The sequence below is a fragment of the Aquarana catesbeiana genome, linkage group LG10 (assembly GCF_042186555.1).
Source record: "Aquarana catesbeiana isolate 2022-GZ linkage group LG10, ASM4218655v1, whole genome shotgun sequence".
Classification (NCBI taxonomy): domain Eukaryota; kingdom Metazoa; phylum Chordata; class Amphibia; order Anura; family Ranidae; genus Aquarana; species Aquarana catesbeiana.
The window spans coordinates 20,020,288-20,092,376 of record NC_133333.1 but is presented as its reverse complement, the minus strand read 5'-3'; the positions used below and the strand labels follow the sequence as shown (position 1 = coordinate 20,092,376).

At 41.8% G+C, this 72,089-nt stretch overlaps 1 protein-coding gene across 1 annotated transcript; it reads left to right on the top strand.

Annotated features, from left to right (window-relative positions):
• Positions 1-34,946: 34,946 nt before the first annotated feature.
• LOC141111494 (phospholipase A2 inhibitor and Ly6/PLAUR domain-containing protein-like) lies at positions 34,947-63,080 on the top strand. Its single transcript, XM_073603786.1, has 5 exons — positions 34,947-34,998; positions 40,400-40,516; positions 45,700-45,855; positions 54,588-54,728; positions 62,893-63,080. Exons 1-5 carry the CDS (start codon positions 34,947-34,949, stop codon positions 63,078-63,080), a joined length of 654 nt encoding a protein of 217 aa, XP_073459887.1.
• Positions 63,081-72,089: the final 9,009 nt, after the last annotated feature.

Sequence of the window (72,089 nt, the reverse complement as noted above, 5' to 3'; positions counted from 1 at the left end):
GGCAGGGACAACCTTGCTAGAAAAAAAAAAAAAAAAAAAAAAAAAAAATATATATATATATATATATATATATATATATACATACACAGTTGTGCTCATAAGTTTACATACCCTGGCAGAATTTATGATTTCTTGACCATTTTTCAGAGAATATGAATAATAACACAAAAACTTTCTCATGGTTAGTGTTTGGCTGAAGCCATTTATTATTAATCAACTGTGTTTACTCTTTTTAAATCATAATCACAACAGAAACTACCCAAATGCCCCTGTTTAAAAGTTTACATACCCCAGTTCTTAATACCATGCATTGCCCCCTTTACCATCAATGACAGCCTGACGTCTTTTGTGGTATTTGTGGATGAGGCTCTTTGTCTTCTCAGATGGTAAAGCTGCCCATTCCTCTTGGCAAAAAGCCAGTTCCTGTAAAATCTTGGGCTGTCTTGCATGAACTGCACGTTTGAGATTTCCCCAGAGTGGCTCAATGTTATTGAGGTCAGGAGTCTGAGATGGCCACTCCAGAACCTTCACTTTATTCTGCTGCAGCCAATGACAGATCGACTTGGCTTTGTGTTTTGGATCATTGTCATGTTGGAATGTCCAAGTACATCCCATGCGCAGCTTCCTGGCTGATGAATGCAAATGTTCCTTCAGTATTTTTTGATAACATACTGCATTCATCTTGCCAACAATTTTGACCAAATTTCCTGTGCCTTTGTAGCTCACACATTCCCAAAACATCAGCGATTGACCTCCGTGTTTCACAGTAGGAATGGTGTAGTTTTCACCATAGGCCTTGTTGATTCCTCTCCAAATGTAGTGTTTATGGTTGTGGCCAGAAAGCTCAATTTTGGCTTCATCACTCCAAATGACTTTGTACCAGAAGGTTTGAGGCTTGTCTCTGTGCTGTTTGGCGTATTGTAAGCGGGATACTTTGTGGCATTTGCGTAGTAATGGCTTTCTTCTGGCGACTCGACCATGCAGCCCATCTTTCTTCAAGTGCCTCCTTATTGTGCATCTTGAAACAGCCACACCAAATGTTTTCAGAGAGTCCTGCATTTCACCTGAAGTTATTTGTGGATTTTTTTTGCATCCCAAACTATTTTCCTGACAGTTGTGGCTGAAATTTTAGTTGGTCTACCTGACCGTGGTTTGGTTTCAACAGAACCCCTCATTTTCCACTTCTTGATTAGAGTTTGAACACCGCTGATTGGCATTCTCAATTCCTTGGATATTTATTATATCCCTTTCCTGTTTTATACCGTTCAACTACCTTTTCCAGCAAATCCTTTGACAATTCTTTTGCTTTTCCATGACTCAGAATCCAGAAATGTCAGTGTAGCACTGGATGAAAGATGCAAGGGTCTGTCAGGAGTCCAGAAACTCATAGACCTTTTATACACACACACACTAATTACAAGCAAACAGATCACAGGTGAGGATGGTTACCTTTAATAGCCAATCAAACCCCTTTGTTTCAACTTGTGTGCATGTTATCAGGCCAAAATTACCAGGGTATGTAAACTTTTGATCAGGGTCATTTGGGTAGTTTCTTTTGTGATTATGATTTAATAAGGGTAAACACAGTTGATTGATAATAAATGGCTTCAGCCAAACACTAACCATGAATGAAAGAAAAGTTTTTGTGTTATTAATATTCTCTGAAAAATGGCCAAGAAATCATAAATTCTGAAAGGGTATGTAAACTTATGAGCACAACTGTATATATATATTTATTATTAATATACAGAATTTATATAGCTACACCAATTTGCACAGCACTTTACAATCTAAATAAAATCGAAAGTATTGAAAATAAAATTATACTATCTTTATCTAAATTCAAGATTTTCACAGTTATCAAAAAACAAAAAAGACAAGTTTTCTTATTAAAACTGAAACGTTGCACATTACCCAAAACCTTCCCGATCACACAAACCACAAATAGAATGGTTGGGTAATTCCTTTTGTGCGGTCGTGATGAATTAAACTTGCCCTGTTATTGCCCTAAAAGTCCATTCATCTACCAATCTAAACTTCCAATGTCCAGACAAGTGATTCTCAACCAGGGTTCCTCCAGAGGTTGCTAGGGGATTCCTTCAGCATTGGGCAATTTCTGCCTCTCAGATAAGTTCCCACTCACACCATTGATCTTTTTAGCTATCTGTAAGGATTTAATTCTTCCCAATGACAACAAGTGTAAGGACCATTCTTCCCACTGACCATCACACTAATGTATCATGAGTTGTAGGTTTCTAATTTTTAGCAGGGGGTTCCCCAAGACCAGAGAACTATTTCAAGGGTTCCTCTGTGTTGAAAAGGTTGAGAAAGGCTGGTCCAGACATAAACGGACATATAATCAAACACATAGGTTGGATTTGATGGTCTTTTTTCAACCTCACCTACTAAGTAACTATGTAACTATGGCATTCATTAAATGAACAGTTAGATACAGATAGTGATGTTTAGCATGTTCAGAGCCTCTAGATATTAGTACAATATGGACATTTGTGCAATGTATTTGGTTGCGTTTTCTCGTAAACCATAAGTTCTTATCATTTCTGTGACCAACTTCCTTGAAAATATTGATAAGACCAACTATAAGAGGAAAAAAAGCTACACCTTGGCCTGAATTGATTGAATACTTTTGATTAAATACATAGCCCAACAGACTGACCTGATAATTCATAGAGCACCTTATAATATCCTGGTATTTAAGGCCTGGTTCACACCTGTGCAGGTTGCAATTTGCATAATCCAGGTGCATTTTGCGTTTTTCAATACACACTTTTGATCCACTGAAGTCTATAGAACCAAAATTCAGAAAAAAAAAATAGTCCCTGGCCCTTTCCATAAAATGCATAAATGTGAACATGACCCATAGAAACCATGTTAAATGGACTGTAGTGTGTTTCTGCAAAACTGAAAAGGCACTAAAAAATGTGTGAACCAGGCCTTAACTAACAATAAAATCAGAATACAATAATTCATATCACATTTCAAACAAGTTCCTGCAATGAGCGATATATTTAGCATTTCAAAGCACAATCTGTGAAAGTTATTAGTCAAAGCTGCACATGGCATTATCAACATTGATATACATTGCTTGATATCACATATCGGTCAGAGCAGCACTAAAGCCAAACAGATATAGGGACACAAATAAGAAATTGGTCTGGTTGATGATGCAGCACCCCTAATTTAGGCACCTCATCCCGATATGAGAGAGAAGAAGAGGGTGGAAGGTCAGGGGGATTTTAACGGTGCCGAATACATAAGAACAAGTTTTCATCAATTAAAATAGAAAAATGTTTTATTGATTAACATGCTTGTTAAACAAGCATGTTAATCAATAAAACTTTTTTCTATTTTAATTGATGAAAACTTGTTCTTGTGTATTCGGCACCGTTAAAATCCCCCTGACTTCCCACCCTCTTTTTCTCTCAGATATAGGGACAGTGGCGGCCGCTAGACATGTGCACAACAAAAATTTTTGTTTTGTTTCTCTTACATTTACGTTGATTCGTAACGGTTTGTAATTTCGCAAGACGCCAGTTTTCATATTCGGACTCGTTCTTATTTTCGGATTTTCGTTGATATGGAATGATTCGTAATTCCGTCTAATTTTCTTTGATTCAAAATTCGTAATTTTGTTAGATAATATTTTTCGTTTATTCGGTACACTACTCGTAATTTAGTAATTGTTACTTTTGTGAGATCGCCTTTTTCGTTGATTCGTACTTTCATAGGAAATAAAGAATAATAATCCTACGTTTGCTTTTCTAAAAGGGCTTGTACTTACTCCAGTCCACTCCCTCAGTCACCAGACCGGACTCCGTCTCCTCCTCAACTGAATCTAAAAAGATTCAGGAATGCCGTGTGACTCAGACACAAAAGGGATAAGCTGATTGGCTAAAGATATTAGGTAATATTAGGTAAGATACATCACTCACTAATACACTGCCTGTTCGAAAGAACGATTCGAGAACACGAAATTACGAACATACGAAATTACGAACATGCATATTAAGATACACTTATGCCCCGTACACATGAGCGGAATGTCCGACAGAAAAAGTCCGACTGTGTGTATGCCCCATCAGACTTTTTACGTCAAAACTTCTGATGGATCTAGAAAGAGAACATGTTCTAAATTTTTCCGCCGGAACCAATTCCTATCGGGAAAACCGCTCGTCTTTATGTTGTTCCGAAGGACCAAAAACTACACATGCTCTGAAGCAAGTACGAGATGGAAGCTATTGGCTACTGGCTATTGAACTTCCGTTTTCTAGTCCAGTCATACGTGTTGTACGTCACCGCGTTCTGGACGGTTGGACTTTGATGTGACCGTGTGTAGGCAAGACAGCTTGAGCGGAATTCCGTCGGAACAAAACCAGTCGTGTGTACAGGGCATGACACTGTCCATTCTAAAGAACGATTCGAGAACACGAAGAACCGAAATTACGAACAGACGAAGAAACGAAATTCCGAACACACAAATGAAAATACGAACATACGAAATTTTGAACAGACAAAGGTTTGAAAATACGAAATGTAAATCATTCGTTATAGATGCAATTTTCTTTCTTTTTCAGAGTTTCGTATTTTCGTAAATTTGTCCATTCGTAAGTTCGTATTTTCGTGTGTTTGTTATTTTGCTTATTCGTAATTTCGTAATTTTCGTATTTTGGTTCTTTCAGATATTCAGATGTTCGAATTGATCCGAATGTACGAATACTAACAAATTCGTACGAAAATCCGTTTGTTACGAACCAAATCGCACATGTCTAGAGGTCGCTCCATTAGGGTAGCAGGGGCGCCACCCCCTAATCCATGTGCCCAGCCCCTAATCTATATGTGGGGTGCCAGTCGCATGGATTTCAGTGGAGTTTTTTTTTTTTTTTGAAGCACATGAATAGAGCCTGAGGCTTTAATTGGCTTCAAAAAGGGCGGGCTTGGGGCGCCCTGAACCCACCCACGCAGAGCACTGCGCTTCAAACCCACCCACTTGTGTGACAATAGCGAATTAATATTTGCTATTGCCTTCCTGCTTCTCCTCCTGGCCAATCAGGAAGTGGGTCTTAAGACCTGATTGGCCGAGAGGAGAAGTAATCGTATTGGCTGTCCGGGAGCAGAAGCAGGGGGGGAAGCCGCCAAGGAGGTGATGCGGGGGGGAGCCGCTGAAGCTGCCCGTGACCTGGATGGGGTAAGTGCGGGGCTAGGTAAGTGCAAGCGATGGGGGGGGTTGGTTCGCTAAGCGACGGGGGGAGTTTGATCGATCGACCCAACGGGGGGTTGAGTGGTTTGTTTGCCGCCCTCTCCCCCAAAAAATGGAGCACCAGCCACCCCTGTATAGGGAGTGATATGGCACAAAGGTATAGCTAGAGCTCTTAGCCCATAACTGCATGTGGGAATTAAGAGAAAAGTCTAAAATGTAGAGCAGTCTTTCTTAACCAGGGTTCTGTAGAACCGAAGGGTTTCTGCCGAGTTTTCCAAGGGTTCCCGGAGCAATGAACAACTCCTGTCTCTCAGATAAGTAAGCACTATCAACAATAACATTCGGCCCGTGTGCACGGCAGCCAGTCTGACAGAAGATGGCTGGCTTCTGTCGAAGGGGCATGACTGAAAAAGGTCTGCCAATCAGCATCCGATCAGTGCTCTCTGCCAATGGTTGAGTGCTGACCGGTGTGTTCAGTGGGGGTGTGGGGTTTCAGAACACAATAACTCAGTGGGGGAGATCGCTGTACTAATATTGCGTAGTTAGTACAGTGGCTCCTCCTGAGCTGTCAGGTTTTTTTTTTCATTCAGCCCTGCTGTGTTGAATGAAAAAAAAAATGAAATAATAGTGTGTAGTAGACTTTAGTGTAGTGGCTATTTTATATTAAAAAAAAAAAAAACACCAAATGGCAACTCATAAAATCAGGAAAATAATGCTTATCATCGATCACAGGCCCTGGTCTCAGCAAGGCAAGTGTCAGGAATCAAGACAGGGAGTCCCAGAGTAAAAGGAATAAAATGCAAGGGGGGAGGGACGGCATGACAGAAGCGGACAGCAGGACAGGCAGGGGTAATTTAAGTAGGTGCCTCTTTAAGAAAGGGGGGGTGGTCAAGAGCCGGGAGGATCCTGGGGGAAGTTAGTGTGAAGGAGAAGCAGGAAGTGACCTCAGTCGAGAGCACGAGAGGGTGAAGATTCTCACCCACCCTCCAAATGTTTGGTCAGTATGACAGTTGGGCTGTCAGGACAGCCCAGCAGTGGTGGGTCTTTGGAGGAAGAGAAGAAGGCTGGTATATAATGTGGTTGGGACCCATCTGTGGTATGGGGTTCCCGGGTACCTTCCGGTTAACGAGGGGTTTAACCAGAAAGGGGTTAAAAAATGGTAGGTCACTGCGTATGTCGAGTACCATCTCCGAGACGGTGGCTTGCGACTGGAGGCCTAAGTTTTAAAATAAGTTGGTCGCAGTGACCAAGTTGTGTGTCTTTGCCCTCAAAGACCACCAAGATATAGAGAAGTTTTAGTTGATGGTTATTTTAAATGTTACTTATTTAAGTTATGTTAATTGTTATGTTAATGTGTATGCTTTAAGTGAAATCTATTTACATTGAAACAAAATCCATAAAAACACCAGCAAACATAAAAAGTGAACGAAAGAACCCAGTGACAGAATACCTTACTAATCAACCTAACAATCAGAAAGGCTAAGGCTGGCCATAGACGGTTTGAATCTCGGCTGGTCCAGCAAAAACCATGTATGGATGGGCAAGATGAATGTACCAAGTTGATCGATCAATTAACTTGAGTACAAACAGCCTGCCCGATTTACTCATGACTATCCCTGTATTCTCCCTGCGGGAAAGAATTCCCCCTGCCTCCCCTCCGCTGGCAAAACACAAAAGACCGGCAGTTGGAATTCCCCTGGAATACCCTCTTAGCAGCCAGCATCAGGTGGAAACTGATTACTGGGATGTGTTGCCTGCTGGGAGACACTCACTGGTGGACGCTGGAACTGGATAATTCAGATGCCACTACTTGCCGCTACAGTAGGGGGACCGGTTTCCAGGGACAGTCCCCGTATTAAGCAGAAATCACATTGAGGATTTTATCTACAGCCTTGCTGTCCCTGACTGTGTCTACTTGCCCAGGACTTGCCCAGGGCAGGGACAACCCTGCTAAGAAAAAAAAAGAAATATGTTTATTATTAATATACGGAGTTTATATAGTTCCAACAATTTGCACAGCACTTTACAATCTAAGTAAAATCGAAAGTATTGAAAATGAAATTATACTATCTTTATCTAAATTCAAGATTTTCACAGTTACATAGTTACATAGTTAGTCAGGTTGAAAAAAGACACAAACCCATCCAGTTCAACCTTAAAAACAATAAATAAATAAAATAAAAAATATTGTACAATCCAATATACCCAATTTTATACCCTCAGTTGATCCAGAGGAAGGCAAAAAACACCAGCAGAGCATGCTCCAATTTGCTACAGCAGGGGAAAAAATTCCTTCCAGATCCCCAAAGAAACAATCGGATTTTCCCTGGATCAACTTTACCTATAAATGTTAGTACCCAGTTATATTATGTACATTTAGGAAAGTATCCAGGCCTTTCTTAAAGCAATCTACTGAGCTGGCCAGAACCACCTCTGGCGGGAGTCTATTCCACATTTTCACAGCTCTTACTGTGAAGAAACCTTTGCGTATTTGGAGATGAAATCTCTTTTCCTCTAGACGTAAAGAGTGCCCCCGTGTCCTCTGGGTTGACCGTAAAGAGAATAACTCAACACCAAGTTCACTATATGGACCCCTTATATATTTGAACATGTTGATCATATCCCCCCTTATTCTCCTCTTCTCAAGAGTGAATACATTCAGTTCCTCTAATCTTTCCTCTTAGCTGAGCTCCTCCATGCCTCTTATCAGTTTGGTTGCCTTCTCTGCACTTTCTCCAGTTCCCCGATATCCTTTTTGAGAACTGGTGCCCAAAACTGAACTGCATATTCCAGATGAGGTCTTACTAATGATTTGTACAGGGGGGCAAAATGATATCTCTCTCTCTCTCTGGAGTTCATACCTCTCTTAATACAAGAAAGGACTTTGCTTGTTTTGGAAACCGCAGCTTGGCATTGCATGTTATTATTGAGCTTATGATCTACCAAAACCCCCAAATCCTTCTCCACCATTGACTCCCCCAGTTGTACCCGCCTAGTATGTATGATGCATATTCTTAGCCCCCAAGTGCATAACTTTACATTTATCAACATTAAACCTCATCGCCCAATTAGACAGTACATTGAGGTCGGCTTGTAAATTGGAGACATCCTGTAAGGACGTTATTCCACTGCATAGCTTGGTGTCATCTGCAAAGACAGAAATGTTACTTTCAATCCCAGACCCAATATCATTTATAAAGATATTAAAAAGTAAGGGTCCCAACACTGAACCTTGGGGTACACCACTGATAACCTTAGACCATTCAGAGTAAGAATCATTAACCACTACTCTCTGTCTTTTAGCCAGTTTTCTATCCATTTACAAACTGATCTTTCCAAGCCTGTAGACTTTACCTTACACATGAGCCGTGTGTGGGGAACTGTGTTGAACGCTTTTGCAAAATCCAAGTATACCACGTCCACAGCCACCCCTCTGTCCAGGGTTTTACTTACCTCTTCATAAAAAGAAATCAGGTTTGTCTGAAAACTTCTGTCTTTCATGAACCCACGCTATCTGTTGCTTAAAATGATTTTTTTTTCCAGCAAGAACTCATCTATCTGGTCAGTTATCAAAAAACAAAAAAGATAAATTTTCTTATTAAGGCCTCATGCACACTGGACGTTATAATAACTTTATAAAAAGGCCAGTAGCTTTGCAGTGAGTTTTTCAACTTTTTTCAACGTTTTTGTAATAGTGTTTTTTAGCATCTTTCTGCGTTAACATTTTAGCGTTTTTTTTTTTTTTTTTAGGAAAAAAAAAATTATTTTTAAATTTTTTTCCAATGGATCAAAAACGCTAAAAAACGCTGGTGAGTGACGTTTTTGAGCATTTATCAGCGTTTATCAGCATTAGAGCATTTTTACAGCTAAAAAACATCTCTCAGAAGACGCTAGTTTTGGGGTTTTTTTTGTGCTCAAAAACACCACTGCCCAAAACTGCTGATAACAGCCTATGTGTGCATGGACACATAGGATAACATGATGGAGAGTTTAATGACTGAAAAAAATGTCTACAGTCAAAAACAGCTGCTGTAAAAACGTCCAGTGTGCATGAGGCCTAAAACTGAAGCGTTGCACATTACACAAAACCTTACCGATCACACAAACCACAAATAAAATGGTTGGGTAAATCCTTTTGTGCAGTAGTGATGAATTAAACTTGCCCTGTTATTGCCCTAAAAGTCCATTCATCTACCAATCTAAACTTCCAATGTCCAGACATAAACTGACATAGTGTTTGGACTTGATGGACTTGTGTCTTTTTTCAACCTCACTTACTATGTAACGATGTAACTATGACATTAATTAAATGAACAGTTAGATACAGATAGTGATGTTTAGTGTGTTCAGAGCCTCTAGATCAGTGGTTCTCAACCTGGGGTCGGGACCCCCTCGGGGGTCGAATGATGATTTGCCAGGGGTCACCAAATCCTGGGCTGTTCCTGAAGCCCGTACCGCTCTCCCAGCCTTTTTGCGGCTGCCCAGCAGCGCTATCCCTGGAGCCTGTGGCCGCCCAGCTGGGCTGTTCCTGAAGCCCGTACCGCTCTCCCAGCCTTTTTGCGGCTGCCCAGCAGCGCTATCCCTGGAGCCTGTGGCCGCCCAGCTGGGCTGTTCCTGGAGCCCGTGGCTGCCCACTCAGCCTCTTCGCAGGCACCCATTCAGTTCACGGCATGGCTGGGGGGGGGGCAGAGACTAGAGGTCAGCTGACTGGTGAGGAATGTGAAGTGGGAGGGGCTGGAGGAGACCCTATCTCCTGATTTCAGCATAGATGTCACTGCTACGAGACATCACAAATTCGGAGACACAGTGAAGCTGGAGACACAGTGAGTTACTCTACCTGTGATTATAGTTGCCATTAAAAGGACTCAGGGAGCGCTAAATGTCCATGGATTAGGGGCACAAATTACTTGTCTTGCCCTGGGTGCTGACAACCCACAGTACGAAAATAATTTTATTGTTAGGGGTCCCCACAACTTGGGAAATTTTATCAAGGGATCATGGTACTAGATGGGTTGAGAACCACTGCTCTAGATATTAGTACAATATGGACATTTGTGCAATGTATTTGGTTGCATTTCTCGTAAACCATATGTTCTTATCATTTCTGTAACCAACTTCCTTGAAAATATTGATAAGACCAACTATAAGAGGTCAAACAGCTACACCTTGGCCTCAATTGATTGAATACTTTTGATTAAATACTAGACATGTGCACACTGAAATATTTTGTTTTGGAATTTCGTTTTGGTCCGAAAAAGAAATGTATTTAGTTACTCCCGAAATTCGTTTTTATTCATTTTGTTTCATTAAAAAGAAATGCATTCGTCCAAAAATCCGATATAATTAAGGGTTGAATCTGTCATTGAAGGCTTATGGTGTCTGTTGAATGTTCTAAGAAGATTCGACGGAGCAGCTAAACTGTACAACGCCGCAATCGGACATTTCCGGTTGAATGTTCCGCCTACAAGCTATAGTAGAATTCTAATGTTGTATGACACTAGTAATAATTATATTTATTAATTATTATTACTAGTCATCCAACATTAGAATTCTTCTATAGCCTATGGGCGGAGCATCTGACCATAAATGTCTGCTCGTGGCGACTGCTTCGTCGAATCTTCATGTTGAATCTTTTCTCTCTATTACGACTTGGACTAATAGAGTTAGGTTAGGCACATTCGACCTTTTTTGCTATTGTCTCTATAATGTCGAATCTTTTCTCTCTATGTAGAATAATCTAAGAGCTAAGGTTAGGCACATTCGACCACAGGTTCGATGGACACAGACTATTGTCAGCGTCATGTCGAATCTCCTACCTATATCGAACTGTTGTCGCAACGAAAACGAAAATAAAGCATTTGTTTATGTCGGATCTTTCGGTTTTCGGATTCTGCACGTTCGTTATCGATAACGAAAATACCCGAAATTTCGGACGAAAATGCATTCGGACGAAAACGAAGGCACATGTCTATTAAATACATAGCCCAACAGACTGACCTGATAATTTATAGAGCACCTTATCATATCCTGGTATTCAAGGTCTGGTTCACATTTATGCAGGTTGGCGTTTGCATAATCCAGGTTCATTTTGCGTTTTTCAATACACACTTTTGATCCACTGAAGTCTATAGAACCAAAATTCAGAAAAAAAAAAAAAGTCCCTGGTCCTTTCCATAAAATGCATAGATGTGAACATGTCCCATAGGAAACCATGTTAAATGGACTGTAGTGTGTTTCTGCAAAACTGAAAAGGCACTAAAAAATGTATAGGTGTGAACCAGGCCTTAACTAACAATAAAATCAGAATACGATAATTCATATCACATTTCAAACAAGTTCCTGCAATGAGCGGCTAGATACATTTAGCATTTCAAAGCACAATCTGTGAAAGCTATTAGTCAAAGCTGCACATGGCATTATCAACATTGATATACATTGCTTGATATCACATATCAGTCAGAGCAGCACTAAAGCCAAACAGATATAGGGACAGTAGCGGTGAAGTAGAATAATAAAGTATCGAACCAGGCAGGACTTCAGTGATGCAGGTTTATTAACAGCTGGGAACATACAGGATTATGTTCAAAGTATTACAAGATGCAGGTCTAATTTATACAGTTTCTTACAATGCAAGTATATTAGGCACAACATGATTGGTTGCTACGATCTACGTCAATGTAACTAACCATAAATCTGACACCTGTTCTACAACCGCAATGGTCTCATAGAGCCTTTTCAGAATCAAATGTCAAAATATATACATTAGTTATACCATATAATGGTTTACACATGTGGTATAAATAAATAATTCAATTAATTGTTGAAATTAAATTATATTTTAATAACGTTTTAATCAATTTTATATGTAATAACCTAGGTAAGAAGAAGTACTTAGTGTATTATCTATTAAGTGAATTTTATTGGTTTGAATAAGAAACACTGCATTGCATGAATATAAATGATGTATAATGATTTATTTGAAGTGTATTGTTTTTAAGTATTGGTATTGTCAAAATTAGGATTTGGGCAAGAATTGTTGTGTCACCTTTCAAAATAGTTGGGCATTGTACAGACTAATGAGCTTCACCAAGCACCAACTGAAGGCTTAATACTCGAGAACAATGGAGAGACATAGCCATCAGGGATGGATGGGATGCTGTACTGATGGAAGTCTGTTGGCGCGATCCTAGTAGGTGGGCGTTGTCTGCTGCGATGATGCTCCTGTTGATGAACACACAGGGGGGCGGGGAGTTTTCCCCACTCTCGTAAAGTATTTAAAGAATGAGTCGTGTTGCGTGGCCACGCCCTCTGAAGACTTAATGTTGAAACGCGTCAGCGCATGACCACGTGACCCACCTGTCGATCACAGCCAAGCGTCATCCCGGGACTCATCGTAGCAGGCGGTTCTTTCGAACTACAGGCGTGGGTGAGATTGATGCAGAGCTGTGTGAGACATGCTGTTTTAAAAACAACAATCTTGAAGCATTTCTTGTATGCGGGAGGTTTTAGCATTTTCAATGAACAGTTTTACACTATGGAAAGCATCCCCTTGTATGTTTGCATGTCCGAGTTACCACACTGAACCGTTCCTGATAAGGACCGCTGTATATGCAGATGGGTGCCATTCGCTTTCAGTTTGAGAGGATTTTACAGGCTTTGCATACACTTACCTTTGGTGAGTAGATTAACAAAGGGGTGCTCACGTGGTGCATTGGTGACGGTGTAGAGGCTGTATATTCATCACATAAGACCTGATTGGAATGGAAGCACTATACAAATGTCCGATTTTTATTGCATGGACTCCACTTATTGTTTTTCAATGAATAAGTGCATTAATGGACATCACCTTTTATGTTGACATTCAGCACATTGGTTGATAATGGTGTTAGTGCTGTAACCTATGCTACATATGAGGTTTTGCGAAGCATGGGAATTTTTCAAAACTGCAAAATATGTTATATTATATCATTGAATGTTTATAGATATTCACAATAAGCGCTGTTAATGTTTTGATTTTTAATCCAGACACATGTTTTCGTAACCAGACAAACTTATTAATTCCCAGAATTCCTATATGTTCGTTAAAATTATTTAAAACTGGTTTTGTCCAATTAAAAACACCTGTGTAGAGACAATATGGCACCCAGCTGTGTTATCAAACCCTCCTCGTCCTGATAAGACTTCAGTGATAACAGATTTATGACATTGGGAGAATGAACTTTCAATAACCCCACCAGATGTGTTATATCATCTGTCTTACTATATATTCCTATATGTATGTATTTTAACAGTTTTAATGAGGGCACAAGCAGACCTTTGTTTGACCCTGTCAAACTTAATTAATGTCCTGTACATAACTTTCCCACGTTCCACATAATTATTTTAAACCACCTGTTATAAGAAGTTTTATCACTTATCCTTGAAGACTATCTTATCTGATCAGGCTATAATTTAACTGTTGTCAAAATGTTTCTTCTTTAATTAGTGAACTTAAAATGAACTATCCCAATACACTTTTAAGAACACCTGTGTAAACTTGTGACTGTCTTATAAAAAAAAAATTTCAGCATGAAGGAAAGAGGTCATCTAGAGTTCAGCACTTAAAAATGAAGACGTTCTCTATATTTTTAAAATAACATAGTGTACATTGCTAAACATTTAATAACTATTGCTTTACTATTTAATAATAATATTAAGACCACTACTCTATAATAATAATAAATAACAATAATAATAATAATAATAATAATATTATCAATAAAACATATGCAAATCAATATGAATAATATGAAATACATTGGCTAATATGAGATTCTACAACATTTCTCCCCTGTTGAGGCTTTAAACAAGCCTCACAGAAATTACAATACAGATCACCCACCATGCCCCTTTGCACCCAACACTTATCACATAAATAGTCAAAAAAACCAAAAACAAACAAAAAACAGTCCAATCAAAAACACACTGCATCTTCTTCTGTAGCTGAAAAGTCCTTCTCCATATGTGGCACGGAAAACATAGTTGTCAGTCTCAGTGGCATCGTGATCATCCTTGCCACAAACTTCTTGCAACAGGCAACAGTTACTCAGCAACATCACATCAAGGATAACAGGGAAGAGGAACAATCCATTTAGTTAGTGAATGAAAGCAAAGTATGTGGTTCCAGGGACCATTCAGCAGACTCAGTCCCATAAGGCTCTGCCTTTTCCTGCATAGGTCTTTTCAGCTTAGCCAAGTGCTTGGTGTGTCTGGAGAGATCTCCTTCTTCATCATGATTTGTTGGTCCAGTATCATAGCACAAGCTGCTTTGGATGCTGTAAGATAAAATTCAGTGCAAACCTGTTCTGCAAAGATACAAGTTTCAGATTTTCCAGTTCCTCCTTTTATGCATAAAATCCTTCCTTTGTGGCAATTAACATTTGTAACAAGTTGCATCATATCTTCTGCGATCATCTGATATTTGTCTAGATATAAAATACACTTCAAAATTATAGTTGTAAAAAATAAAAAATAGTCAGTGTCAGGATACAATAGGTCTCTGGCAAACATTTCAGGGGCAACCTACAAAGCAATGGCTCCTACACTATCATTTTATCTAACTAACTTAATTTAGTGTGTTCCTTTTACTTCTACAACATCCACTAAATAAATATACATGTATCTATATAGTTTTATCGTAATACAAGACTCTTAGAATATTAATAATAATTATCAGTATAAATCCCTTGAAGGTCATGTTTTCAGTACAAAGTATTTTATATAGACTATTCTTTTACCAACCTTTTTCCCAACCTATACTATTTCCCATACAATAATTGTAAAATTCATTTTACAATTTCTTAACCTTGACTCCACCTATCAGTCACTATTACCCGGTCATGTCATACTGTCAATATATTCAGTACAGATATTTCATTAGTTTTAATTCTGCAGTCTTCCCACAAAGTTTGCTAAACCCAAAACCATTTCACTTTTTGTCCATCCCTGCACATACTATACTGTAGCTCATTAATTCTATAGTAGTCAGCATGGGTCTCTTCTGTCAGTCACTGCTATATTGTCTAAGTCAGTAGCCTAATTTTAATTACTATGGTTTATTTTATTTTTATTTTTTTTTAACTTTATTTTTTATTCTTTTAATCTCCCCTATGTCTTAAAACATGATATTAAATAAATCTGTGCACACATATACATCTTGCATTTTTTTTTTATATAAGTATCCCCCAACAGATAAATAAGAGTTCTTGGCCCACATTGTGCAAATATCAAGATATAAATAACATAACGTATCTTATAAAGCATCAACACCTCAATACCATACAGTCTTATGCTCTGTACACATGATAGGATTTTCCGACAACAAAATCCATGTTTTTTTTTTCCGACGTATGTTTTCTCAAACTTGTCTTGCATACACACGGTCACACAAATCTTGTCGGAAATTCCGACCATCAAGAACGCGGTGACGTACATCATGTAAAAATGAAGTTGTGATAAAAATAATGTTTATTAACAAGAAAAAATACATTCCACATTAATTATTCAGCTACCATTTTACTGAAGCTCACAACCTCTGGGCAGCAGTAGAATTTCAGGCTGTCAGCAGACTGGCCTCCAGATTTCAATCAGTGCAAAAAAATAGAGCACAACTGAGCATGTGCAGAGCAGGGTGAGACAGTGGATTTTTAACAGTATAGGCACTTATTTTTTTACTGTGTTTCATAGCTATACCTGCAAAAGGGTTCAGCCTCAAGTGACCGAGCAGGACTTCATTTTCTGACCAAAGTTCCACTTTAAGGTGTTCACAATAATAATACTTATATCATATATAACAATCAAAACAACGGTAATTCTCTACATACGGAGTATCACATACAATTATTTAGAATTGTCCATTACTGAAATACTTCTAATGTCTTTTTCTGGCAACAGTCTCTTGTATGAATTCCACTTGCACTTATGTAAATAACACTCCTGCTAAACTCACTCAGACTGTGACTACTATAGAAACTGAAAATGTCACTGTCACAAATGTGGATTTAAATGGGCACTTGAATTGTGAATTCTTCCACTTCCTTTTATGTACTTTCAGTCATCAAGAGTCATCAGTCATCAAGAGTTACTGACATACATTCCTTTAGTGGCTTTGATTGGAACAAGAGATCATATCTAAAACAAGGATCTGTTTAGAAACAAAACGACATCAATTTAGTTAATTTTTAAACACATGAACATTTTATCTCCCACTGTACAGCATTACGTCTAAGCAACTATCACTGTGCTTCTAGAACTCCTAAACTTAGTGACAAATCTATCCAAAATTTCATATGTCCCAGTAAATTGTATTTAATTTGGTCTACAACAGCCCGTACATCCTGTCCACCAATGAATATGAGTGTGGACACAAGGTTCTATCGTCTATGCCAAGCATGGAACAGAATGGAACTGATTTTTCATAAAAATGGGTACAATTATCTGATATCAGTGCTGTGTACACCCCAATCCTGGGAAAAACTTCCCACATCAGACACTTAGCTGTTGTCTCGTACATTTGCATGACCATATGAAATACTTCAATTTACTTTAAAAAGGAGCAGACATTTATTAAAGTATATCTATATCTACAGCTTTGTTCTTTCATTGCAATATAGTCTATATGCAGGCACACAAAATAGACTTTGTAGAACTAAATTTTATGAAACTATATTGTGATAATGTTCATAATTAAAAAGAAATCAAAATAAAATTACACGGTCACTTGCACAGTCTGTTAAATCCAAAGAGGTTCGAAAATGTGCGTTACTTTGTCCCTACTTATCTGAAAAAAATAAAACCAATAAATGATTGCGCTATTACAAAGAAGTAGTGCAAGTGATGGCTGCCAGCATGTAACAATGTGGTAGACAGTGTAGGAATGAATAGATATTAAACACATGCAGTGCTAAAAATATGCATTTACATCTTAAACATGTATAGCATCATAATATATAAGTGACCAAATGCTAAGTGCATAACTTATGCCAGTATAGGCAATGAGTGTAATTAATGGGCGTATTACAAATAAACAAATTAAGGAAAAAAGTCCATTGGTGTGTGATGAACCATATATTAATCCACAGAAACTGGGGGTTCATGGGCATATGTGGTGTCACATCTGTGCGTGGAGCGGAGGCTGGAGCAAACTATGTATAAGGAGGCACTTTACACACAGATCTTCTAAAATTCCAGCTCAAAACTGCAAACGATAGGAGTGAATATCCTTACCAGAGGGGTTGGACACAGTCACCGATATCTGGCTGGAGAAATCCTGGCGGGGAGTCCCATCCGGGGTGACCGTAGCTGTTCAATGATGTGTGAGTCCACGACCAATCTGGATATCCCCTTCAGATGGAATAGGTGAGCAGAAAAAAATGGCTAGGGCTCAACGGGGTCCCATTCATGGAAGAAGGAAAGAACAAAAAAATCTCCACACAGGGCATGAATCCGGTAAAAAATGTTTTTATTGAAAAGCTGGAAAGTGCTAGACAGTGCACTTAAATAGATAAAATGTGATCACAAAAAAGAATGAGATAAAATTGCGTGGTAACAGAGCATCTGTAGGCTTTAGCAACCCGACATGTTTCGGACCATCGTCCTTCTACTGGGGCATAAACCTGAATGTCTGTACCACGCTCACATATATACATGGATAATCACACCAAATACTCATCAGCTGCATAGAGCATGAATGGATAATTATACAAAATACTCATCAGCTGCATAAAGCAGCCAGCCTATAGTGATCTCCGTGTGATATCCTATATTGATGACAGTTCTAAACTTGACTCAAAGCCATCCTCCAATCAAGGTACTCAGAACGGAGTCACGTGACGGCGTCACTGCGCGTGACGTCATCGCGCAACAGATGTCGCGCCCCAAGCCTCCTTTTCATACGAGGAAGTAATAGGCCAGGCAGTGGAGTAATTACACCCACAATGGCCCTGGAGGGCTGTCATAGCGCATCGGTCCGGGGCGCTCCAATGCGCTCGACTTCCGGTGTCCCCAGGGAGGGGAAATGAGCGTTCTGTATTGCAGGAGGAGGGCTGAACACATACATATATAGTTAGGCAAATCGGGAACAATAGCCAAGTTCAGTTGTTACATATATGTATCTATATGCATATCGTGAGATCAGAGTGATGTAGAGAAAAATAAAAATACAATGAACATATATTTAAAACTAAGATAACTATTCAATAAAGTAAGACCCTACTCGGTGACTATATAACAGGGTCCCACAAGAGATGACACAAGAGCATGTATATATATCGAGGGCTTAAGGCACCTGTTAAGGCTTGTTTATAAATGCGTTTACGTCCCATTCCATGTTCAACCCATGGGGGGAATAGCTTTTTAACTGGTAAATCCAGAACGTTTCGAGCTGTGATACCCCCCTGGTGCATGGACCCCCTATCCATGATGGAACAAATTTGTTATATAGTCACCGAGTAGGGTCTTTATTGAATAGTTATCTTAGTTTTAAATATATGTTAATTTTATTTTCATTTTTTATTTTGTCTAACATGTAAAACCTACAATTGTAAAAATCTTTTGAAGCATGACATTAATTACATTAGCAGCATTGAATTTATCTACAGATTCAAGCTATGCTGGGACTTGTGGTTCCACAACAGATAGTACTCAGAGAGCAGCTACAACAATGAGATATACACACAAATTGTATCTAAGCATCCAATCAGGGGAGAGATCATTACAGTCATCTGCACCATCATTCATGGAGCTATCTAGCTGAGGTGACTCTTTCTCTGAGTAGCTTGAATACCTCATCTGGGAGGAGGCAGGTGGCCATGCTGTCTCCCTCCCGATCCCAATACAGAGTTTTCAAGGTGATTCTAACCCCTTAAAACTTAGTTTCTTTTCATAATTTATATTAGGTCCTGAAGAATGTTTAAAATACATTGTACAGTGAGAATGACGCTGGACCTTGTAGTTTGTTACTTTAACTTTTCCTTCTCCTTGTTCAAGAGGGATTGTTGCATGCACCCAGGATCTACAGTACATAGAACCAGGCCATACCAATGATAAGGCTCGTTGTTAGCCTCCACTACATGTGTTTTGCAAGTACGGCGGGCTCTCAAGCCCCCCTTAGCTGGTATAACCGAGATATCAAGTGCATGCAACAAATCCCTGCCCAGCAGGTTAACCGGACATCATTTAGATATCACAATTTTACATTCAGCTTTGTTGCCCATTAGTGGGTCCTCTATAGGATAATTTTCTGAAACATCCTCCTATCAAATACTAATAGCAAGTGTCACAAAATCAAAGATATGAAACAGAACGTTCTAATTGTATTTGTATGGTAGATACATACCATTTCCATATGCTTCATACACTATGCAGAATTCAGCATCAGTTGCATACTTACAATTCACTCATAGAACTAACACACAGGGTCCTTCCACACCAACCTCTTTACAACCACTAGAGACTTATTCTAACTTTATTTGGGAGATGATCAGTCTCCCACCATTAATCACACATACAATATTCCCTAACAGTCTACAAAGATTACAAAGAAATTAACTTACATTTGTGAACATTCATTAACAAAATGTCATTATCTTCTGTTGTCTATATAGCAATACACAGTCGCTCCACCTAGCAAAGTATGCATACATATGAACACAAATTCCTGACTATATATAAATATACAAATATTCACAGAATGATTAAAACTGACAGGTTAGTTAGTAATTACTTATGGACAGCAGTGCTCAGAGTAAAGCCAATAGGCACCATACGCGCATAGTCTACTTACCAAAACGCTTGTCTCAAGACACGAAAAACCGCCAAGCCCTGCTTGCCACGGCGATCAGGAATGTCTCAACCTGATCTTAACTCAGTACACAGACCGTTATAATGGATACATATAAACATATATACACCTATTGTACAAAGATGATACATACATTTTAACTTTAACAAATAGAGCTCCAAAACCTTTACCTTATTAACCTGTCAGGACTTACCTTTCCTGACATTTCTAAACTCATGAGTATTGTTGTACATCACAACTTTTATGCTCTGTTATCTTTTCACAGACAATAAAAAAGGTACCTTTTTCTACTAGTAACTATACATCAGTACTCATCCTAAAAAAAATATTTAATTTAGGCTTTCCAGGGATCTGATAACCCCAAAGCCTCCTCCAGATTGATTACCAATCCAGGAAATCAACATGCATGTAAATGTAGGTTCTCCAGGGGTCTTTAATTCCCCAAAACCTCATCCAGACAAAATTTTGCAGTCCAGGGAACCAACATGCATGTAAACGTAGGTTCCCCAGGGGTCCTAAATCACCCAAAACCTCTTCCTGACTAATTTTTACAGTCCAGGGAACCAACATGCATGTAAAACCTAGGTTTACATTGAGAGTAACTAACCCTCTACAGGGGTACCCCTTCGGAAAAAAATTAAAAAAAAATTTCTACCCAGAGTATCTCATTCTGTACAATGCACTTTAAGGCACCCACAGTTGAGAAAACCCAACCTGCCATCACAAAGATCTGCCTGGTGGACAGCGATACCCCAACAACAACCACCTGCCCCTCCTAGCAAAACACTGCATAAAACAATGCAGAACTTTCAATAATAGGTGTCTGCTAACCTGATATAAATTGTGCAATATTGTGTTGAGCTTAGTGTCTCACCAGCATGGAGTTAGGCAAGATCAGAGTTGAGGTGATGCTGTCCCTGTATGGGCCACCAAATGAAGTAGAATAATAAAGTATCGAACCAGGCAGGACTTCAGTGATGCAGGTTTATTAACAGCTGGTAACATACAGGATTATGTTCAAAGTATTACAAGATGCAGGTCTAATTTATACAGTTTCTTACAATGCAAGCATATTAGGTACAACATGATTGGTTGCTACGATCTACGTCAATGTGACTAACCATAAATCTGACACCTGTTCTACAACCAGATAAACGTATTAATTCCCAGAATTCCTATATGCTCATTAAAATTATTTAAAACTGGTTTTGTCCAATTAAAAAAACCTGTGTAGAAACAATATGGCACCCAGCGGTGTTATCAAACCCTCCTCATCCTGATAAGACTTCAATGATAACAGATTTATGACTTTGGGAGAATAAACTTTCAATAACCCCACCAGATGTGTTATATGTCTCACTATATAATCCTATATGTATGTATTTTAACAGTTTTAATGAGGGCACAAGCAGAACTTTGTTTGACCCTGTCAAACTTAATTAATGTCCTGTACATAACTTTCCCATATTCCACATAATTATTTTAAACCACCTGTTATAAGAAGTTTATCACTTATCCTTGAAGACTATCTTATCTGATCAGGCTATAATTTAACTGTTGTCAAAATGTTTTTTCTCTAATTGGTGAACTTAAAATGAACTATCCCAATACACTTTTAAGAGCACCTGTGTAAACTTGTGACTGTCTTATAAAAAAAAAAAAACAGCATGAAGCAGAGAGGTCATCTAGAGTCTAGAACAACATAGTGTACATTAATAAAGATTTAATAACTATTGCTTTACTGTTGAATAATAATATTGATAAGACCACTACTATATAATAATAATAATTATATTATCAATAAAACATATGCAAATCAATATGATTAATATGAAATACATTGGCTAATGTGAGACAGCGGCTGCTAGACAAGTGCACAGCAAAAAATTTTGTTTTGTTTAGTTTCATTACGTTTCTGTCGATTCGTAACGATTCGTAATTTCGTAAGACGCGAGTTTTCATATTCGGACTCGTTCGTATTTTCGTAACAATTATATTTTCGTTGATATGAAATGATTCGTAATTCTGTTAGTCTAGCGATTCATAATTTCGTAAGACGCGAGTTTTCATATTCGGATTCGTTCATATTTTTGTAACAGTTATATTTTCCTTGATATGGAATTATTCGTAATTCCGTCTAATTTTCTTTGATTCAAAATTAGTAATTTTGTTAGATAATAATTTTTGTTTATTCAGTACACTACTCGTAATTTAGTAATTGTTACTTTTGTGAGATTGGCTTTTTCGTTGATTTGTACTTTCGTAGGAAATAAAGAATAATAATCCTATGCTTGCTTTTCTAATAAGTCCTGTACTTACTCCAGTCCACTCCCTCAGTCACGAGACAGGACTCCCTCTCCTCCTCAACTGAATCTAAGAAGATTAAGGAATGCCGTGTGACTCAAAAGGGATAAGCTAATTGGCTAAAGATATTAAGTAAGTTACATCACTCACTAATACATGGCCCATTCAAAAGAACGATTTGAGAACACGAAATTACAAACATACATATTAAGATACACTTACACTGTCCATTCAAAAGAACGATTCGAGAACACGAACAAACGAAATTATGAACAGGCGAAGAAACGAAATTACGAACACACGAATGAAAATAAGAACAGACATAGGATTGAAAATATGAATTGTGAATCATATGTTATAGATGTAATTTTCCTTCTTTTACTTTTTCAGAGTTTTGTATTTTCGTAAGCTTGTCCGTTCGTAAGTTTGTGTTTTCGCGTGTTCGTTATTTTGCTTATTCGTAATTTCGTAATTTTCGTATTTTGGTTCTTTCAGCGATTCAGATGTTTGAATTGATCCGAATGTACGAATACTAACAAATTTGTACGAAAATCCATTTGTGACGAACCGAATCGCACATGTCTAGCGGCCACTCCATTAGGGACGCAGGGGCGCTACCCCCTAATCCATGAGCCCGGCCCCTAATCTATATGTGGGGCGCCAGATGCATGGATTTCAGTGGAGTTTTTTTCTTTTTGAAGCACATGATTAGAGCCTGAGGCTTTAATTGGCTTCAAAGAGGGTGGGCTCGGGGCGCCTCGAACCCACCCACGGAGAGCACTGCGCCTCGAACTCACCCACTTGAGTGACAATAGCGAATTAATATTTAGATAATAAATAGACTCCCATGGGTTGGCGTGTAAATTGCCATCATCCCTCTAAACATTGAAAAGTACCGAACCTCAAGAATTGGATTTTAAAGGCAATTGAAAAAAAGAAAATAATATAATAAAGAAAATTATATATATAAAAAATACATGAATTTATTGATACAAAATATGAAGCATAAAAATAGAATTCTTATGGAAACAAACCACAAGAAAAACACAGATACATGCATGGAAAATATTATACTACATAGGCATGAACCATACAACCGGGTAGCCTAAAAGATTAGTAGAGAAGTCCTAGTGAATTAATATTTGCTATTGCCTTCCTGTTTCTCCTCCCTGCCAATCAGGAAGTGGGTCTTAAGACCTGATTGGCCGAGAGGAGAAGCAATCGTATTGGCTGTCCAGGAGCAGAAGCAGGGGGGGAAGCCACCAAGGAGGAGACGCAGGGGGGAGCCGCTGAAGTTGCCCGTGACCTGGATGGGGTAAGTGCGGGGCTAGGTAAGTGCAAGCGACGGGGGGGTTTGTTTGCTGAGCGACGGTGGGGGTGTGAGTTTGATCAATCAACCGAACGGGGGGGTTTGAGTGGTTTGTTTGCCGCCCCCCCAAAAAAAGTGGAGCACCAGCCGCCACTGTATAGGGAGTGATATGGCACAAAGGTATAGCTAGAGCTCTTAGCCAATAACTGCATATGGGGCTGGCCATAGACGGTTTGAATCTCGGCTGGTCCAGCAGGGACCAACCAAGATTAGAACCATGTATGGGCAAGATGAATATACCAAGCTGATTGATCAATTAACTTGGGTACAACCAGCCTGCCGGATTTACTCACGACTATCCCTGTCTTCTCCTTGCGGGGAAGGATTCTCCCCGCCTCCCCTCCACTGGGAAAACACAAAAGACCAGCAGGAGGAATTTTCCCGGTCAGCACTGTCTGTGTTGATGGGGGTATCGTGCAAATTTCTCTCCTGCAACCCGTGGTTGCAGGTAAGAAATTTTCACCATCTATGGACTGCCACTGCCACTGAATTGGCCCCATATATTTTTAAGGCGCGGCGTTCCCTATTGATTCTCCAAATAATCGTGCCCATCTGGGGCTGAACGTTATACAGTGTTGGTCAATTTTTGGAGGATCATGCACCTGTTAACGGGGGTATGATTCCTGTTATTTTGCAGCCCTTTGACCTGTATACTATAGGTGTAATTGATTATTTTCACCACTAGGGGGCCATGGGTATATTTTACTGTTGGTGTCCCCATCTGGTGAATTTTTAATATATCCGTACCCTATGGATTCACTTTAACTTACATCTCATATGAGTTTGGGATTTCTGGGGTTACTATGCGGATGAATGTGCAGCTGTATTTAAACACCTTGGGGAGGATTAAATAGGGCAATGATTGGCTATGCCCTCTATAACGTCATTTGTTATATCTGCCGTACATTTTTATTTTTAATTTTTGTGCGGGTTTTAGCAAATTAAGATTCGTCCATCTATTGTCATTAGAAGTGTTACACTTCTGGTTGACTGCTAGCACAATTGTGATATACAAGCAGTTTAATATGTTAATCTTTAGTTTTGTCCTTTTTTAGTTTAAAACTTGTCCCATTCATTATGGGCATCAGCCCACTTCCAATATGGCCGATTTAGATCAATGTTCTCTAAAGCCCAAAGTGAGGTGTGGTTTCCGGTCGGATAGATATATATATACAGCGGTGAGTCTTAGCACGCCGTCCGTGCCCCAGGATGACGTCAGGTGTGACAAAACGTGCAGGGAGGAGCGGCGTGCTGACGTCACCACTATACACGGAAGTCCCGGATACACGGGCTGTTACAGAGAGCCGGCCGGCTTTACTTTTTATCTTGCAACACGTACTTTGGCTATGAATATACTACTTAAATGTGAGTGCAATATTTTTTATCTTTTTATGAAATAAATGTCATATGGTTTTATGCTATGGAAGCCTTCTTTTTATGATTTCTTCTGGGAAATATCTGCCATCCACCCCTTGAGTCATCAACCCCTGAAAAGGTGCTGTGATCCTCATTGAGAACAACCAAAGGCCTGGGCTGGGTAGTAAGCCATAGGCGCACACGATCTCCTGTAATTAAGAGATCCATATGACCTGGTAAGCGGCAGTCGGTGTGAAGGTCGAGGACAGACCGTTTTCTGTATCACTATTCAGGTGTTGTGTGTGATAATCACACTAATGCCGCGTACACACGATCGCACATTCCGACAACTAAATCCATGGTCACACAAATGTTGTGGGAAATTCCGAACGTCAAGAACGCGGTGACGTACAACACGTACGACGAGCCAAGAAAAATGAAATTCAATACCCAGTGCGGCTCTTCTGCTTGATTCCGAGCATGCGTGGAATTTTGTGCGTCGGAATTGTGTATGCACGATCGGAATTTCTGACAACAAATTTTGTTTGTTGAAAAATGTCCGATGGAGCCTACACACGACAACAAGCTACCATCGAACATTTGTTGTCGGAAATTCCGACCGTGTGTACGCGGCATTAGAATATTGATTGACAAGCTGAATAGACTCTCAATTCATCATTTATTTTGATCAATTACATCCTTATTTCTGATCAATTGAATGGACTTTTAACCTATTATATTGATTATTGATTTATATTGATTATTCACTGCATCAGTTTGCACTTAGTCACCATATTACATGTATTGAGTGTTAATTTGTATGTTTTTTGTTTCAATTAAAGGGGTTGTAAAGGTAAAAGTTTTTTCAACCTTAATGCATTCTAAAAAATGAAAAAACATCCAACAATACCGGCCCCCCCAGCCCCCCATGTAACTTACCTGACCCCTCGAAAAGTCCTGCGCTCCCCCCTGGACATCCTCCTCGCCTCTCTGCCTGGCCATTGATTGGTTACAGTGGATGGATTGAAAGCAGCGCAGCCATTGGCTCACGCTGCTGTCAATCAATCCAATGATGTGGCGCGGCGGGGGGCGGGGCCGAGTGATACAGTGAGCTGCTATGGCCACCGGCTGTATCACGGGAGCGCGCACACAAGCACTCAACCTCAGGCGAGAGAGCTTGCATGAAGGTGTTGAGTCTCTGCGGTGGGAGGAGCCGAGACAGCCGCCGAGGGACCCCAGAAGACCAGGTTCGGGGCCACTCTGTGCAAAACGAGCTGCACAGTGGAGGTAAGTATAACATGTTTGTTATTTAAAAAAAAAAAAAAATTATCTAAAGTGATCCTTTAGTCACGCTTCTATGCATCGGTTTGCACTAAGTTATATCATTATCACTAACATAGTATAAGCGCGACTTAATATTGGTAAACGATGTAACTATGACATTCATTAAATGAACAGTTAGATACAGATAGTGATGTTTAGCGTGTTCAGAGCCTCTCGAGATGTTAGTACAATATGGACATTTGTGCAATTTATTTGGTTGCGTTTTCTCGTAAACCATATGTTCTTATCATTTCTGTGACTTCCTTGAAAATATTGATAAGACCAACTATAAGAGGTCAAACATCCACACCTTGGCCTCAATTGATTGAATACTTTTGATTAAATACATAGCCCAACAGACTGACCTGATAATTCATAGAGAACCTTATCATATCCTGGTATTTATGGTCTGGTTCACACCTGTGCAGGTTGCAGTTTGCATAATCCAGGTTCATTTTGCGTTTTTCAATACACGTTTTTGATCCACTGAAGTCTATAGAACCAAAATTCAGAAAAAAAAAAAAAGTCCCTAGTCCTTTCCATAAAATGCATAGATGTGAACATGACCCATAGGGAACCATGTTAAATGGACTGTAGTGTGTTTCTGCAAAACTGAAAAGGCACTAAAAAAGTGTAGATGTGAACCAGGCCTTAAATAACGTTAAAATCAGAATACAATAATTCATATCACATTTCAAACAAGTTCCTGCAATGAGCGGCTAGATACATTTAGCATTTAAAAGCACAATCTGTGAAAGCTATTAGTCAAAGCTGCACATCAACATTGATATACATTGCTTGATATCACATATCAGCATAGCTCCCAACTGTCCCTGATTTCGAGGGACTGTCCGTGATTAGGAGCAATGTCCCTCTGTCCCTCTTTCCCCCTCATCCTCCTCATTTGTCCCTCATTTTGGTCTGATCTGTATAGTTGTTAATAAAATGCACTTTTTATCTTTCATAAAGTGTTTCCCAGAGCTAAACCTTTCATCCAAATTGTAAATTGCTGCATTTGTAAATTTTAAAAGCCAGTAAAAGGAATAGTAGTGGTAAAAAAAGTCCCTTGTGGATTTAGTTAACCTTTTTTTTGGTGAATTCTCCTTTAGGCTTGATTCACATGTTGCTTTTTAGCGTTTTTGGAGTTTTTTTTGTGATGCTTGCCACGTTTTTGAGCAGCGTTTTTGTAGCATTTTTGCGGCGTTTTGCGTTTTTTTTTTTTTTTTTACAGTTTTTTTTAGACTGTATACAGTCTAAAAAAAAAAAAAACGCCAAAAACGCATCAAAAACGCTGCAAAAACGCTGCACTTGCGTTTTTGATGCTGGTCCATTGAATTCTATTACATGCAAAACGCTGCATTTTGCATGAAAAAAAGTCCCTGACCCTTTCCAAAAATGCAGAGGTACAAAAAGGCATTGATGTGAACATGTTCCATAGGAACCCATGTTAAAAAAATTCCCATGCATTTCTGCAAAATGCATCAAAAAACGCACTAGTGTGAATGGAGCCTTTAGGGGGTGTGGCAGGGGGTGTGTTCTATGCCTACATACATACGTTAGTAGGTGTCCCTCATTCCCATCTCAAAATTTTGGGAGACCGTTTAAATCTCGGCTGGTCCAGCAGGAACCAACCAAGATTATAACCATGTATGGGCAAGATGAATGTACCAAGTTTTTTATTTATTTATTTAATTTATTTATTTATTTTTAATTTACTATTTATTCATTTTTTTTCTCATTACAAAATACCATGACAAGATAATCACAATCATCAATAAAGGAAGACATTTTTACAAATATATTTTCTTGCTCTGATGCTGCAATATATACCAGCACTCTTTACCCCTTACCCCCTCTTCTCCCCCCCCCCCCCAAATAAACACAAGGAAATACAGAGCTTACAATATAATATCTGAACTTGTTAGTTGTTTCACTCTATACTTCATTTCCATACTCCTACCTTCTCTAATCTGGAGTTTAAAAAGGATATAATGAAACATATCTAGACTAAGTTGTCTGGTATATAAATTCCATGTTTAGCACCTGCCTAAAGTAATTCTCCAATCTTACTATATTCTCACACCTCTAAGTGGGGATCCTGTTTTATCTAACCAGGACCTCCACAACCTCTCAAATTCCCTAAAATTTCCTCTTTTTGTATAAACGACTTTTTCTTTATATATGGTCTTATTTATAACAATAGTCCAGTCCCTCACTGCCGGAGGAAATTTGTCCCAGGTTTTGTCCCCGCTTTGAAGGGCCGGGAACGTCTGGTCACCAGGGGCAGACTGGGCTGGGGGAACGGGGAAATTGCCTCCTGCGCTGCTCTGAGGCTCTGTAAAATGGCCATTCCCAGGACCGACACATTATTCAGCCTGTGGTGTGGATCACTGTCTGTGCCTAAGCTGTCCCGCCATGGCCGTGTCCTGTGATCGGGGCCACAGTGACAGCTACAGTGTAACAGTGACTTTGCTCCTGCCTGATAATTACTGCAGCGCTGCTTCAAGGTTCTCCCTTGTGGATTTAATTAAACTTTTTTTGGTTAATTCTCCTTTAAGGAGGTGTGACAGGGGGCGTGTCCTCTGCCTACATACGTTTGCTAGTGGGTGTCCCTCATTCCCATCTCAAAATGTGGGGAGGTATGCCTCAGCACTCTTGGTGTGTTCTGATTAGTGTGCTTCAGGGCTGGCTGCAGACAGGACATGGAGGCGGAAGCTCCATGTTGCCGACAGCTGTGACCGGCCGTAGAAGGGGCATGGAGGCAGCGCCTCCATCTTGCTATTGTCCTGACTGGCTGCAAGAGGGTCACGGAGGTGGAGGCAGAAGCTCGATGTTACTGATGAGACTGCACTGATGAGCACTGGTGAGGCTGCATTGATGGGCACTGGTGAGGCTGCATTGATGGGCACTGGTGAGGCTGCATTGATGGGCACTGGTGAGGCTACATTGATGGGCACTGATGAAGCTACACTGATGGGCACTGGTGAGGCTGCACTGATGGTCAGTGGGCACTGGTGAGGCTTCATTGGATAGGCACTGATCAGGCTGCATTGATGGGCACTGGTGAGGCTGCATTGATGGGCACTGGTGAGGCTGCATTGATGGGCACTGGTGAGGCTGCATTGATGGGCACTGGTGAGGCTGCATTGATAAAGCTGAGCTGATGGGCACTGGTGAAGCTGAACTGATGGGCACTGGTAAGTATAATACACTCCTAAAATGTGCTTGAAAATGTATGGTTTTCCCTTTTATGAACAAGAAAATAATGATGTTATGCTGTTGGGCTGGTATAATAATGCTATGGGGCTGGTATGAAATGATTTCCAGAAATAACGTATATATCGTGCAATCATTCCATAAACACATACCACATACACTGCATATATCATTTGACGAAAAAAAGCTTATAAAATAGTCTACTATTTGCCAATAAAAAAAAAAAAATATGTCCCCGGATTTCATTTTAAAAATATGGTCACCTTATGCTACAGCCGCATAAGCCGATAATCTTTAGTTAGACCTGGCAGGCTGGTTTCTGAGGCAGATGTATATACAGCCCCTCTGCTGCCTCCTCAGCCAATGAGAAAGCATTGTACCTGCCCCCATCCTCAACCCACCTGATTTGACTTCTACGCTAAGCTGTATCAGGAGGAGGTTCTGGCAACTGGAAGGGAGGGGGAGAGGAGTGGGGAGAACACAGCCTGCTATGGGGGATGGGCTGCAAGAGGCAGACGGACTATTCTTCAGCCTCTGCAGTGAGCCTGTGAGTTGTTTTCCTTCACTCAGTCTACTCTAAAGGGAAAGAAACAGCTTCTGCCAGCATGAAGAAAGCAGGCTTGTTTCTACAGTGTGGGATACAGAAAGTTAGAAGAGCAGCTCCAGGACAGGATGTCTGTGTGTGCTTTCCCTCCATCCATCCATCCCACCATCCCTCCCTCCATTTATCCATCCCTTGCTCCATCCATCTATCCATCCATCCCTCCAGCCAACCATCCATCCCTCCCTCCCTCCATCCAACCATCTATCTATCCATTCCTCCCTTGCTTCATCCATCTATCCATCCCTTCCTCCATCCAACCATCCATCCTTCTATCTAACCATCCCTCCCTCTATCCATCCATCCAACCCTCCCTCCCTCCCTCTATCCTTCCTTCCATCGAACTATCCATCCCTCCCTCCATCCATCCAACCATCCCTCCCTCCATCCATCCCTCCCTCATCCATCCCTCCATCCAACAGCTTCTTTAAACCACCGGGGCACAATGTATGTGTGAAACGTTGTCACCCTTTGGTCTGTTGTCATAGTCCTGGTGGCAGTCTTTCAATAAACCTGTTGGACGGATTTTGGTGTGCAGCTATTTTCTCTACTTGGTCTACATGTTCACGGTTGAGAGCCGGACCTAGCACCCAGCCCTTCCTTTCTGGTGGATTATCATACTCACCCGGAGCAGTGATCCGTTTCATTGTTCTTACCAGTATGCAGGTTCACTGGCTACCAGTATACAGAGAACATACCAAATCAAATAAAACAACTACCGCACAACCAAAAAAATCCCAAACACAATACACAGAATCCTTTTAGCTGGTTGCTACCAGCATTGATATGTGTTCCTACATCCAATAAAAAGCAAAAAATGCAGCACAACCCTACACCTCCTCTATAAAATTGTACAAATGGACTTATAAGTACAATGGTAAAACCTATATATATGAATATACAGTGCAAATAAACCAATGTATTGCAATATAGTAGTGATGGTAAAGGAAGGAGGTTTGGGACTTTGCGTGAGGCCAAGACATAGAACGTCAGGTGCCTATTTAGAATTAGCATTCCTCAGGGATATTCATTTCCTACTGTCATTCCATCTATTTGCCCATGGAATCACCGCCTCAGCTCCCGGGACTGATGATATGTTTTCTCCCCCGGTCGGTTTCAGCCCTTGGCGTCCTTCACCCACACAGGTCATCTGTAATATTGGATGATTGAAGGTTATCATCCTTAGTCCAAAATGTATTCCTATTTTCCTCTGCCTGCCATCTGGTTAGCACCTAATATATTCTACCAATATTTTATAGATAGCAATACTGCATCTACTCCTGAAGATTGGAGGTTATCCATGAAACGCGTCAAGCTATATAGATGCTATTATGATCATTAAATCAAGAGTGACATCAACTATTTCTTTTAATATGCTATACTGGCCTATACCAATATGTTATGGTTTTGTTACTATTATGTGTGCATGGATTCTTGAGTCTGGTGGTTTATTACTATTATTATGTCATTATCATTAATTTACATGCTATTATGCTACCATGTTACTATGTGATATATATTTAATAAATTAATTTATAATTTTACATAATGTGTTTATGTTATGCCATTGTATTTATGATATGACACAATGTATTAGGTTATTCTTTACTTCATACTCATCAGCCACTCCATGTTCACATTACCAATTCGGTCGTATGCTTCATATAAAGTCCCAAACCTTCTCCTCATGCTAATGGTAGTGATGGTGCCATCCTCTCTGCAAAAATATTTTAAGAAATTTCAAAACTGCAATGTGCTAATAATGGTGTAACCACCCTTCAACTCCCCTATAGGGTTTCACCAGTATTTGCACATTGCAACTCTACAATATTTCTTTACTTTTGCAGAGAGGGTGACACCATCAATACTAATACATTATTATTATTATTATTGTATGTAGAGGGGTTTCACTACTATTTGCACATTGCAGCTCTGAAATTTCTCAAAATATTTTTGCAGAGGGGATGACAGTATCACTATTATATTGCAATACATTGGTTGATTCTCACTGTATATTCATTTATAGGTTTTATCATTGCACTTATAAGTCCATTTGTACAATTTTATAAAGGATGTATAGGGTTGCTCTGCATTTTTTGCTTTTTATTGATATACAGAGGGCAGGACATACTGATCATCATTGTACAGGGGGGCACACTAACCACCAATATGCAGATGCACACTGACCACTAATGTAAGGTGACACGAATTGTATTGACCACCAAAGTAAGGAACCACACTAAGGAACTAATGTTGTATGTAGTCTTGACCCCCACTGTCAGGGGCGCCTGGCAGATGGACAGATGCGCATGCACATGAGACGCGATCCTGTGGATGCCCTTTGAACGGAGCATAGGTGCGCGGATGCGCAGGAATATTCGCCAGAGGCACACACTTATGCACGTGTGCGCAAATTAGCCATTATTGGCGCCAAATGGCCTATATAGGACAGCAGCTACACTAGTGCAGTGCGGTCTGATCTGTAGCTTACCCTGTGTCCTGTTCCCCGTGCCTGTATTTGATCCAGTTTTGACCCGGCTTCCTGACCACTCTGATTATCTCCAGCCCTGACCTTGGCTTGCTTTTTGACCTTACATAGTTACATAGTTAGTAAGGTTGAATAAAGACACCAGTCCATCCAGTTCAACCTGAGTGAATGTTGGTGCGTGTCTACAATTATCCCTATTTATTTAGGGTACCCATATAGTGCTGTCATTTTACGCATCGCTCCACACATACTTCGGTCCCTACCCTCAAGGAGCCTGCAATCCAAGGTCCCCAACTCACATTCATATACTAGGGCCAATTTTGGACAGAAGCCAATTAACTTACCAGCATGTCTTTGGAGTGTGGGAGGAAACCAGAGTACCCGGAGGACACCCACGCAGGCACAGGGAGAACATGCAAACTCCAGGCAGGTAATGTCGGGGTTGTGGATTTGAACCAGCGACCCTTTTTACTGCTAGGTGAGAGTGCTACCCACTACACCACTGTGCCGCCCATACCTTATACCGGTTATCTGCCTGATTACCTGCTGCCAGCCACTGCCTGAACTCTGACTGTTCTCTGCCTGCCGTTAAATTATGAAATCAAAAAGAATACTGCGCTAAGGTATAATTAAAAATTATACAGTGAATTATAGCAGCAACTAACCATGTGATAGAAACATAATAAATAGTAAAGGTATATAAAGTCGCGCTCTGTAAAGTAAAATTTTTTTTGATAAATAGTACATCAATAACAGTGATTTACACAAATCCTAGTGAAATCAATAGTCCATCAAAATTCATAAATAAGTTCAAAGGCGTTAGAAAAATTCTCTCCATGTGTTAGATATAGAAAGAAGATAATTCTGCATTCCACCATCAGATTTCAAATCACTCCTCTTGTGACACCCATCACCCTATTCATGGGGGCACTTACCAGAGAGGATGGACCATCTATCACTAGAATGGTCAACCACACATACAGATACACTTCTGCAGGTTATTAGAAGCGTTGGGACTCTCCCTGTATCGCTGTAACGTATGAGTGCTGTGACAGACTCCCATTTAGATGTTCAGATCTCAGCCAGATACGATGGATATGTAAAAAAAAAAGGGCTCCAGTAGTGTAATACAAAAAGAGCTGTGTTTATTTAAAGATCAAAAACCTACTTACAATTGTAAAAGCAAAAGCCCCAGTGCCCCAGGGAGACATCACGTGTGACGAAACATGTCGGGCGGAGATACGCGCTGACGCTGTCACATCCCTCATGATCCCAGAAGTGAGGGTGGAATTGATTGTGTGCTGGCAAACACATTTTATTAAAGGCTCGCTTTTATAATTGTAAGTAGGAGGGAGGAGTCTAGTAATGGCGCTGGTCCTGAGCACGCCGTAGGTGCGTCCAGTCTGCTGTCCCCATCAAATGGAGTAGCCAGAGATCGCCCAAATCAGAGCCGCCCCCATCCCCCCCTCCCCCAGTACAGCCTACCCCGGACACGCCAGGGGAGCCGTTGGGTCCGCTTTGCGCCCCTTGGATGATCTGAGCCGGGCGGATGTTGCAGCGTGAAGTGCGGGCGGCGAGAGAGTGGAGGAGGTGCCCCCCCCCGCACCTTTTTCTTCACATACCCATCGTATCTGGCTGGGATCTGGAGATCTATATGGGAGTCTGTCATGGCACTCATACATTCCAGGCATACAGGGAGAGTCCCAACGCTTGTTGATGACAACGTCTGGTATATTTTCTCAGTGTTTCAACCACAAACAAACTGTATAACCAAATCTAGCTTGCTGATGAATCTGAGGGACAATGGGACAATGAGGGACAATGCCCCACATTCCCATGGTGATGAGGAACTTTTGTGTCTTTCTATTTATCAAACAGGAACATTCTTGTTTCTTTCTGTTTCATAATTGATGGTGAAGAGAATTCCTTGTTTTTTTTTTTTTTCTTTTTAGTTCCTTATAGATTTATCAACATTTATTTACCTCACTAGGGACTTATCACCATGATAGGCAGTGAAAAGTCTTATCAGGGATTATCACCATATTTCCATAGTATTTTAAATGTACACCAAACTGTGTGAAACCATAATACTCATTGCTAAGGAAGAAACTTACTATTTGACTAACGATCAGCACAGATCTTGACACCTCCCTCCACTCCACCCTTGGTGTGGTACATAAAGAGGACTTGAGTAATGAGTCTGCACTGGATGAAGTTTTGGAACCTCGCATAATGGCAATGACTTTGGCAGGCCTGCTGGTGCTCTTTGCACTTATACCTTCAGGTGAGTAGTCCAATGATTGCAAACTTTTAATCATGTAACAATTATTAATTTTTCATTTTTTACTTAAAATGGTGATGTGTGATATAAACCATAATATACATGGCATCTATTTTAAATACTGTATATGCATGCTGTAAACATGTATTTACTGTAAATTTGCTCTTTTTAGTTCATTTTATTTCATGTCCTTTTATGCATTTTAAGATCACTTCCATTTGTTCAACATTGATGATAATGTATGTTTAGATATTATTACTTTATTTCTTCTTCTTTTTTTTTTTCTTTATTTATTTGTTTAAATAATTTTTAGCATAAAGCCCAATTTACATGAACTGATTTATATTCATTGGGTAGCTAATGTAAAATAATGACTGGGTATGTGGGGCGTGCTATTCAGTCCAGCCACTAAATGTAGTTGTTTCTCAAAAATGTTTTGAATTAAAACTAAGCTTCCTAATTTGAGCAAAAAAAAAGAAAAAAAAGAAAAACAAAAGAACAATTGAAACTGTTCTTGGTCATCAACTTATTTTAGACACATTAAAGAAAATGAATCCCGAAAATCTGCTTATTGGGTTGGCTGGACAAGAAACTATATACACCTCATACATATGGTGCTATTCTAATACACACGTACACACGAGCGGAATTTCTGTCGGAAAAATCTTGGATGGTTTTTCCAATGGAATTCCGCTCAAGCTTGGCTTGCATACACACAGTCACACAAAAGTTCTCTGAACTTTTGACCGTCAAGAACGCGGTGACGTACAACACTACGACGAGCCGAGAAAATGAAGTTCAATGCTTCCGAGCATGCGTCTAATTGCTTCCGAGCATGCGTGATTTTTTGCGCGTCGGAATTGCACACAGACGATCGCATTTTCGGATAGAAGTTTTTTCCAACCAAAAAATAGAGAACCTGCTCTCAATCTTTTGCTGGCTGTAATTCGGCCAGAAAAAGTCCGATGCAGCGTACACATGGTCGCATTTTCCAAAGAAAAACTTTCATCTGTCTTTTGCTGGCCGAATTTCCGATTGTGTGTACGCGGCATTAGAGTCCTATATTGCTAGAAAGCTCATAGCAGGAAAAAGGCTCTCTGCATTACCACCTACACATGCGGAATGGGTTACTACTATAAATGAGACACTCTTAAGGGAGCAACTAGCTTACAAAGATAGGGGCAACCTGACAATATTCGAACATATCTGGGATGCCTGGCTAGATGTTTTGGGGTTAGCGCCTTTACAATTGGTTCATAATAGAATTCTTGGTGGCATAACATCATCTACTTAACTGAGGAGATACTGACTGAGTATGAGATAACTGTAGCAAGGGTGGGTAAATATTGGCGTTCTCTCCCCAACCCTGTTTAAGGCAAGACATCTGAAATGGTAGTACCTTGATTGCACAGGTCAACTGTTTTGTTTTTTGTTCTTATGTTTATTTGTGCTTTTATTTTATTTACTCGTTTGAGTATATGTTTGAATACTGTAAATCACACCGCATTTCTAGTGGTGAGTGGCTCCCTTGCCCCGTTCCTATTGGGGCTCAGGGGAGCGGATTTGGGGTACAGGATACGCAGAGGACGCACAACCTAATGTTGTAACACAAAAAAAATAAACTCAGGTATCGTTTTATAATATATTCCATTATTTCACAATGATTGCTTTGTTATATACAGTGATAATGTAATTGCTTTAATGCCGGACGGCTACACAAATGAATTCGATTGTGTCTCCTCAACATTGTGTTTTGTATGTTAAAAAATGTTTTCTTATCATAATCCAAAAAAAAAAAAGAAAATGAATAGTGGTTATGTTAATATTTTATTTATTTATATATGACCAAGACTAAGTAATTTTAGTTGATAAAAATTTTTTCTTTGGAGTTGTATCCTTGGGGGATGGATAGGTGTGTTGAGAGCCCTGCCTTAGCAATCACCTGCTTCGTGGCTGTAAGGATGTGCGGCATAAGAATAAACTGAGATTTAGTCAGTCCCTCTAGTGCATTTTTTATGTTTAGATATTATTATCCTTTTTTGTTTTTGGCAATGTAGAGCAGTGGTTATCAACCTCAGTCTTCAAGTACCCCCAACGGGCCATGTTTTGGGAACTTTCCTTAGATAAAATAGCTCTTATCAATACCATGTCATTGATATTGATTTAAAGCAGCTGTGCAAAGTAACGTAAAACCTGAAAACATGGCCCGTTGGGGGTACTTGAGGACTGAGGTTGAGAACCACTGATGTAGAGTATACCATCTCTTGCACAGGAGTATTCCTGTGCCTGTGGCCAAAAACTCTTTTGGTAAAGCTACTTACTGCCTGAAAGGGAGAGCGTTTGGGGGATCACAGTACAGATTAAATATTATATTATTATTATACAGGATTTATAAAGTACAAACAGTTTGCGCAGCACTTTACAACATGGGGGCAGACAGTACAGTTACAATACAATTCAATACAAGAGGAATCAGAGAGCCCTGCTTCTTATGCCCCGTACACACGGTCGGACAATGTCCGATCGGAGCGTGTTGTCGGAAATTCCGACCGTGTGTGGGGTCCATCGGACATTTTCCATCGGATTTTCCGACACACAAAGTTGGAGAGCAGGAGACAAAATTTTCCGACAACAAAATCCGTTGTCGGAAATTCCGATCGTGTGTACACAAATCCGACGGACAAAGTGCCACGCATGCTCAGAATAAATAAAGAGATCAAAGCTATTGGCCACTGCCCTGTTTATAGTCCCGACGTACATTTTTTACGTCACCGCGTTTAGAACGATCGGATTTTCCGACAACTTTGTGTGACCGTGTGTATGCAAGACAAGTTTGAGCCAACATCCGTCGGAAAAAATCCTAGGATTTTGTTGTCGGAATGTCCGAACAAAGTCCGACCGTGTGTACGCCCTATTAGAGCTTACAATCTAGAAGGGAGGGTCAAGTGATACAAAAGGTAATAGCTGTGGGGGATGAGCTGATAGAGAAAGTAAAAGTACAGTTGTTAGGTGGGGGCCGGATAGGCTTCTCTGAGGAGGGGGGTTTTCAGGGATCGTCTAAAAGCAAACAAAGTAGGAGATAGTCGGACAGATTGGGGTAGGGAGTTCCACAGGATAGGAGAGGCTCAGGAAAAGTCCTGGAGGTGAGCATGGAAGGAGGCGACCAGGGAACTAGAGAGCAGGAGGTCTTGGGAGGAATGAATGGAATGAGTAGGTTGGTATTTTGAGACTAGGTTAGTGATGTAGCTGGGGGCCTGAGTTGTGGATGGCTTTGTAAGTTGTTGTTAGAATTTTGAATTTAATTAGTTTAGTTGGGTGAGTGAAAGCCATTGGAGGGATTGACAGAGAGGGGTAGCAGACACTGAGTGGTTGGTAAGGAGGATGAGCCTGGCAGCAGCATTCATGATTAGTAGCAGATTAAATGCATTAGCCAGTTATGGGCTTTGATGAGCAGCCACTTTTGGCAAATAGATGGGAGGCATAGGGGTTGATTTACTAAAACTGGAGAGAGCAAAATCTGGTGCAGCTGTGCATAGTAGCCAATCAGTTTCTAACTTCAGCTTGTTCAATAAAGCTTTGACAAAAAAACCTGGAAGCTGATTGGTTTTTATGTAGAGCTGCACCAGATTTCGCGCTCTCAAGTTTTAGTAAATCAACGCCATAGCGACAGGATGTGTGCCGACACCGTCATAATATATGAGTACAAAGGGAGAAAAATTGGCTGCACACCTTTGTCGATCCAACAAATTTTTGAAGAAGAACAATGTCTGTGTGAAACGCGTCACCCCTTTGTCCTCTGTGTCGTGGTCCTGGTGGCAGTCTTTATTGTACAACAAATTTGTTGGATCGACGAAGGTGTGCAGCCAATTTTTCTCCCTTTGTACTCATGCTCATGGATGCGAGCCGGGGCTAGCACCTGCCAATCGCAGGAAAGAGAGGCATAAGGGGGATCTGCCTATGTAAAGAAGGCGGATCCCCTTTCTGACAGGGGAGAAGAGAGAGATCAGCTGGTCATAGTGATCAGGAACAGCGATCTCCCTCTACTCCCAGTCAGTCCTTCCCCCTGACAGTTAGAAAGCACCTCCCTAGGGAACACCAGTGGCAGTGCCATTTATACAGTGATCAGTGCATTTTTATAGCACTGATCACTATATTGGTGTCACTGGTCACCAAAAAATGTCACTTATGCCACGTACACACGAGCGGACTTTACAGCAGACTTTGCCCGGCGGACGGGATTTCGTCGGACAATTCGATCGTGTGTGGGCTCCAGCGGACTTTGTTTTCTCAAAAGTTGGACGGACTTAGATTTGAAACATGTTTCAAATCTATCCAACGGACTCGAGTCCAGTGGAGAAGTCCGCTCGTCTGTATGCTAGTGCGACGGACAAAAAGCCACGCTAGGGCAGCTATTGGCTACTGGCTATGAACTTCCTTATTTTAGTCCGGTCGTACGTCATCACGTACGAATTCGACGGACTTTGGTGGATTGTGTGTAGGCAAGTCCGTTCATTCAGAAAGTCCGTCGTAAAGTCCGTCGAAAAGTCCGCCGGGCAAAGTCTGCCGTAAAGTCCGCTCGTGTGTACGCGGCATAAGTGTCAGATTTGTCAGATTTGTCCCCCGCAATGTCACAGTCCAGCAAAAAATCGCAGATCGCCGCCATTACTAGTAAAAACATAAAAGAAAAAGTCCCTAAATCTTTCCCCTATTTTGTAGACGCTATAACTTTTGCGCAAACCAATCAATATACGCTTATTGAAATTTTTTTACCAAGAATATGTAGCAGAATATATATTGGCTTAAACTGGTGCATACATTTTTTATTTTATTTTTTTTTGGGATATGTGTTATAGCAGAAAGTAAAAGGTATTGGTACTTGGTCCTTGTTATTGTGCAAGCAAAGAGTTCAGGAAAGTGATATATATCCAGGTATCTAAGACTCCAGGAGAACTTACTGTACAGACTTACAATTTCAGTATTCTGAATGAATATTATTTTCATTCTAATTTTGATATTCCATCGATATTTAAAAGGAATATCCCAAGGTTGTTTGGATAAAGGGGGAAAAAAAGGGCATTTGTCCTCTACCAACCAAAAAATGTGACTCAAATCAAACCTCATTTTGAAGACAGTGAATTTGTGGTTTTCCCGCTGTCCCCTATGTCACTACGGGATGCAGTATTAATGTAGGGGCTAGACTGAACCACTAAGTGCAGGAATTCAATACTCCTGGAATAGTTCATATTCAACAAAATCTTCAGCAGAAGTCTTCTCATTACTAGCAGTCCGTATAACTATACCTTTGATGTTCACAAATATTACAATCAGGGTTTGCTGTATTATACAATATACTGGACCTAATTTTGTCTACTTTTTTTTTTTTTTTTTTTTTTTTTTTTTTTAGGGTTTTCAATCTCCTGCTTTAAATGTATGACTAAGAATGGAACATCCTGCACAGGAAGCTCGGAGACCTGCCCTTCAGGATATAGTTGTGTCTCAGCAATGACTGTATCAACGCTAAGTATGGGAACTCTACTTATATTAAACCACAGCATTGCTTTACTTTTTCTCATGCCATTTATTTCTTCCTCTTACCTAATGTTTTTAAAGATAATACTGTATGTGCTGGAATTCCTGTGATGGTGAAATGCTGGATGATTGGTCAAAACTGTGAAAACTGCAGTTTAATGCTTCTAAATGTAAAATAGTGCACCTAGGCAAAAAAGAATCCCTGGAGTACAACATTGGGGGTTACAGTGTTGGCCAGAGCTACAGAGGAAAAAGATTTGGGAGTACTTATTTCAGATGATTACAAAATTAACAAAGAGTGTGACCAGGCAGTGGGAAAAGTGAATAGAATTCTAGAATGCATCACTAGAGGGATCACCAGCAGGAGGAAGGAGGTCTTGATCCCTCTATATAGATCTTTAGGTATCACTAGAGGGATCACCAGCAGGAGGAAGGAGGTGTTGATCCCTCTATATAGATCTTTAGGTATCACTAGAGGGGTCACCAGCAGGAGGAAGGAGGTTCTGATTCCTCTATATAGATCTTTATATGGCTCGAGGGGTCACCAGCAGGAGGAAGGAGGTCCTGATTTCTCTATATACGGTAGATCTTTATATCACTAGAGGGATCACCAGCAGTAGGAAGGAGCTCATGATTCCTCTATATAGATCTTTGGGTAGCAGTAGGAACAAGGTTCTGATTTCTCTATATAGATCTTTAGGTATCACTAGAGGGGTCACCAGCAGGAGGAAGGAGGTCCTGATTCCTCTATATAGATCTTTTGGTAGCAGTAGGAACAAGGTTCGGATTTCTCTATATAGATCTTTAGGTATCACTAGAGGGGTCACCAGCAGGAGGAAGGAGGTCCTGATTCCCCTATATAGATCTTTAGCTAGACCACATTCAGAATACTGTGTCCAGTTCTGGAGACCTCACTTACAAAAAGATACTCATAAGATAGAATATGTCCAGCGATGGTTAACATAACAGAATAGTGAAATAGTCCATATCAGGAGAGACTACAGGAACGCAATATGTACAGTCTGGAGGAAAGAATGGAAAGGGGAGACATGGTTGAAAACATCAAGGGGTTGAATAAGGTTCAGGAGGGCAGTATTTTGAATGTGAAGTCAAAATTGAAAACATGGGGACATGACCTCCAACTTAGGCTCGGTTCACAAATGAGAGAGGGGTAGAGAAGGAAGCGCCACATGAGTGTAGTATTAACAAATGATGTTTAATGACACCAGGTAAAAACACACTTACAGGATAAAAACATATAAAAGGCTCATCTGTATAGGTATGTGGTCCTCTGTGTTCCCTCTGATCCTGTGGTGGTGACGCTGCAGGGATGCTGGGCTGCAGAAGGTGGATTACCAGCCGGGAGCTCCTTCTGTGGCCATCAGGAAGAGACTAGGGGCCGGCGTGGAGCACACGTGGAGCGTGCATGACGTCACAGGTTGTCCGTCTGCTTCCGGGATCGTCCAGGGAGGAGGGCTAGCAGGGAGGTTGAGAGAAGGCTACGCGCTCGGAGCCACTGCTCCTTCAATAGGCGCATCCGTCGTACAGCAGGGGTTCAGTGCGTGCTGGTTCACAGTTTCAGGTCCGAATTCTGCCCGAATTTTGGGCTGCATTTGGACCTGAAACGGACCAAAAAAAACACATATTTTTCCTGCAAGATGCACCGGACTTGCTGCAGAGATACGTGAACCGGCTCCATAGAGGGCCAGTCACATTCTTCTTCTATGCGAATTGGAGGCGGCGAAATCTGCATCCAATTCGCAATGGTGTGAACCCAGCCTAACTGGAGGAAAGTTAAAAACGGATCTTAGAAAGTATTATTTTACTGGAAGAGTTGCTGATGTAGCAGAGGTAGTGAATTAGTCAACAGTAAGTGGATTAAAGCTTGGGACAAACATAGATCTATATTAAGACAAAAAAAGTTAAAAAACCCCTGCTAAAAAAACAAAAAAATGTATAAATTTAATTCAATTAATAAAAGGCAGACTTGATAGAACACTTGGTATTTTTTCTGCCGTCACCTTTCCACGTTTATATGTGCGGTAGTAAGCCACCATTTTTTTGTTTTTTTCTAAACCTGCAAGGCAAAGTTATAAAGTGCTATATAACTAGCACATTATATAGCACTTTACCTTTAACTTACCTTTAAATGAAGCCCTCCAGCAGCCCGCATGCACACAGGAGCCGCTTTTTATGGCACAGGACTCGGGTATGCCGTTCCTTGAAAGTGAATGCAACAGTGACGTCACCGGCTGCATCTAAAGTAAATATCTCCTAAACGGTGAAGGCTTACCTATAGGTAGAAATCGTACAAGGGAGTGGACATGCAGAATGTAAAAATTTGTTTAGTTTCAGGGAGGTTGGTTATGTTGCTAATTTCGTTTTTGTTGAGGCTCTTTACTGAGATCGGTGTAGCGGTGTGTCAGACTGACACGCCGCACCACCGAACGCCGCGCTGCATGCATGCGGGCTTCCCCACTGACAGCTGAAATGTAAACAAAACCATGCTGGAAGTAGAAAACTCTGAAAAAAATAGCGTGGTGTCCCGCCAATCCTTCAGGTCTGGTATGGATTTTAAGGAGAACCTATTGGGGCCCCCTAAAATCCATACCAGACCCTTATCTGAGCATGCAGTCCGGCAGGCAAGGAAAGGGGGGGCGAGGGTCCCATGTTGATGGGGACAAGGGCTTCTTCCCCACAACCCTGGGCTATGGATGTGGGGGCCTGTGGGCAGGGCTTTTCGGAATCTGGAAGCCCTCTTTAACAAGGGGGCCCCAAGATCCCACCCCCCCCCCATATGAATGAGTATGGGTACCCCTACCCATTCATCAAAAAAGTGTAAAAAGTGAATAAAGGCAGTACACAAGTTTTTGACAATGCCTTTATAAAAAAAATAAAAAACAATGTCCCCCGATGTAGATCCAGCTCATGCCACCCACTGCACTGCCGAAAAAGAAATAAAAAACCTTCTGGCCATGTTGAACATTCCCCGCTGAATGCCTGCTCCTCTATCTGACATTTCTTAATCAGATAAGAGGCGGAGCCACCCGATGACATCAGCGAGTGACCCCATCCCCTTGTGACCTCACCGTCTGGGGCATGCTGGGTTGATGATGTCACAAGGGGTCAGAGTCATCCGCTGACGTCATTGGGTGATTTCCGACCCTTAGTTATTTAAGAAATGTCAGACAGAGGAGTAGACAGTAAGTGGGGAGCATTCGATGAGGCTGGAGATTTTTTTTTCCGGGTCTGGCGGTGGCGGCAGGTGGCATGATTGACGATGGACCTGCATCGTGGGACATTGATTTTTATTTTTTGATAAAGGGATTGTCAAAAACTCGTGTACTGTCTCTTTTCAAGTTTTTACACTTTTTTGGGTGAATGGGTAGGGGTACTATGTACCCCATACTTATTCTTAAAGGGGGCTTCCAGATTCTGATAAACCCCCCTGCCCGCAGACCCCCACAACCACAGCCCAGGGTTGTGGGGAAGAGGCCCTTGTCTCCATCAACATGGGTCATGGTGCTTTAGGGTGGGGGGAGCAGCTCGCTCATTTCCCCTTTTCTTGCCTGTCGAGCTGCATGCTTGGATAAGGGTCTAGTATGGATTTGGGGGGGGGGCTCCACGCTGTTTTTTTTATTGTGGTGTGGGCCTGGTATGGTTGGAGGGGGACACCCCACGCCTTTTCTTTTTTTTTTTTTTTTTTTTTCTATTGCCGGCATTGTTTTGTTTACATTTCAACTGTCAGTGGGAAAGCCTGTTGACAGTTGATGAGTCATCGGTTGTTTTCAACCGATCCAAATTCAAATCTTTCCGAAAATTTGGAACTTGTTAGAAAAAAGGAATAAACGAAACATATGTTAACGAAGTTTGTTACTATTTCATTTGGAGATTCGGATACGAAAGAATTTCAGAATACCCAGAAATTTGTTTGAATTTGTATCCGGACCAAATCGAATTGCACATACAAGGGAGTTTACTCCCACTTTGACATATTTTAGACATGCTAAATACTACTCCAGCAGACACAGAGCTGTCTCTCAAGTGAAATTCTGTAGCAGCATTTCTCATCCCTAGCCTAGTGATGGCGAACCTTGGCACCCTAGATGTTTTGGAACTAGATTTCCCATGATGCTCAACTACACTGTAAAGTGCATGAGCATCATGGGAAATGTAGTTCCAAAACTTCTGGGGTGCCAAGGTTCGCCATCACTGTGGCCTAGAGGAACCCTTGAAATAATTTTCAGGTTTTGGGAAACCCATTATAAAAACAATTTATCAGGAATCAGTAGGAAAAGGGGCCCTTACATTGGTGATCAAAGGGAAGAATGCCCCCCTTACAGATAGCTAAAAATATTGTTTGCATCATGCCACTGACTCGTCAAGTGGCACTGATCACACAACTATTCAGGGACTATCAAATAGCAGGCCAGTTAGACCCTTTTCACACTGAGGCGGTTTTCAGGCGTTTTAGCGCTAGAAATAGCGCCTGTAAAGCACCTGAAAACCGCCTCCCATTCATTTCAGTGTGACTTTTCACACTGGGGCGGTGCACTTGCAGGACATTAGGAAAAGTCCTGCAAGCAGCATCTTTGGGGCTGTTTGAAATGAATGACCAGCGCTTCCGAAGCATCTGAAAAGCGCTTTGGAAGCGCTGCAACACTGGCGCTTTTAACTCCACGGGTCATCATGGCAGCTTCCATTTCCTCCCTCCTCCTCGGTGGCCAATCGGGAGTCTTCTCTTTTCGGCCAATCCAAAAACGGGTCTCATACCTGCTTCTGTTTGGTCGGATTGAGGATCAGTGTTTCAACAGCGAATCTTGATTCACTGTTGTAACACACCTGGGTGGGATCGGAGCGCATTCTCTGCACACTATTTTGAAGCCTATTAGAGCCTCTGGATCTAATAAGGTGCTTAAAAAAAATGTAATTCATGCGCCTGGTGCCCTGAAAGGGGCCGGATGCATGAATAGGGGGTGGCCGCGGCGGCCATGGATGGATTCATGCTATGAATTGGATTGTATACAGGGGGTGGCATGGAGAGAGGGGGGTTGCACCCGGGCTCCTCTAATGGAAGAGCCGCCACTGTATTAGCTATGTGGCTATGGACATTTCTTTCTAAAATGCATACAGTACATGCTGCCTGGCTAACATTTATAAACTATTTGTATGCAGCTTCACCCGGAGACACTGGGATTTCAGTTTTTGTGCGAGGATGCGTCCCCAATAACCAATGCAACATAACTGGAAGCATAACATTTACAGGCGGCAATGTCAAGTCCGCAACTTTGTGCTGTGACACCGACAACTGTGCGACTGCCGTACCCACTTGTAAGTACATTTGTAGATGCCCTTTCTCATAGAAGTCAAATTATTCATGTTTGTTGAAGTGGTTGTAAACCCCCACATACTGTATGCCCAGTGAGGTGACTGGTCTCCACCATAATCTGTACCTGTTTATCTGCATTCTTCTCTTCCCTACATCCATTCAAAGTGCTGAATTTATAAAGCTTGTCTGAGCTGTTAGAAAAAAAGGTGTCGGAAAGCTGAAATGACACACTGCGGAGCTCAGTGAGAGCTGATTGGAGGGAAAGGGACACACCCCCTTCACACAGGAACAGAGCTAAAGCTGCCAATCGGCTTGAGGTCCCTCCCCTGTCACCTTTTTTCTCTTATGGGGCATACACACGGTCAGACTTTTTGACCGGACTGGTCTGACGGACGCCGACGGACCAAATCCGGTGAACAATCCGATCATGTGTGGGCTTCACTGAACTTTTCCAGTCGCAAATCTGACGGACTTTAGATTTGGAACATACTTCAAATCTCTACGTTGTAACTCCGCCTGACCCAGAAATCCGCTCGTCTGTATGCTAGTCCGACGGACAAAAAACAACACTAGGGCAGCTATTGACTACTGGCTTTAAACTTCCTTATTTTAGTCACGTACATAATCACGTAGGAATCTATCAGGACTTTGGTGTGATCGTGTGTAGGCAAGTCTGGTTATTAGAAAGTCCGTTGAAAGTCCGCCAAAAGTCTGTCGAACGTCTGTCGGACAGGCTGTCGGACTTTTGTAGCTGAAAAGTCTGACCGTGTGTACGCGGCGTTAGTGTCAGGAAAACTTGTCAGAAGAGACTCATGCAGATAGCAGAGGAAGGAGGCAGCAGACAGATATGACACTTATGCCGTGTACACACGGTCGGACTTTTCAGCTACAAAAGTCCGACAGCCTGTCCGACAGACTTTCAACAGACTTTCAACGGACTTTCTAACGACCGGACTTGCCTACACACGATCACACAAAAGTCAGACGGATTTGTACGTGATGACGTACACCGGACTAAAATAAGGAAGTTGATAGCCGGTAGCCAATAGCTGCCCTAGCGTGGGTTTTTGTCCGTCTGACTAGCATACAGACGAGTGGATTTCTGGGTCCGACTGAGTTATGACGTAAAGATTTGAAGCATGTTCCAAATCTAAAGTCCGACTGGAAAAGTCCGCTGAAGGTCCGGTGAAGCCCACACACGATCGGATTGTTGGCCGGATTTGGTCCGTCGGCGTCTGTCAGACAAGTCCGGTTGAAAAGTCCAACCGTGTGTACGCGGCATTAGTGCTCTGGATTGAGACAAGTACACACTATAGATCAGGGGTTCTCAACTCCTGTCCCCAGGACCCACTAACAGGCCAGATTTTATATATATTACCTTGGGGGAGATGTAGACTAGAATACTGCAATCACTGAGCAGCACCTGTGATGTGTTTCAGTTATCTTGCAAACCTGGCCTGTTAGTGGGTCCTGAGGACAGGGTTGAGAACCACTGCTATAGAGGGATGTAAAAAAAAAGGGGGAAGAAACTGCGCATAGGTGAAGTGTGTAGTCAATAAAAGATATAAAAGCTGTGAATTCCTATATGCAACACAAACACAATAAAATCAAATTAGAAAAATGGAATTGCGCTGAGGAAGGGACTGGTGACCATACAAATGACCATCAATCCTCCTTGTAAGTGAATGAGTGGAAAATGATGTGTGTAGAACATGTAAATTATAATGAACTACCAATGTGAATGGATGACTACACTACAGAGGGTCAGAGTAAGCTGTTTAGACTGTTACTCCGAGCCACCATTGAAAGACCGAAAATTGGCACTGGGATGGAACATCAGGGGCCTTGGTGTGATGATGGAGTTGTTCACACTTGCGGGATTTAGGGACATCAAACTCTCAGCAGAGTGGATGTTATATAAAACAGAAAAAAGTTTTCTTGGCCTGATAGTCCCATGGCACGTCTGCTGCTGGTGAATGGCGGATCCGCTCTGGCTCTGTAAGACTCCAAGTCCAGAGTGCCAATTTTCGGTCTTTCGTGGTGGCTCGGAGTAACAGTCTAAACAGCTTACTCTGACTCTCTGTAGTGGGGGGTCACGAGTTTCTGGTAAGCAGCCAGTCTCTCCATATGTGGTGGTGGACCAAGCACTTTGTCTTTATCCAGCAGGACCTCAATTGATCTAGTAATACACCTGGGTTATTCATCTTATTGTCTACATATGGACTTATATTTTTTTTTCACTGTTGCACATGAATAATGCATTTTTGATGGACTATTCATTTGTTATTCATCCATTCACATTGGTAGTTTATTATAATTTACATGTTCTACACTAGGGATGAGCCGAACACCCCCCTGTTCGGTTCGCACCAGAACATGCGAACAGGAAAAAAGTTCGCTCGAACACGCGAACACCGTTAAAGTCTATGGGACACGAACATGAATAATCAAAAGTGCTAATTTTAAAGGCTTATATGCAAGTTATTGTCATAAATAGTGTTTGGGAACCCGGGTCCTGCCCCAGGGGACATGGATCAATGCAAAAAAAAAGTTTTAAAAACGGACGTTTTTTCAGGAGCAGTGATTTTAATAATGCTTAAAGTCAAACAATAAAAGTGTAATATCCCTTTAAATTTCGTACCTGGGGGGTGTCTATAGTATGCCTGTAAAGGGGCGCATGTTTCCCGTGTTTAGAACAGTCTGACAGCAAAATGACATTTTGAAGGAAAAATTCAATTTAAAACTACCCGCGGCTATTGCATTGCCGACAATACACATAGAAATTCATTGATAAAAACGGCATGGGAATTCAACACAGGGAAACCAAAATTTAAAAAAAAAATGACGTGGGAATCCCCCTAAATTCCATACCAGGCCCTTCAGGTCTGGTATGGATATTAAGGGGAACCCCGGCCAAAATTTAAAAAAAAATGACGTGGGGTTCCCCCTAAATTCCATACCAGACCTGAGGGTCTGGTATGGATTTTAAGGGGAACCCCGCGCCAAAAAAAAAAAAAAAAAAAAAAAACGGCGTGGGGTCCCCCCAAAAATCCATACCAGACCCTTATCCGAGCACGCAACCTGGCAGGCCGCAGGAAAAGAGGGGGGACGAGAGTGCGCCCCCCCCCTGAACTGTACCAGGCCACATGCCCTCAACATTGGGAGGGTGCTTTGGGGTAGCCCCCCAAAACACCTTGTCCCCATGTTGATGAGGACGAGGGCCTCATCCCCACAACCCTGGCCGGTGGTTGTGGGGGTCTGCGGGCGGGGGGCTTATCGGAATCTGGAAGCCCCCTTTAACAAGGGGACCCCCAGATCCCGGCCCCCCCCCCCTGTGTGAAATGGTAAGGGGGTACTTACCCCTACCATTTCACTAAAAAAACTGTCAAAAATGTTAAAAATGACAAGAGACAGTTTTTGACAATTCCTTTATTTAAATGCTTCTTCTTTCTTCTATCTTCCTTCATCTTCTTCTTCTGGCTCTTCTGGCCCTTCTGGTTCTTCCTCCGGCGTTCTCATCCAGCATCTCCTCCGCGGCGTCTCCTATCTTCTTCTCCTCGGGCCGCTCCGCACCCATGGCATGGGGGGAGGCTCCCGCTCTTCTCTTCATCTTCTTCTTCATCCTCTTCTCTTCTTCCTTCTTCTCTTCTTCATTTTCTTCTCCGGGCCGCTCCGCACCCATGCTGGCATGGAGGGAGGCTCCCGCTGTGTGACGGAGTCTCCTCGTCTGACGGTTCTTAAATAACGGTGACCCCACCCGGTGACCCCGCCCCCCTCTGACGCACGGTGACTTGACGGGACTTCCCTGTGACGTCACGGGGAATGCCACAGGGAAGTCCCGTCATGCCCCGTGCGTCAGAGTGGGCGGGGTCAACGGGTGGCCCCGCCCCCGTTATTTAAGAACCGTCACACGAGGAGACGCCGTCACACAGCGGGAGCCTCCCTCCATGCCAGCATGGATGCGGAGCGGCCCGGAGAAGAAAATGAAGAAGAGAAGAAGAGAAGAGGATGATGAAGAAGATGAAGAGAAGAGCGGGAGCCTCCCCCCATGCCATGGGTGCGGAGCGGCCCGAGGAGAAGAAGATAGAAGACGCCTCGGAGGAGATGCTGGAAGAGCCAGAAGAACCAGAAGAAGAAGAAGATGAAGGAAGATAGAAGAAAGAAGAAGCATTTAAATAAAGGAATTGTCAAAAACTGTCTCTTGTCATTTTTAACATTTTTTACAGTTTTTTAGTGAAATGGTAGGGGTAAGTACCCCCTTACCATTTCACACAGGGGGGGGGCGGGATCTGGGGGTTCCCTTGTTAAAGGGGGCTTCCAGATTCCGATAAGCCCCCCGCCCGCAGACCCCCACAACCACCGGCCAGGGTTGTGGGGATGAGGCCCTTGTCCTCATCAACATGGGGACAAGGTGTTTTGGGGGGCTACCCCAAAGCACCCTCCCAATGTTGAGGGCATGTGGCCTGGTACGGTTCAGGAGGGGGGGGCCGCACTCTCGTCCCCCCTCTTTTCCTGCGGCCTGCCAGGTTGCGTGCTCGCAAAAGGGTCTGGTATGGATTTTTGGGGGGACCCCACGCCGTTTTTTTTTTGGCGCGGGGTTCCCCTTAAAATCCATACCAGACCTGAAGGGTCTGGTATGGAATTTAGGGGAACCCCACGTCATTTTTTTTTTAATTTTGGCCGGGGTTCCCCTTAATATCCATACCAGACCTGAAGGGCCTGGTATGGAATTTAGGGGGACTCCCACGTCATTTTTTTTTTTTTTTATTTTGGTTTGGGGTTTCCCTGTGTTGAATTCCCATGCTGTTTTTATCAATGAACTTCTATGTGTATTGTCGGCAATGCAATAGCCGCGGGTAGTTTTAAATGGAATTTTTCCTTCAAAATGCCATTTTGCTGTCAGACTGTTCTAAACACGGGAAACATGCGCCCCTTTACAGGCATACTATAGACACCCCCCAGGTACGAAATTTAAAGGGATATTACACTTTTATTGTTTGACATTATTGAAATCACTGCTCCTGAAAAAATGTCCGTTTTTAAAACTTTTTTTTGCATTGATCCATGTCCCCTGGGGAAGGACCCGGGTCCCCAAACACTTTTTATGACAATAACTTGCATATAAGCCTTTAAAATTAGCACTTTTGATTTCTCCCATTGACTTTTAAAGGGTGTTCTGTGGCATTCGAATTTGCCGCGAACACCCCAAATTGTTCGCTGTTTGGCGAACTTGCGAACAGCCAATGTTCAAGTCGAACATGAGTTCGACTCGAACTCGAAGCTCATCCCTATTCTACACACATAATTTTCCACTCATTCACTTACAAGGAGGATTGATGGTCATTTGTATGGTCACCAGTCCCCTCCTCAGCGCGATTCCATTTTTCTAATTCGATTTTATAGAGGGATGTGCTTTATTCATATTTCATGTCTGAGGTTTACAACCACTTTAAAGTGGTTGTAAACCCAAAAAAAAGCAAACAAAAAAAAAACCTGCAAGACAAAGGCATAATGAGCTAGTATGCATAGCCTTCCTCTGGATCAACTGTGGGTTTTGGATTTGGGTCAATTGGATTGTACGATATTTTTTTAGTTTTTTTTTTTGTTTTTTGTTTTTTATGGTTGAACTGGATGGACTTGTGTCTTTTTTCAACCTGACTAACTATGTAGCTCATTATGTATTACTTACCTTAGATCGAAGCCCCCACAGCAGTCCTCGTTCACTGCTCCGGCCGGCGACATCGCTCCTGGAGTTATCGCCGGATTGGCCCGGAGCCACGATGACGTCACTCCCACACATGTGCACGGGAGCCGCCGGTAACGGCATAGTCTAACTCAAGCAACGGCACGTACTACCATTGCTTCAGTGCGCATGTGCCAATGACATCGGCAGATGCTGATACAGGGGATATCTCCTAAACCGTCCAGGTTTAGGAGATATCCGGGGTAGCTGCAGGTAATTATAGGCTTACCTGTAGCAAACAACCACTTTAAGTGTTGGTGTATAAACCTTTCTACGGAATCCTTTTTCAATTTACATTTCTACAGAATTTTCCAGCACTATATTTAGAAATATACTATATATATATAGATAGATAGATAGATAGATAGATAGATAGATAGATAGATAGATAGATAGATAGATAGATAGATACACACACTATATTACCATAAGTATTGGTAAAGTGAAGAGGCACAGAATCCAAGTTGCATAAGGTCCAGTGTGAAGTTTCCACAGTCAGTGATGATTTGGGGAGCCGTGTCATCTTGTGTTGGTCCACTGTGTCAGCGCAGTCCTCTACCAGGAAATTCTAGAGCACTTCATGCTTCCCTCTGCTGACCAACTTTATGGAGATGCTGATTTCCTTTTCCAGCAGGACTAGGCACCTGCCCACACTGCCAAAAGTACCAATACCCAGTTTAATGATCATGGTATCACTGTGGATTGGTCAGCAAACTCGCCTGACCTAAACTCCATAGAGAATCGGTGGGGTATTGTCAAGAGGAAGATGAGAGACACCAGACCCAACAATGCAGACGAGCTGAAGGCCACTATCACAGCAACCTGGGCTTCCAAAACACCTCAGCAGTGCCACTGATCGCCTCCATGCCATGCCGCAATGGTGCAGTAATTCATGCAAAAGGAGCCCCGACCAAGTATTGAGTGCATACTATACTGTACATGGACTTACTTTTCAGTAAGCCAACTATTTTGCATTAAAAATCCTTTTTTATAATATTCTAATTTTCTGAGATACTGAATTTGGGGTTTTCACTATCTATAAGCCATAATCATCAAAATTAAAAGAAAAAAAATGCTTGAAATATATCACTCTGTCTAACACATATACATAAAACATATGAGTTTCACTTTTTGAATTGTTTTACTGAAATAAATAGCTTTTTGATGATTTTCTAATTTTATAAGATGCACCTGTATGTACACTGTATTACCAAAAGTATTGAGACGCCTGCCTTTACACCACATGAACTTTAATGGCATCCCAGTCTTAGTTCCGTAGGGTTCAATATTGTATTTAGAAGAGAGGTTTGGGGTTCCCGACCGGCGCGGGACGATATACGTCGGCAGAATGGCACGGCTGGGCAAATGGGCGTACCTGTACGTCCATTTGAATTCCCCACCGTGCCATTGCGTGTGCGCTGCCGGCGGCGCGTGCGCGCGCCGGCCGGGAGCTCCGTGAGTCGGGTTGCGGGAGAGGACGAACGGGGAGATGCTGATGTTGGGTGAGAAGTCCTGGTTCACAGTCTCCGCTCTAATTCATTGCAAAGGTGTTCTATCGGGTCTGTAGATAGACTATCCCCCCTTCAGTCCATAATGAATTTCGCTGCAAGACTCATCCACCTTACCAACCATTAGAGATAAATTGGGTATCTGGCGCTCCAGGTGGCAATACCCTTAGTTTGTAATAATGTACATTTGATTAGTCAAACTTTAGGTAAAAACAAAGCTGAACCATGGTAAGGGGGTGATTTAAAAAGAGGCAGCCATCCTCAGAGTGTGTCCAGCAACTCTGCAAAACATATAAACGAAACAGGGGGGGGGGGCGCCTCTAAGTGTAGAATTAAAACAGTATCATTTATTGCACAAGATTAAAAACACTTACAAGATATAAGTGGGAGTCATGCTCGTCATAAGTATATAGTCCTAGCAGTTCTACAGCGTCCCACAGGCTTCTCGCACAATCCAGGTAGCTGGGAGGGGTTCTGGTGTGATGTTGTGCTGAATAGCTGTACATTCAGGAAAACCAGGAAGTAATCAGCTCCATGCTACACTTAGAGGCACCCCCCTTGTTTTTTTTACCTTACCAACCATTCAGTGTTCTACAACCCTCTCTGCCAATCCCTCCACTGGCTTCCACTCACCCAACGAATACAATTCAAAGTACTAACAATAGTTTACAAAGGCAACCATAACTCTGCCCCCAGCTACATCACTAACCTAGTCTCAAAATATCAACCAAGCCGCTCTCTTCGGTCCTCCCAAGACCTCCTGCTCTCTAGCTCCCTTGTCACCTCCTCCCATGCTCGCCTCCAGGATTTCTCCAGAGCTTCTCCCATCCTTTAGAAATTCCCTACCCCAATCTGTCCGACTATCTCCAACTCTATCCACTTTTAGACGATCCCTGAAAACCCTCCTCTTCAGAGAAGCCTATACTGCCCACACCTAACAACTGTTATTTTAATTTATCCATCAGCTCATCCCCCACAGCTTTGGAACTCCCTAACCCAATCTGTCCAACTGTCCCCTAATCTATCCATCTTTAGACGATCCCTGAAAACTCTTCTCTTTAAAGAAGCCTATCCTGCTCCTAACTAATACACTGTTTTACTTCCTCCATCAGTTCATCCCCCACAGCTATTACCTTTTGTATCAATTGGCCCTCCCTTCTAGATTGTAAGCTCTAAGGAGCAGGGCCCTCTGATTCCTCTTGTACCAAATTGTAATGTAACTGTAATGTCTGCCTTCATTTTGTTAAGTGCTGTGCAAACTGTTGGCGCTATATAAATCCTGTATAATAATAATAATAGTCAGGGCTCGAGACAAAACTTGGATGGACTCAGAGAGAACAGTAACCGCACATATATGTATTAGAACTGATATTAAAGGTTGCTGGTGTTCCGCTTTAAATCTATATTTATTTATTTTTTTACCAATAGAAAAAACAAATTGTGATTTATAGCAAAAAAAATTATATACTTTTTTTTTCTTCAGTGCCAGCAACGAACACTAAGTCAAACGGCCTGACATGTAGTACCTGTTTCTCGCTTACAAGTGAATCCTGTAGTCCTTCCAACATCCTGACGTGTACCGGCAGTGAGACAAAATGTGGACGTCTGTCTTCATCTATTACAGGTACATTCTCTGTTTTGTGTTGTACAGAAGCATGTCTTGACTCCTAAGTGATCTGTTGTGGTTATTGTATGACGACATAGAAAGGCGTCTGTATGTTACTTCTGGGCACAGGATTTGCCAAAAGTCAACCAAGAGAAAAGAAGGCTAATCAAGAAATTTGCTAGTAGTGTTAAGCACTGTCACATACGCCTCATGTGGTTCTCCTGATGGGTTCAGGGGGTACTTCTGTTTCTTATACTAAGTTTATCTTAGGCATTTATAATTGTAGCAAATAGTGTCCCATTCTATCAATCGGAGATAGTGCTTGGGGAAAAAAGTGGACGATCTTTCTGGATGTCTGCTCACCTTGGACAACAGAAATTAGTGTGCAGTCCACTAGAAAGTCACTTGTCTGAGCAAGGGGGTGCTTATGCCCTCTCTAGGCCAATTTTAGCTCACTGGAAGAAATGTATGTGAGAGTAGGAGGTATTGACTCTATTAGCAAAGTATAATGAACACACTTTTGCACTTAGGTGACCGTCACACTTTTTAGACACCCCCTTCCAAGCCCGCCCCAGTGTGAAAGTAGCCTTATAGTTAGAGGCAATTTACTCCAGATTTTCTCTACTTGCCTAAACCCCTTAAATAATGGGGGGAAATTCCTCTCCACATATGTATTCACTTTTGATATAACTTGTACGCCTAGATATTTAAAAGTAGAAACTACAGCTATTTGAGAAGCAGAGTTTGGTAGATTGGTCACCAGGGGGTCCACAGGTAAAATAACTGACTTATCCCAATTAATTGTAAAAACTGAGAAAGAGCCATATTTTTTAATTAAAGACATCGTTGCCTTTAGAGAAGATGTTGCATCTCCCAAAAATAAAATTGTATCATCAGCAATGCATATAAGGCATTCTTATCCCCTCCCAAAGGTCTACAAAACCCAATAATATTTAATGATTGGCAGATAGAAGCGGCCAACAGTTCCAGGGACAATGCAAAAAGCAAAGGTGATAGTGGGCATCCCTGTCTTGTTCCTCGTTGCAGTGAAAAAGGCACCGATATATGTCCATTTACCTGTACCCGTGCCACCGGTGCAGCAAGGAGTTGTATCCATCTTATAAACTGGGACCCAAATCCAAATTTTTCTAAACAGTGCTATAAATAATCCCACTCTATGCTATCAAAAGCTTTTGCCACATCAAGTGACAATATAGCTCTATTCCCCAGATTTTCAGATGGAACCCGCAAATTAAGAAATAGGCGCGTTATTTTCACTGCAATAGATCTATTTGGAATAAAACAAAATTGATCTTTATACACTTATGCTGCGTACACACGACCGAACTTTACGGCATACCTGGTCCTGTGGACCGGAGTCCATCGGACAATTCGATCGTGTGTGGGCTCAAGCAGACTTTTTTCCCCAAAAGTTTGACAGACCTAGAAATGAAACATGTTTCAAATCTTTTCGACGGACTCGAGTCCGGTCGAAAAGTCTGCTCGTCTTTATGCTAGTCCAAAGGACAAAAACCGACGCTAGGGCAGCTATTGGCTACTGGCTATGAACTTCCTTGTTTTAGTCCGGTTGTACATCATCACGTACGAATCCGTCGGACTTTGGTTGATCGTGTGTAGGCAAGTCCGTTAATTCGGAAAGTCCGTCGTAAAGTCCGTCGAAAAGTCCGCCGGACAAAGTCTGCCGTAAAGTCATGTGTACGCGATATTAGATATTACTTTCATCAATCTAATGGCTAACACTTTTGCCAATAGCTTCACATCTGAGGTAAGTTGTGATATTGGGCGATATGATTCAGAAATTATTAGACGTTTTATCTGGTTTTAACAAAACTTTAATAATTGCTTCATTCATCGAAGGTAGAAGATGACAACATTTCAATGCAGTATTAAATACCTCTAAAAGTTCAGGTAACAAATCAGTTCCCTAAACTTTATAGACTCCTCCCAGTAGCCCATCTGGAGCTTTATTATTAGGCAAGCTAGCAGAGGCAAGTTGGAGTTCCTCTAATGTCAAAGGCTGATCCAGCATCTCCCTATCCACTACTTATAGTTCTGTTAGCGTAATAGAATTAAGAAAGAGTTGCAGTTATTTATATTATTTATATAAATTTTTATAAAAGTCAAAAATTACAGATGAAATCTCCAAAGTAGTTTGTGCAATTTCGGTTGGAGAAATTTGTAGTTATACTACTTGTGTCATTGGTTTCTGAGCTTTTACTATTGCTGCTAAGAGTTGGCCCATGTTTTCCCCATCCTCAAAATAAGGTTGTGTAGCCTCCCTGGCGGTATGATTATGTCAGATTTTTGCGTCTCAAAGCGGGACAATTATTTTGCATAGAAATTTGGCGTTTTTGTGGGCCTGTAATTCTTAGCAATAACACACTTAAATCTGCCCAAACAAGAGTCTAGTAGATATCCCGGGTATGATAAAGTTTGAAACACAAAATCATAAATTATAATATAATAATAAATATAAATAATTATAATAAAATTAATTTCCCCACTATCGCTCAATGCCTTAAATTTTTCACTCTTTGTTATATTGCAGCCATTTGCTGAAATCATTTAAGTTCATTTTTTTCCTTATTAATGTACACACAGCACCCCATATTGACAGAAAAACACAGAATTGTTGACATTTTTGCAGATTTATTAAAAAATAAAAACTGAAATATCACATGGTCCTAAGTATTCAGACCCTTTGCTCAGTATTTAGTAGAAGTCCCTTTTGATCTAATACAGCCATCAGTCTTTTTGGGAAAGATGCAACAAGTTTTTCACACCTGGATTTGGATCCTCTGCCATTCCTCCTTGCATATCCTCTCCAGTTCTGTCAGGTTGGATGGTAAACATTTGTGGACGGCCATTTTTAGGTCTCTCCAGAGATGCTCAATTGGGTTTAAGTCAGGGCTCTGGCTGGGCCATTCAAGAACAGTCACGAAGTTGTTGTGAAGCCACTCCTTCATTATTTTAACTGTGTGCTTAGGGTCATTGTCTTGTTGGAAGGTAAACCTTCGGCCCAGTCTAAAGTCTTGAGCACTCTGGAGAAGGTTTTAGTCCAGGATATCCCTGTACTTGGCTGCATTCATCTTTCCCTCAAATTGCAACCAGTCGTCCTGTCCCTGCAGCTGAAAAACACCCCCACAGCATGATGCTGCCACCACCATGCTTCACTGTTGGGACTGTACTGGACAGGTGATGAGCAGTTCCTGGTTTTCTCCACACATACCGCTTAGAATTAAGGCCAAAAAGTTCTATCTTGATCTCATCAGACCAGAGAATCTTATTTCTCACCATCTTGGAGTCCTTCAAATTTTTTTTAGCAAACTCCATGCGGGCTTTCATGTGTCTTGCACTGAGGAGAGGCTTCCGTCGGGCCACTCTGCCATAAAGCCCCGACTGGTGGAGGGCTGCAGTGATGGTTGACTTTCTACAACTTTCTCCCATCTCCGGACTGCATCTCTAGAGCTCAGCCACAGAGATCTTTGGGTTCTTCTTTACCTCTCTCACTAAGGCTCTTCTCCCCCGATAGCTCAGTTCAGCTCTAGGAAGGGTTCTGGTCATCCCAAACATCTTCCATTTAAGGATTATGGAGGCCACTGTGCTCTTAGGAACCTTAAATGCAGCAGAAATTTTTTTGTAACCATGGCTAGATCTGTGCCTTGCCACAATTCTGTCTCTGAGCTCTTCAGGCAGTTCCGTTGACCTCATGATTCTCATTTGCTCTGACATGCACTGTGAGCTGTAAGCTCTTTTATAGACAGGTGTGTGGCTTTCCTAATCAAGTCCAATCAGTATAATCAAACACAGCTGGACTCAAATGAAGGTGTAGAACCATCTCAAGGATGATCAGAAGAAATGGACAGCACCTGAGTTAAATATATGAGTGTCACAGCAAAGGGTCTGAATACTTAGGACCATGTGATATTTCAGTTTTTCTTTTTTAATAAATCTGCAAAAATGTCAACAATTCTGTGTTTTTTTGTCAATATGGGGTGCTATGTGTACATTAATGAGGAAAAAAAATTAACTTAAATGATTTTAGCAAATGGCTGCAATATAACAAAGAGTGGAAAATTTAAGGGGTTCTGAATACTTTCCGTCCCCACTGTATATCATATAAAACTGCATACAGGGCACTGGACAAAGTACTGGGGACAAAAGGGATGTGAAGTAATTTCATACAGTAATGTAATCTTAGATTACAGTATACTGTATGTGTTATGATTTTTCACTTTTTTGAATTTGCCGCCGGGCTCCGCCCCCGTGCGTCACGACGCTCGCAGGGAACGGAGCCCGGCACACAGAGGCTTCGGGCGGAGGACACAGCCTGCAGACACAGTGGGGGGAATCGCAGGATCCTAGGGGCAAGGTAAGTATACTGCACCAGGATCCTGTAATGCAATCCCGAATGTGCCTCAAGGTTACCGCTAATGGTGCTGAAATTTAACCCCGAGCCACACTCGGGAAAAACGCCAGGGAGATTAAGAAAAAAGCATTTCTGTTCTGCTTTTTTACAAGAAATACTAGCATATATCTGTTGTTTTTGTACCCACTTCTGTTGTGTTTCAGTGGTAGGTTCGCTATATATACTGAAGTTCAGCCTTTAAGACATCTTCAGTCGCTAAATGTTCCTAAGCCCTAGATCTTTTTTTGATCCCCGAGATTTGAGAGATAAATAAACCTCTCATATAAGCTTTTAAATAGATCTGTGAAGGTGCAGAGGGCTTGTTAACTGTACCATAGGCCAAAACATAAAGCATTATTTTCTGTTTTGAGGGAAAAAGGTCAAACGAATAAGGGTTCATTTTCCATAGAGTATGAATCTTAATTGAATTTAAAGCTAACTTAAGAACCAGCGGGGAGTGATCTAACAATCCTATACTGTAGCTGCATAGGTCATCTCAGATATCACAGGTAGCATCATAGAGGCCAATGCCAAGTCTATTCTAGATAAGGTCCCATGGGTGCTAGAGAAGGAAGAAAACACTCTTTCATTAGAATGTAGCATTCTCCAGACATCCTTGAGACCAATCTCCTGAATATAACCAGCAAAAGAAGTACATACTGGAATTACCGGAGCAGCAGCCAAACTAAATCTATCTAAAGAAGGGTCTACCTTAAGGTGGATATGGACTTTAATGAAAGGATTCTTATCTAGAGGTATAAACTGGGCAATCTGAGCTAGGATGAACTGTGAACTGTGTATTGAGGAATCTCTGTAATTTGCCAGAAGTTTAGGTAAAAGTTTTCAAAGCCTTCAAATGCCTCGTTTGACGTTCCTACAAAGGGGTGCATGTAAGAGCGTATAGAAGAATAGGGGCTTGTACAACAGGGGACAAGAAGAGATGTAAGAGAGTCACCAGTATAGGGTTAATTATAATGTGGAGTTGGCAGAGAAATGTGGCCCATTGCCATGGGTAACCAGTGAAGTAGTTATGCTATAGCAGCCAGCCAGTGGGAAAGTTAGTGCCTTGGCATGGAAGATAGTAACCCTGGTAGTGAATGGGTTGGTGAGCCTGACCCCCTCCCTAGCAATCTGTACCCCATACTCTTGACGGACATTGTGGCACAGGGAACCTATGTACCTTGCTGAGAGGTACAGGAGGAGAGAGAGAAGTGAAGCAAAGTATTAAGGCTTATCATCATCATCAGAGGTCTGCGCTGTGTGAATGGCAGTATGACAGACTCACCCGTTACAGAGGCTTTTGGAGGGGACTGAATGTCAGCCTCTTGCCTACAGATTATGGGCCCTGGCATTTGGGGTACCCTTGAGGTGTTGTTACTTTGGCTTCGGGTCCTTGTCCCCCAGGACACACAGACTCTGGGGACCCTGTATTTGCTATATTAGCAGTCATACTGTTGGGACTCATACTGTGAGGAGATGCTAATATCAACTCCACTCACCTGTCTGATGTCTGCTATAATGTGTTTCATGTATATGAGTCTAGTCTGACTTACCACAGGTTCTAAGGGTATTCCACACATTGTTGTTTGTTCTAATTAACCCTGTGTTGATGTATATGGTAATGTGTATTGAATAGTCAATGAGCTAGGAGACGTAAAGTCTTAAACCCAAAGGTCATGTCTCTGAGTCACCTAGTCTGGGTAAATGATTTAGTAAACTAGCTCATGTTAATTAGGTTACAGTTGTATTGTTAGAGTAATATGAGCAGGAGGAGGGAACCTCCTCTAACGGTATATAAAAACGTGTAATTTTGGTTCTAATAAAATAGTCCATGTTAGCAGTGAAACAAGTCTCGTCTTATTTTGTGTGTATGAGCGGTTGGAATATCTGATATCTATATCCAGACTTGGAGGAAGTGGTATACTGACGGAGGCACTCAAGTGGAGTGTGGGACGTTCCGTCACAGGCAGGATCCTCACATTGTCAGTGGGAGTGAGTTGGCAATCATGGATGTGCTAGTGGAGCTGGACACAGGCTCCCCTCAGTAAGTGTGTGATTACACGGGACAAGTGCTTTACAGTAAAGTTCTCAGTGTATTAAGTGGAACTGTCCAAGGCAAATGGCTCGCTCCTAAGTAAGGGGTGGCAAATTAATGCTGATTTTTGCATTATCGCGGCCCTCGTATATGTGTCCTGGGCATTTGCGAGCCCGTTCCCAAGGGTGTACCCTTTGGGAGATGAGCTCCGCACACGAGGTCATGTACTGATGTTGAACAAGTAGATCCCTTCTAATTCATCCTGAAGGTGTGCAGTAAGCCATTAATGTTTGGGGGTGCCACGCCAGGCTATGGTGTAAAACCCCATTGGCACTCAGGATAGCAGTGTAAGGAAAACTCATCCAGTGAGCAATGAGCATTTAAGCATGAAAGGAGTCTATGATTAAGCCCCGGTTAAGAGAGGGAGACGGTGAGCTTCAGATGGGGGAAAGGTGGGCTGTTGATGGGGGAGAGAGAAGGTGACCTGTTAATGGGGAGGGAAGGTGAGCTGTGGATGGGGGGAGAGGGTGACCTAAAAACAGGTGGGAGATGGTGATCTTCAGATGAGAAGGTGAGAGAGGGTGACCTCCTTGACGGGAGGAAGAGAAGGCAAGCTGTGGATGGGGGGGAGTTGAGCTGTGAATGGGGATGCAAATTTTTTTTTCTGCACACTTTGTGATGCACACTCCTCAACACTGCACAACTCTGTGTGTTGCACTCTCCTGAACCTTGAACTGTGTGCGAAACGCAGTTCTGAGTCTTGACCACACCCATTATTTGGCATCATTTTACTTCTCTTCTCCAAGGAATGGCGAGATTGGGGGCAGTAGAGGTGGGATTGGGGGCAGAAGGGGGTGGGGCTGGGGGCAGGGAGTTGACTGGGGAGGGTGGGTTCCTGTACCTATTCTCTGAGAAAAAAACACCTGTTCACATGTATACATCTATACTAGGACTGGCTATGATGAGTGGTGGTTTCATGTTTACCCACTTCTGGACCATTTACGGACCAGCAACATACCCTATAAGACCCCACATCTCTCCTTCAGGCATTGTTTACATCCGACAGCCCGGACATGACGTCATAACGTTGCGCCCGGGCCTCTGTGGGTCATAGAGATGACTGGAAACCATCTGGTCCCCAGTCATCTCTATGTTCAACTTCTGGCAGCGACAAATTCATTCTCCAGCTCGCCGATTGCAGGGGTGAACCGGTAGAAGCTCCGGAGGGTGTTGTGAGGGGAGGACGTCCCCTCCTGCCACCTGTAAGAACGATCAAGCGGCTGAACTGCCGCTATGATTGTTCTTACAGTGCACATAATCGCCAGCTAAAAAAGATGATATCTGGATGATGACTGTAGCTGCACCCATCATTCAGATATCCCCACCCAAAATCCAGGACGTCATATGATGTACTTTGGGCGGGTAGTGGTTAAATATTAAACAAAATAAAAAAAGCCTTTTTCCCTTTTTCTTATTTTTTTTTCTTTTCAGCAGCTTAGTAGATGCCCCTTACTTATCCTTATGTGGTAGTGCAGTGTTAATTTTGACATCAAATTACCATTTAGTTTTAGTCATAATCTTTTGACTAAAATGCCATTTTAGTTTTAGTCATATTTTAGTCATCTGAATTGTTTTAGTCGTATTTTAGTCGACAAAAGTCACACTGTTTGCAATGCTATATTTCTCTTTGATTTTTTTTCATTTTCTTATTCCCACAGGACAATTGTCTTCTTTTGTCGGCTGTATCACGCCAAGTGTGTGTGACCTGCTCGGAAACCAGCAGTCGAAATTCGGCTCAAATGGAGATGTGAACTTGACAACCATCTGCAGTAATGGCAGCTTTTATCTTAACACCTTATTTCACCTGTTCGCCCTCATTTTCTTCTTATCTAAATTCGTATTTTAAAGTGATTTTTATATGCACACAAACATATAGGAAGGTGAATATTTTACAATCAAAACTGTTTGCCTAAAATATAACATTTCCCTTTAAAGCCCAACTCAAGCCAAAACATTTTTTTTTCGGTTCTGAATTTCAATGAATAAACAAATTAATCTAAATATTTAATATTTTAGATATACCATTATTATGTGAATCATGCACATTCGGGAGTTCCACACAGTGTAAAGGCTCATTACAGCAATGCCCTTCAAATTATGTATGTGCGTCTGCATACAGATATAACACCACTGGTAAGTTAAAGAATATGTAAACCCCAACATTTCATATTCCTGATATGTGCCTGCTGTACCACGTACTTGTATGAAAATGTATCCTGTTTTCTTTGTATTGCTCCCTTTGTGTGAAATCCCTGGTGTTCCTGTCAGTCCCTCTGCTTTCCTATTGAAAAATGACCACACTAGGTATTAGAGCCTAGCATGGTCAGTTCTCTAGCCTGCTCTCCTCCAATGATCAGACTTGTCCTGACACGCCCCCCCTCATCCCCTGCACAACCATTTACTGAGAAGATCAGTGTACTGCTGTTTCTCCTCACCCAGCTCTCTAGAATTCTTATGCAGCTAAGGACAGAGGATATGTGATCGCTTATAAGAAAAAGGGGAAAAAAGATGTTTCGAATTTTTATATGCTGTATGTATACACAAAGGTTATGCCTTTCATTTCCATTTTTTTGTTCAAATGTTTTATTGAAGTATAGCAAAGTACATGACAAAAAACAAGTCAAGGAAGTTCAATATACAAGCCATCAATATATACCTTACTGTAAAGACAACAAAAAAAGAGCTGTTTTCAGTTACACAGAGCTATAAAATGTATGACATAAGAGGGAGCACCCCACACAGAGGAAGTTAGGCTGCAGACTAGGTTTGGTATTGAAAGTGACATCAAATAAACCAGTTAGGAGGGACATTCACAAGAAATGGTTCAGATAGGAATCACAGCATAAGATGTTAGGGATATAATTCTGTGTGTTTCCCCAGGAGGATTCTCTGATAATACATCAGGGAAATATCTGTGGATCGGTACGAAGATCAGTTTGTCCTAATGGTCTCAAAAAGGAGAAAAAAGGGGGGCACTGTGGCCTCGTTATATCTAGGCCAAATACAGGAAGGCTGGACGTAGTTTGGAGGGAAAAGAGGTAGAAGACAGTAACAAGTGTATTAGTCCGAAAAAGGGGAAAAAGAAAGAAGGCGAGGGGGACTAGGAACATCAAGGGAGGTGGAGGATATAGAGTAGGGAGGGGTGGTCAGGGGGGAAAGGGACCCCTAGAGGGGACCAAAGTCAGTGTATCTAGCAAATTACGGGAGTAAGAGTGAGTCATCCAAATCTGGAGGTAGGTAGTGGGTGATCCAGGGCCTCCACAGTTTTTCTTAAGAGGAAACACTATTCAATATGACTGCCTCAATTTTGGCGTGAATCATTGCTTGAGTAACGCTATGTTTCATCGCTAGTATACATAAGGAAGGGGATTTCCGTGTTTTTGCAATGGTTTGTTTAGCTACCATGGTAAAAGTTTAAACTGGCAATGGGTCAAAGCGAAGGGTTTGTTATTTAGGAGTGCCACTGTCAGATCCGGTGTCAGGGATGTATCAGCTATATAACAGCTGTCATCGTGAAAAGGCTGCAGTCGGCAGGGACGCCTCCCATGGAGGCGGAGTCTTTCTGTTTTTTTTTTACGCTCGTCGGCACTGTGCTTGACGATAGATGGACATCGCTGAACACTTTTTTTTTTTTGATAAAGGACTTGTCCAAAACTGTCTCCTGTCATTTTTACTTTTTTGACACTTTTTTTGGTGAATGAGTAGGGGTACAATGTACCCGATACCCATTCACATTGGGGGGGCGGGATTTGGGGGCCTTGTTAAAGGGGACTTCCAGATTCCGATAAGCCCCCTGCCCGCAGGCCCCCACAACCACCGGGCGAGAGTTGTAGGAAAGAGGCCCTTGTCCCCATCAACATGAGGACAAGGTGTTTTGGGAGGACCCCAAAGCACCCTCCCCATGTTGAGGGCATGTGGCCTGGTACAGTTCAGAAGTGGGGGCACTCTCGTCCGTCCTCCCTTTTCCTGTGGCCTGGGTCTGGTATGGATTTTGGGGGGGACCCCACGCCATTTTTTTTTGTCACGGGTTCCTCTTAAAATCCGTACCAGACCTGAAGGGCCTGGTAATGGACTGTGGAGGGGAACTCAGGCCATTTTTTTCAATGATTTTTATCTGTATTGCTGGGGTCCGGCAATACATTACGGACGCGAGCAGTTTTAAATGACATTTTTTCCTTTAGAAATATAATTTTGCTGCTCTCATTCATTACAATATGTACGGCCACTATGTACACAGTCTTACCTGGCCTTTGGCCAATCATGGCTCTCACAGCAGAGCGCGCTGTGATTGGCCAAAGCATGCAGGTTAGATGCATACTTTGGCCAATCAGCTGGCGTCAATGCACTGCGATCTCACAGTGCATTAACGGTCTCGCAGTTCATTATGGGGCGTTCCGCGGGCGCTCAAATTTCCAGCGAATGCTTCATAATGTTCTAAATTCGGCAAACGAGCGAACACCCGATGTTTGAGTCGAATGGAACATCGGGCTCATCCCTAGTCCTAAACAATTTTTTACATTTACACTATGGGCCCAATTATTCAGCAATGATTTTGTAAATACTTAAGATAACAAAGTAAAACATACTGTACATTTTTTTTTTTGGTTTTTGCAAAAAATGGCTTTCTCTTGGCAATATTTTCAATATTTTATTCTTGATTGAACAGTATTATATTTTTAAAACAGCCATTGATCCAAAAAGATAAAAATTGCACATTTTATTCTATATTTGTTCCATTTATAATGACACTCAATTTTGCTGCTATTAGAAAGCATTTCAAAGTTATTCACAAATTTAAAGGCTTTATTTTGTTCTCTAAAAAATGTACATCTTAAAACAAAGATAAATAAAACCAAATAATAGATAAGGGAAAAAGGATTACATTAAGCCTGATTGGGGATAACAATTTGTTATAAGGGGTTAAACAAGAATACAGTGCATTTATTTTTTTACTTGCAAAGTTGTTTATAAATTATAGCATATGCAGATCAAAGGTTGCCCCCCTTTTGATTCGCTATAACCAGAGTACTTACAAAAAAGCAATAATGGCATTACTACATTGTAACTTTCATAGACTGTTCTGTGAGTGCCAATTTATACAGGAGCAGCTAAATTTGTTTCTGTGATAGAGAACAAGCCGTGAATTGCTGATTAATATGGTCAATGAGCTTCAGGGGAGGAGGAGGAGCAAAACATACTACACCCATCCAAAGTATTCTGATAAAGTTTTTTTTTTTTTGTATGCCCAAGGTCCAAATCTAGTTAAACTTATCACAAACCTGAGAATTTAAAACGGAGTATATGTTATAAAAAGGGAAAAGGATGGATGAGCTCCCGATTTGGTCTGAACCCATGGTTTGATCTAGTTTTGGTTGTTTGGAGGTTTGGCAAATGGCTAAGCCATGGGTGGTGTATAACATACCTACTTCACAAAACAACATAAAACTGGCTTATGTGGCAGCACAGAGATTTTTTGACTCTTCAACTTTATATTTATTATTTTATTAGGGGAAACGACTGAATATAGTGTTAACCGAACATGTGCTCCAAAAAACAAATGCAATGTCTCCGGAACTGTGAGTGCAACCGGGCAAAAAATCACTACAGGAATAAGTTGCTGTGATGAAAGTGGTTGTACCCCTTTGATACCACAACGTAAGTAATTCGCCACTTTGTTTTGTTCCTGTGTTCTTTTCTAGTTTGCCCATAGTTGAGTAAAGTTTCTTTCTTGGATATTGGCTGGTTGTTAAAAAAAGTTCATCTCCTGTCCCCATGAAAAAAAAAATATATTTTTTTTCCTCAAATGGGTTGTAAACCCTCCAGGTTTTTCACCTCACTGCATTTTATGCAGTGAGGTGAAAAACCTCCTGTAATGCTGTAGCCCCCCCAAGCCCCCGTTTTTCTTACCTGTACCCCCTCTATCTCGCGCCGGGGACGAGCACACCAGCAAAAGCAGGTATCTCGGGTCCTGATTGGATGAATTGATAACAGGGCATCCATTGGCTCCCACTGCTGTCAATCAAATCCAATGACCAAGGGGGGCAGGGGCGAGTCCTGCTTTCTGTGTGAATAGACGCAGAAGCAGGACACGGGAGTGCGCCCACACAGGTGTCCATAAAGGAGAGCGCTTCTCAGACGGGGCACTCCAGAAGGGGAGGAGCCAGGAGCGCCGCTGAGGGACCCCAGAAGAGGAGGATCAGAGCCACTTTGTGAAAAACCAACTGCACAGTGTGGGTATGACATGTTTGTTTGTTTTGTTTTTTAAAAACCCTGAACCTTTACAACCCCTTCAAGGTTAGATGTTCTTCATTCATAAGAATAGTGTGAATAAAGAAGATACCACATTATTGCCACTAGATGGCGCTGATGATCATAGTAAATATGTACTTATTTTCTACGTTCTCCAGCTAGTGGCTATAATTCAGTATTTTCCTGATTCATGCTATTATGACCCCCAAGTACAGATGCCTCCACCCTAGTACAGACCTCTTCCCCCTAGTACAGACCAAAGATTCACCCCAGTACAGACCTTCCCCCTCCCCCAGTACAATCCACAGAACCCCTGGTACAGATTCCCCCAGTAAAGATCATAGACTCCCCAATACAGACCTGTCTGTAGGCAGGTGCAGTCTGTAGTCTCCACTGTAGGTGGCGCTCGATCGCATGTGCAATGCAGTAGGAGAAGAAAGTTTGGAGGAACTTGGTTTCCCGAGTCAGAGGGAGACAGTTATGCATGTAGAGAAAAAAAGATGTGGATGACTGCACACCTATACAATGCAAATCAAAGCTTATTAATTCAGAAAAACATCAACAAAAACAGGCACAAAGGCATATTGGAAGGGAAAAAAAAGGTTGACGCATTTCACACGTTAATACGTGCTTTGACAAAACCATATAAGACACAGCCACCATACACACATATATACAAGATATCACATGGTTACACAGGTGTAGAAAATGAGGCGATGAAACTTGGTGTCATGATCAAGCGTCAGGCTTGAAGACCAGTTGCTATAGCAGGACTACCACCAACCAGCAGGATAGGTACACTGTCAGTCACCCTGGCAAATGACACAGGCTCACCTGAGGTGCGGGGTCTAAGTACTAACTGGTTTTCACCAGAGCTCCTGATGGTGTAGATGGATTTAGCTGCGTGCTAGTACCAGGTTGCGGTCCTTAGGTTTGCCCCACAAGGGTGTGAGCAAGCCAGAGTCCAGTAGCGGATGAGCAGATAGGGATCAAACAGCAACGTGGTCAGTAAACAAGCCAAAAGGTTGGTAATGAGTAGTTGCAGGTTGCGATGAGGCAGTAGAATAGTCAAGGAGCAAACCAAGGGTCAATCACGAGTGATATTGTAGCTTGTTTCTAAAGATCCTGGAATCAAGAATTTTCTCCGCCACAAATTCTACTTCACCCTGTACCTCAACAGGTTTGAAGAATTCTTCCAGAAAAGGGATTTTCATTAAATGGTTTAAGTAGTGATATGTGAAAAACAGGGTGAATTTTCATACTATCAGGAAGTTTTAAGTGAAAGGTAACAATATTAATTTAAGCAGAAATCTTGAATAGTCCTACAAACTTCTGGCCCAGCTTTGCAGATGGAACAGGGACCTTCAAAATTTTTGATTGATAACTAAACTTTGTCACCCACATGAAAGGTAGGAAGTGATCTGAGATGTCTATCAGCAGCCTTCTTGTAACATTCCTGAGCCTCCTCAAAGTTTCCATCAATTTCTCCTAAATCTCCTGCAGAGTAGTTAATTTGTTGGTAACAGAAGGAATTGGAGTTGCAATAGGGAGATCAGGAATAAAAACTGGATGATACCCATTGTTTAAATAAAAAGGACTTTGAGAAGTGGAGCTATGTTTAGAATTGTTATATGCAAACTCTGCTGTAGAAAGATAATCCACCCAGTCATCCTGAAGATAATTGACAAAACATCAAAGGTACTGCTCCAAGGTTTGATTTGTCCTGTCAGTCTGACCATTAGACTGGGGATGAGCAGATAGGGATCAAACAGCAGCGTGGTCAGTAAACAAGCCAAAAGGTTGGTAACGAGTAGTTGCAGGTTGGGATCAGGCAGTAGAGTAGTCAAGGAACAAGCTAAGGGTCGATCACGAGTGGTAGCAAAATACAGATGGCAGCAGGGAAGACAAGAGCAAGGCACTGGCTGAGAAGGCACAATAACCTAGCAAAGAGGAAGTGCTGAGACAAGGTTTATAGATTCATGGGAGGAGCAAGGAGTTCAAGGTTCAACAGCAATCAAGACACAGGGCAGGGTTGTCCAATAGATCAGGCAAGGAGCTGTCCAGCATGCCAGATAGCTCAGTGGAAAGAGTCAACGCCAGACGTAGAAGATGTCCCAGGCTTGAGCCCAGGTCCTGAAATCCAAGGAACATCAGCTGTTCCCACTTGAAAATGAATAGCAGACCTTTTCTGGTATGCCCATTTCTCCATAAACATAAAGAGAAAAATATAAAAAAAAGACTAAAAAGTAAGTATATGTAACATATGTTACAAAAAATAAATAAATGAATAAAAAACTGAAGGGTCTGTACGTCCTGCACAAAACAATACATACACCCCACATAAATATACAGTATCTCACAATAGTGAGTACACACCTCACATTTTTGTAAATATTTTCTTCTATCTTTTCATGTGACAACACTGAAGAAATGACACTTTGCTACAATGTAAAGTAGTGAGTGTACAACTTGTATAACAGTGTAAATTTGCTGTCCCCTCAAAATAACTCAACACACAGCCATTAATGTCTAAACCGCTGGCAACAAAAGTGAGTACACCTCTAAGTGAAAATGTCCATATTGGGCTCAATTAGCCATTTTCCCTCCCCGGTGTCATGTGACTCGTTAGTGTTACAAGGTCTCAGGTGTGAATGGGGAGCAGGTGTGTTAAATTTGGTGTTATTGCTCTCACTCTCTTATACTGGTCACTGGAAGTTCCAACATGGCACCTCATGGCAAAGAACTCTCTGAGGATCTGAAAAAAGGAATTGTTGCTCTACATAAAGATGGCCTAGGCTATAAGAAGATTGCAAAGACCCTGAAATTGGGCTGCAGCACGGTGGCCAAGACCATACAGCGGTTTAACAGGACAGGTTCCACTCAGAACAGGCCTCACCATGGTCGGCCAGAGAAGTTGAGTGCACGTGTTCAGCATCATATCCAGAGGTTGTCTTTGGGAAATAGACGTATGAGTGCTGCCAGCATTGTTGCAGAGGTTGAAGGGGTGGGGGGTCAACCTGTCAGTGCTCAGACCATACGCCGCACACTGCATCTAATTGGTCTGCATGGCTGTTGTCCCAGAAGGAAGCTGAAAGGAATTATACACCTTGACAACTACCCTGGTTATGCAGGCAGACCACCGGGACCCTCGGATCCGTGAGACACCACATGACACGAGAAACAAGCTTGAGTGTGTTCATAAGATGTCTGACTTTAATGAGGAAGACAATGGCTTATATGCAAAGACAAAGAAGGGAGGGTCTGAATATAAGGCCCTTGCTCCCTGCTTTGGTGCGCTTTGTGTGAGTGGTTAGTATAGGGACAGGTTCCCCATCTGTCAGGGACAGTGCACAGCAGCAGGGAGAGGTTGCAAAGGAGTAAGAAGTGTGCAAGGAATACACTTTCTTCTCTCGGGAAGCTTTCCATTTGGGTTTGGACCAGCCAGGCTGCATTCTGCTCCTCGTGGCAGATACTATTAGCATCTTCAAGTGTTACAGTTTCATAGCTCCCAACTGTCCCTGATTTGGATCAATGTCCCTCTGTCCCTCATTCCTCCTCATTTGTCCCTCATTTTGGTCTGAGCTATATAGATGTATATAAAATGCACTTTTTATCTATCAAAAAGTGTTTCCCAGTGCTAAACCTTTCATCTGATTTCTGAATTGCTACATTTGTAAATTCCAAAAGCCAATATAAAGGAATAGTAGTGGTAAAGAAAAGCACTTGTGTGTTTAACAACTACCCTGGTTATGCAGGCAGACCACCGGGACCCTCGGATCCGTGAGACACCACATGACCAAGAAACAAGCTTGAGTGTGTTCATAAGATGTCTGACTTTAATGAGGAAGACAATGGCTTATATGCAAAGACAAAGAAGGGAGGGTCTGAATATAAGGTAATAATCTATATAGCTCAGACCAAAATGAGGGACAAATGAGGAGGAATGAGGGACAGAGGAACCAATCTTATTTTTTGTACAATTCTCCTATAAGGGGGTGTGGCAAGGGGTGTGTCCTATGCCTGCATACTTCTGCTGATAGGTGTCCCTCATTCCCATCTCAAAAAGTTGGGAGGTATGCAGTTTGTAAGTGGCTCCAGATGAGAGTGGCTTCCCGCTGGGCCTGGTTGTGCTGTGCAAAACTTTTCTACAATATATATTGCTTCAGCCTAGCTTGGACTCTGTGTGTTTACTTCAGGCCACACCATTCTGCATCTTCCCACATGTCCACCATTAAAGACCACAGACCCCCAAGTACAGACCTCTCCCACCAGTACAGCTTTCTCCCTCTCCCCCCTCAGTACAGACCACAGACCTCCCAACACAGACATTTACCTTCCTTAGTAGAGACCACAGACCTCTCGTACAGACCCTCCCCTCCAGTAAAGAACACAGACCCCCCTTCTGAATTCCATTTACCAGACCTCAGATACAGTGGCACGGCCCAGGAAGGGGGAAGTCCTCATCCTTGTCACGTGATACTACAAAACGAGGACTGTCCATTGAAAATTGGGACTAATGGGAACCATTCATGGTCAGACGAGTCACAAAAGCCAAGCATTTTGAAAAAAAGAGCCCAGGCCCGATTCTATAAAAGGGTAGGCTCAC

Excerpts from the sequence above, each read along its gene's own strand:
- LOC141111494 (XM_073603786.1), top strand. The coding sequence starts at position 34,947 with ATGGCAATGACTTTGGCAGGCCTGCTGGTGCTCTTTGCACTTATACCT. Across the intron at positions 40,517-45,699 it reads AATGACTGTATCAACGCTAA|CTTCACCCGGAGACACTGGG; the intron begins GTATGGGAACTC and ends ATTTGTATGCAG. Across the intron at positions 54,729-62,892 it reads TCTGTCTTCATCTATTACAG|GACAATTGTCTTCTTTTGTC; the intron begins GTACATTCTCTG and ends TTATTCCCACAG.